General features: G+C 41.0%; 1 protein-coding gene and 1 pseudogene across 3 annotated transcripts in view; one reads left to right on the top strand and one right to left on the bottom strand.

The window, feature by feature from the left end:
* Positions 1-4962, bottom strand: part of CALD1 (caldesmon 1) — a 183524-nt gene extending 178562 nt beyond the window's left edge. For 2 of the 3 annotated variants that reach the window (XM_039243872.1, XM_039243888.1), the window contains exon 1: positions 4859-4962. The gene's annotated coding sequence lies outside the window, so the exon portion shown is untranslated. Of the gene's footprint in view, positions 1-3486; positions 3582-4858 lie in introns of all 3 variants that reach the window. The other variant, XM_039243881.1, reaches the window with a different exon arrangement.
* A 40866-nt stretch (positions 4963-45828) lies between these two features.
* On the top strand, positions 45829-47498 carry LOC120239525 (annotated as a pseudogene).
* Positions 47499-72089: the final 24591 nt, after the last annotated feature.

The following is a 72089-nucleotide window of genomic DNA, read 5'->3' as shown; positions in this document are numbered from 1 at the left end:
TGTGGGTGTGAAAGGAACTAATTATAAATTCCTACTTAATATGTCCCTCTCCAAGTAAGATGTTTTCCTTACAGCCAATGTTTTCATCTGTATATTCACAAAACAATGCCAGAAGCCTCAGGGAATGATTAAAAAGGAATTTATCTTCTAGTTATCCACCACTGAAATATATATATATATGTAAATATGTAAATATATATATATTTCAGTGAGAGAGAGAGATTCATACACACATACTATATTTGTATTTAAAGAAAACCCATGTACTAAATGAGTGCTTACTAAGAATAGTCAGTTCATTTAAAATACCCCTCCCCCCTAATATTTATTTTCCTCCAACTACTCCTTGACCTCTGCTTAGCACTCCTTTTATTAAGCTCTTAGTGTTCTCTCAGCATCTCCGGAGCCGTCCCCAGCCTCTCCAGTCCCCACAAGCTCCCCACCGAAAACTGCTTCTCTAGAGATGATCTCCCTTTCTTTGAAATGGAGGCCATATGACGTCATCTCCTTCCATGTATCTGTGTATTTACACCATCCTTTCTTCCTTCAGAAAGTCTCGCAAACAGGAAGGGACACCTCCACCCATGCTCTGTTCCCATCCACCTTTATCTCCAATGGAAATCAAGACCTTACCTCACTCCCCAGCCCATCCTCCCCAGGCTCAGGGCTTCTCACCTGCCAATCACAAAAGGTGGGTTCACAAAGGACCTTGAGGGCTTAGAGTTTTTATCAAGTTTCAAAGGTATCCATGGCAGTAACGCAGGGAAGAACTGCCAGGGCTGCCCCCTCACCTCCCTACATGCCCACATCCATCCTTTCCTTCCTGCCCTCCTCCCACACCACTCACTGCCAGCCAAAGGTGAGTTTGGGGGTGAAAAGCAGAGTGACTCGTCTCCAGAGAGGCTGCTCCAACATCTACTCTGGCTGCTGTAACTTTTCCCCGCTCTGCCTCAAAAAATTGAAGAGGTCTTCCCCTATCTTGACCCTTCTGCTGTTCTCTGGGCTTCATCCTAAAGCTGGGGCATTGCAAATTGTCAGTGTTGGATCAGGAAAGCCCTTGTGTGGATTGGAGGGAGGGGCTAGGGAAGCTGGGAGAGATAGAGGACCGGAGGTAGGGAAGTTAGAGAGGCCACCAGGGGTCAGTCACAAGAGAGCCAGCTGGGGATGCTAAAGACTGAGGGAAACAGAGGAGAAGAGGCTAGATCCATGGAGCAGTCTGCTCTCAATACCAACAGGAACCACAGCCAGGTGCTCCTGATTACCTCACCCTCTCTGCGAGGCCCGGGCTTGACATGCTGGGATTAGTTCCATGCTTTTGGCTAGAGGCAAAGAAGCTGCCTCATTTACTAAGGCCTTTCTGTTGTCAGCACCTTGTCATTGGTCTTCTACTCAACTAGATCTTCAGACTTCTTGGTTCCTGGATAGGGCCTTGCACCACTGACGACCCACCTTATTCTGCCTCCTGATACTTGTGTTCTCTTGGTCACTGATCACCAAGGCCAAAATTTAGACAATACTGGGGTGGACCAGTATTCCCTGGACTCTGAGCTCAGGGTTCTAGAAAGATTTAGGATTCAGGAGGGACCACTCAAGGGTCCTCAATTATGAGGAAGGAACAGATAATCAGGGATACTAGGTAAGAAGTGGAGGGTACCAGTCAAGATGAACATAATGTCCAGAGGCCTCAGACTGCACACATGTTGAAGCATATAGCCTACAGCAAAGAGGGGCAAACAGCCTCATCTCATTTGGACATCTTAACTACTATGCGAGGTAGGAGAAGCAGCAGAATGCCCATTCCACCCATGAGGTCGAAGAGTTGATGGCTTCCTCAAAGGTCTGGGCTATCTGAGAAGGGAACTAGTGCTGGGACTGAGCTCTCATGGTGGGGCTCCTAAGTTAAGCCCGAACTACAAGTATCTCCTTCAATTACCCAAGGACTCAGAACCTATGGGCATCTCTCTAAAGGCAAACTTGGATTAGCTTCATAGATGAAGGACTTTCAGGAAGTATCTAATAGTTCTATTTTTAGGCTCTAAGAGAATTTACCCAGATAACTCTTTTAAACTCTGAAAATTCTTTGGCAACATCTAACCTCCTCCTTAGGCCTACCATGCTATTTGCATACCATTTGGTCAGCATTTTCCCCTGTCCCCCCACCATGGCCTCACCCCAGCACATTTCCAAGACACGTGATAGACTGCAGGCAGATGGGGATCTAGCTAATGCCTTAACATGCCCGCCTCTGTGTCACTTTTCTGCCTTTCTAAAGAATCACTGATGAACAGCCATGCAACCATGAGGTTGTCTCCATGACAATTATGTGTGTTTTTTAAAAAAGACCTACCGAAGGGCACCTGGGTGGCTCAGTCAGTTAAGTGTGTCTGACTCTTGGTTTCAGCTCAGGTCATGATTTCATAGTTCCTGGGATTGTGCCCCACGTCAGCCTCTGTGCTGACAGCATGAAGCCAGCTTGGGATTCTCTCTCTCTGCCCCTCCCCTGCTTGTCGTCTCTCTCTCTCTCTCTCCTCAAATAAATAAACTTAAAAAGGAAAAGTCCTACTGAGGTGCATTTTAGGCTTCTCAAACTAGAGACCACCCAGGTTGGACCCAGGACTAACCTATATTATCTGTCACAGAGCAGGAAATCCTCAGGCCAGTCACAGAAGCCAATCAGAATTGTTAATAGCCTCACCATCAGGACAAGCTTTATGTATCTCATTTAAATCCTTTATGCTGCAATTTGAACCTGTTCTCTTTAATGCAAGAATTGTGTATTTATTTAAAGAAATTTTTCAATCTGAATTATTCAATTTATTCTATTTATTCCATTGGCTTTGAACAATGGAAACAACCCAGAATATTACCTATGGATCAATTCATTGTACATTCCTTGTGTGTACTGAGATCCATTTTTTATTAGTGACTTTTTGTTCTAGACCCTCGCCACTGTGTTTCTCTTTATTAAAAAGTTTTCTTAAAATGATTTTTTTTTGCACTGCAGTCTCATTGTGCTCCACTTACCTCCCCATTTGAGGAGATATGTTCTAGCAAATATTCAACTGGAGGAAAGTAGCACAAAGAGCCGCCTAAAGTTCAGTACAAAGTAAAATATCAAATCCCCTTGCTCTATCACATCACTATAGGAAGTAGAACACTTATTTCAAAAAAATGCCTTCTTGTGGTTGTTGGGGGATGGGGAGCACACAAGGAAAAGAGGAGAGAGTGGTGGCAGCAAAGTCTGAACTTTCAGGGATTTGGAAATCTTGGTTTCAAACTGGAATTTATACTCAAATCCCAAGATTATAGATTTCCTTCCAAACTGCATTCCCTACATGGTTTAGAGAACAGTTGAAAAAGAAATTGCTCTCCATATTTTGATTGACATTAAAAACACTGTGAAAATAGTTTGGAACTTGATCTCTTTGAGGGAAGGACAATAATCAAACTATAGCCTTCGCTTGCAGCCCTTTCTCCCACACTTACTCAGAACTGTTCCAGGAAAATTCACAGGGAACTCTGTTCTCATATATCACTTCTAGGAGGAGAGAGGCATTCTCAAGAAAATTATCCCCAAACTTCTAAATACAAAGAGAAAAGATCATTTAATGAATCTCAACACAAAGCCACCTCACTTGACAGAATAAAGTCAAACGGAGTCAGTTGGTTGGAGCTGGAAACCTTTAATATCCAGCTTTATTTAAAAATTATCAGGCTTGCCCTTCTTGCCACATACCAACCACCTAGTCCTCCCTCAAGCTCTAACCATACACGTCTGGTTTTGCCAAACACATTAGAAAGATTATACTATTCCAGTTTACAAGTCCATCTGCATAGCCCTATTAACAGAAGGGATCTATGAATACCAAGTACTTTATTCTCATCCACTTTTTTTGACCATGTATTACCATAGCACAAAAATGCCCCCACCCTTTACAATCAGCTCTTTCTAAAAGGAATTCTAGGCTACTACCAACTGGCTGCCTTGTACTACTGTTTAAGATGCCCAAATATGTCTGACTATCTTGAAATGAAAGCCTGCTTCTCCCTTTCTGGAACACACTTGCAAACTACATCTTTTCAAATTCTCTAGTCAGGGGCACATTTCAAACAGAAAAATAAGATTTGTGAAGAAAAAGTTTGGTAGGATGTTAAATGCGATTTCTAAAAACACACCCACTAGCACATGCATTCTCTCTTTATTAGGTTTTATAGGAAACAGACCTTGGTAGGCATCTTCCTGTCTTGGCAAATATCAGATCAGTTACATTAACCCAACTGGTGCTAAATGCTCTTTCCACAAACTCTGACCTTATTTCCTTGCAGGTCGAGAAGTCCAGTCTTAAATACTGGTAGCAGAATAATATGCAAATTCCTTTGGTTAAGAACCATTACGTTTTGGCTTCTCATTAACCTAAAGAGTTGTTGTTTCTAAAGCAAAACCTCTTTAAATCTCTGGTTAAAAAAAAAAAAAAAAAGATGCAGGCGAGACCACTGGTGTGGGTAGACTGGCACGGGACGCCTGCTGACCCTGGCCTGTGGCTATCAGGTAGAATCCACATCGCACTCCCAAACAAAAGGCTTTCCTTATCAAGGTTGTTGGGGTCCCAGAGTATAAGTCTCTATGTGATCCCTCCTCCCGTCCCAGCTCCAAGAACAGGACTTGAAATCTCATCCTGTTTTCTTCCGGGAACATCTGCAGGGCAGCAAAGCCCAGTCTGGCTCTGAGAATTTGCATGGTTTATTGGCTTTTCCAATCTTGCATCTCCAGCTACCTTAAGCAGGAATGCTGACTGAAACCCGGAGAAAGCCCCCAGACTCTCCGGAAGAGATTAAAAGAAAGCCCTCGGTGGCTTACCTCTCAGGCTGCAACTTCTTCCTGGGGACTAAGTCGGAAAGGAAGGACTGATTTCTCCAGCAGGAGCACAGCAAGAGGGCAGGCAGGCAGGCAGCCTAATACACACTGCTCTATTCAATAAAACTCCAGACCGCCCTTCCTTAGCCCCTCCCAGAAGTCCATGCTAAGTGAACACATATCCCCTATGTTTACAGTCGGCAGTCGGTGGTATGCATTGTCCTGTAGTTTTTCTAATAGGCAGCCAATGACGACACCCCGGCCGAGGTGGATGCAGCCTGCCTGTGGAGATGCCTGTCATTCCCTAGGCATGCTCAGGAAATCACTCATCAGAAAAACCAAGACCTAAAAAGCTCTGAAACTGCGTGCAGGCTGCCAAAACCAGCCAGCTACATGCCCTTTTTTGGTTATCCTTAGCAGGCCTCTGGAAGTGAATCCATTGTCAGGAACAATCATAAGAAATGTTAATCTTGGAGAAAGAGGCTGTCTTGTAGAACACAAGCGCAACTTTAAAAAAGAAAGCACGGTCTATGAAACGAGAAGTTAATAGTCCATATGTTTAGTGGGGTGGGGGTGGGGAAGGCTTTTTGATCGAGGGAGCCTTAATAGCATATTTCTTTGAAAAGTAGCTGTGTATACAAAATGAAATTAAGTTGTTCTACAATTTTAAAGCTTGCAATGGCCAGGACCCAGGTCTGGTGTACAGACTAAATTCTAACCTGAAAGAGGCACAGCCCCCTATTTATGTCTACATGTGTTATAAAAACAACTGACAAAAAAAGCTTAGGTCTTTTTTAGTAGGTAATGTTTTCCAGAATAAGTGTAGTGCCAGAAACTCAGCTAGGCAGGGTCCTACAGGCTTGGCGAGCCTCCTGGTTTTCCACATCACCTCTCTCTCCACCTCCCCTTTGTCTCCTCGGATTTGGCAACAAGGAGACATTGCTAGCAACTGCACAACAGAGAGGGCGTGAAGAGACCAGCACCTCCTCTGGGACTGGTAGAGGTGATGCGTATGCCCACAGAGATGGCACTGCTGTTCTAGCGACTTCTTGAAAGTACACCGACCAAGTCTTCCTTGGTAGGATGTGTGCTATGAGAGGGTCAGAACTAGGCAATGCTGAATCAGAATGAAGTTAACTGGCCCATATGTGCATACAACCTGTGGTCTTGTACTTTTTGGTAAAGAAATCACCACTTCGTCCATCAGTACTTAATTCAACAGTCACAACAACATAAAATTAGGAGCACTTACTATTTGTCAGGCCAGGAGCTAGGTGCTAGGTTTCAAACCGTCTCCTTATCACCATGTGTTTGGAAACTGTCTCATCACTGACCAAGAAGACTTAAAATATTTTCCCTGGCTAACTACAGGTCCACAGCTTGGTCTCCAAAAGCCTTAGATTTTACCGTATAAGCCTATTTATGAAGATCTGACTTGAAAATAATCTCTACCTAAGAACAAGTGCCTGCCCTTTGTTCTTTAGGTTGAAGACTTGGGAAGTAATTGATCCACCTGGGTGGTTTCCTTCTTCAGGCCTCCAGCATTAGCCAGTTACCCAGAGGCATCTATAGCAAGGCATCTATGCTCATCTCATTCTTGGGAAGGCTGCCCATCCCCTCTTCCCAACTGCTACTGCAGCATAGCCTAAAAAAGCTACAGAGCAGGCTGCCAGGCAGAGGGAGAGGTGAGCTGCAAGCATCCCAAGTTAGAACTCAGAATGCACTTTCCCAGGGAAACAGAATAAATAATGACTGGTGGGAACAGTACAGTCAATGCAGCATTTCAAGGACACTGTGGCTCAACCAGACATTTGTGGAGCACCACCGTTTATAAACTTGTTCCTATGGTAAAATGTTTTCTGATCCCAAGTGAATGATTTGGAAATAAACTTTGGGAACACAACCAATTTTGCTACTGGGGATGTCCCATATCTGCACAGGTTGTAACGACAGAATAATAGTTCATAGTCTGGTAAGCCGCTGAGCTTGGACATGTTACAGCGCAGGTATCAATGACCTCTGAAAGTAACTCAGCTGGTGATGTCTGTGTGAAGATATGACCTGTGTCCAGAGATGTTTGGGACCCATGCTCTCTAGGCCATATGGTCCGTGACTCAGTGAGGCCTGTTTTAATGTACTGTTTTCCATGGCCAATGCTGATTCAATCCTAAGCCACATTCTTCCCGCTTGTGTGAGTAATGCCTTTTGGTTAAACAGATCAGGGCATAATTTGCAATCTATGAATAAAATAAGTACCAGCTTTCCAGAGGAAAGAAAAGTTGCACTACAAATGGGGAAAATATTATCAGCAGGAAACATGGAGAGGACATGCATTTTGCATGGTTTTTAGAAGATAAATGGCTAAATATTTTTGGGTTCTGTCTTTAGAAAAGAGAAGTATGTTTCCCTAGATAAATTCTGAATACTTCATTTTCAGGGTATAGTGGGTGAGCAATCGTTCAGCCTTCTTTGTGTATTTGAAAATTGACACTGTGCAAGAACCATATGGTTGGAAGGATAATTTAACAAATTTCATTAGAAAGAAGAAAGAAGAAGATAGATGTTGCCAATCTCTACTATGGGAAACTTCACTTTCATAGTATTTACTTTTTCCAGAAGTCATTTGTAAACAACACTAAAAATACACAAGATTTATACAGGAAATTTTTGTGGAATATGTTTCCCACTTAGACCATCCCAGATAAAGAACAGCTTGTCTAGCATAGGATACATCTACCTAATCAAACCATAACAAATCTAAAGAGACATTTGGAAACATCTGGATGATTCACTACTTTTTTTCAGTTCCAACTTAGTATTTGCAATCATGTAGATAAGTAGTGAGCAATTACATTTTGTTTGCAAGTCAGTTGGGGAAAAGTAAAAGCAGGCCACACCTTTTTCATTCAAAAAAAGAATTGCTTCATTTACTTCCATGAAAAAATACATTTTCCAGCTTAAAATATTTACGTTATTGAATGAAACAGATCTTTTGAACATTTTAAAAGGCAGCAAACTACCTCCACCTCCTCCCGCCCTCACCACCCCACACACATCTTCTTTTACTCTAATGAAGTATTTCCAGAAACTCAAGTTTAGAAAACAATAAAATCAGACTGGTAGAATGTTGATGCCAAAACTGGACAACAAAGATAGCACAAAAAGAGGAAAACTATACTAAATATACTTCTGAGCCTAGATGAAAACAATTAACATCCTGAATCCAACAGTGTAAAAAACAAGGTAAGGCCAATGCAGAGATGGTCCAAATCTGAAAATCTAGTGATGTATTATACAATGTAAGTGGTTAAAAAGTTTTTTTAAAAAAGTAGACAAAAGAGAAAGATCATCTCAAGAGATAAAAAAAATAATACTTGGTAAAATTAGCAATCTTATATAGAAAAAACAAAAGCTCTTGAAAAACCAGCAACAAAATCTTTCTAAACATGTAATAAGAGACCTTTACCAGAAAGGTATAGCAAACATTATGCTTAATGATGAAATGGTACAAGTATTCTCATTATAATCAATGAAAAGGCAAGGATGACTATCATCTCTCTACAATTAAAAAATGGGGTGGAGGTCCTAACCAAGACAAAGAAAAAAGAAAAGAACTATTGGAATTAGGAAGAAAACAAATGTCTTTATTTGCTATGATAGGATCATGTGGGTAAAAAGTTCAAGTGAATCAACAAATATATTAGAATTAATAAAAGAGTGTAGAAGATTATTAGAAGCAAGTACAGTATGCAAAACTCCAGCTTTCCTGTAAGCAGCTGTCTCTAATTTTAAAATATAATGGAAAATAGATGATTCATATTAATAACAAAATTGTGCATTACTTGGGAATAAATGTAACAAAATGGTGCAAGAAAACTGAAGAGCTGGATTTAAGGAAATAAAAGGCCTACATAAATGGTGAAATGTATCACTTTTACAAATGACAAACATCAAAATTGTAAAGATGTAAATTCACCTTGAATTCACTTATGCAGCATTTATTATTCTAACTAAACCCCTTAAATGATATATTTTGTAGAACTTAACAAAACAATCCTAAAATTCAGATGGAAAAGTAAAGATCTAAAAATAAGTACTGAGATTTTTATAGAGCAATTCTGAGTATTATTGCCCTGGGAATAGATAAATAGATCAGTAGAATAAAGTGGAAAACCCAGAAACAGCCCCAAGCATATATGGAAATTTCTAAAGTAATAGTAGAGACACTACCAATCAGGAAAAGAAGGGCAGGCTATTCTAGTAATGTAAGGACACCGTAGATCATGTAGAACCAATAAAGTTAGATTCAAAATTCCCACCCCATCTTAAAAGAAACTAGATTACATGGAAAAACCCTTTTAAAATAATTAGGAAAAACTGTAGGTGAATAGTTTTATGATGGAGTATGGAAGGATTCTTCAACATAAAAAAACAGAACTTCAGATGGAAACAGTGAAAACTTTGAGGAGATGGTTAGATTTGACAGAGTAAATGCACAACTTCTGCTCCTCCCAAACCTCACCAAAATGATAGCAGAGAAATAAAAAATCATCTGTAAATCCTACAAGGCAAAGATACTGGAAGAGAGTCAACACAGAGTCTAGATGTCAGCCAAATTTTGGAATATGGAAAATGGACGGATGGCTGGTAATTGACTTAACAGAACTAAGAAACTGAACTCTGGCCCTGTGGAGTAGAAGGGCCGGTGGATGAGAAAGAAGCCAATTCAAGTCTCAAAACCAGGAAAAACAGGATTTGGAAGCGCCAGAAATCTCTGAGGGTGAGGGATGGAGCAGAAAACAGGTTTGGTTGGAAATCTGAGTAAGGGGGTGCCTGGGTGGCTCAGCTGGTTAAGTGTCTGACTTCAGTTGAGGTCATGATTTCACAGTTCTGGGTTCGGTTCATGGGTTGGAGCCACGGATCAGGCTCTGTGCTGACAGCTCAGAGCCTGGAGCCTGCTTCAGATACTGCGTCTCCTTCTCTCTCGGCCCCTCCCCCACTCACACTGTGTCTGTCTCTCAAAAATAAACAAAAAAAAAATTTCTTAGCAAATCTAATCAACAGTTAAAAGCCCAGATCTAGAACCCCCAACTCCAACACAACTAGGTGTACACCCCTCTTTCAATCAGACAGAAGCTCCAAGTTTATCCTCTGAAGGAAGTGCTGCCCTCAGAATGTCAGGCAAAACAGTGAACAGGGAAGAGGCTTCGTACTGAAAACAAAACTGAAATGTAAACTCAGTGAACACTGGAATGCCCCTGGTCTCCTCACTCTGCAGGCTCCCAGAACACAGACAGTCAGGCTTGTACTCTGTAGAAAGGAAATTGGAGGATTCCACTCCAGGGAAAGACGCATGCCCATGGAAAAAGGACGAAAGGCACAGACACAGAGGGACCGCTGAAATTTCTGGCTCACTGCCCAAGGCCCGTTAATGAACTTGTGCACAGGAACTCCCAATCGGCTGTTTAGCACCTCACACTTAGATATGAACATCAAGTTAAGGAGAGGGTCTGAAAGAGAGACTCGAAAAACAAAAAAGAAATTCAGAGGAAAGAGAGGCAAGGTGAGAAACAGAAGAATAGCTCCAAAAAATTCTAATTACTATTTGCAGAGAGATAAGAGATGATACTGTTGCTGCCAAACAAGAGAAAGGTGCTTCAAAAAGGCAATTTCAGGGAAAAGGAAAAAAACTCTTATAAATGAAAAATACTGTGGCAGGAAGTTATAAAAATTCAATTTAAGAAATGTTAAGATAAAAGTTTTTTTTAAAAAACCTGCCAGAAAATTTGAAGAAAAAGGACAGAAAAAGAAAGTAACATTATCAGAATCAGTCAAAAATCTAACATCTGAGTGTTCCAGAAAGGAGGAAAGAGAAAATTGTGAGAAAGAAATGATCAAAGAAATAAAACATTAAAGTTTCCCAAATCTAAAGGATACAAATTTCCAGATTCAAAGGGCCCACTGGGCATCCAGTACAATGAATGAAAACACAATATAATTCTGAAGTTATCAAGTTCTTGGGTTTTATGTTCCATCCAAAGGTGGGAGAGGAGCTGGGGTTGAAAACAGAAGCCAAGACAGAAGATAAGGATCAGGAAACAGAGAGTACAAAACCTATGACAAAAGTGAAGGGTAGTCCCGTGATGATAGTGAAAGAAAATTCCAGGATAACAGCTGGTCAAGAAAGCAACCAGTAGAGACTAAAGCAGAGGGATCCAGAGAGGATGTTTTCAGGAAAATCAGGTAGACAGATTACCTGATACTTTCTTGGGGAAAGCATCTGTGATAGGTATATGGAAATAAGTAAAATGTAAGATTGAGGTCATCATAATTTCAGGAAAAACAAAAATATTTGTATGAGAAGGGAAAAGGGATCATTGTATACTATATAGTTCAACTGTGAGAAAAATTTACACAGTCATAATAATGTAAATACTACATTTTGATTTCATCAAAACAATGATGTAATTAGATTCAAAGGATAACAAGCAAGAACATGTTAGTAGGATGATGGTGGATAAGAGAGCTAAGCCCTCATGTTGTTTAGCAGAAAATCAATAGTTAATATCTAGTATTGAATTTTTAATCAATAGTAGAATTAGCATTTTATTTATGGATATGAAAACAAATACCACCCTCCTCCCATCACCCACCAAAAATAATTCATTTATTCACTGAAAAAATATTTACTGAATGTCTACCACAGGCCAGGGCCTGTTCTACACGTTGTTAGCAAAATATATTTTGATGGAGGGAGGCAGATAAATACACTAATAAATATATTAATGTCATGCAGAGGGAAGTGCTATAAAGAAATTGTAAAGGAATAGAGAAAATCAGGGAAATCCTCTATGAAGAAGTTTTCATTGGAGAGATGAGTTAAATGAAGGGGCAAGCAGTGAGACTATACGAAGGAACGACATTTCCGACAGCAAGAAAATAGCAGGTGCTTATTAAAGAATAAGAAAGATTGCAGAGTAATTGGGGAGTAGTGATCACCAAGGCCAGGTAGGATCATCTAGAGCCTTACGCCATGGTAAGGACTCTGAGTTTTGTACTAAATAAGACAGAAAGTCACTGGGAGGTGTTAAGCAGAGAGAAAAAAAAATCACTCTGGTCATCCTGTGTAGAATGAGCTGGGAGATTACCAGCGTAGAAGCAGGGGGAAACTATTGCCTCCTTACAGGCAGGAGGTGCTGGCTTGGACTAGGGCAGCTGTGGTCAGGGGACTGAGAAAGTATTGAATTTTGGACACAGCAGGACGCATTGCTGGTTTGGATGAAGTATATGAGAAAAAGAGAGGAATCAAGGATATTTCCTTTTATGGGCTGAAGAGCTGAGTTGGTGTTATTTAATAAACGGGGACCACTGAGGGGAATGTCGATTGCAAGGAGGAGTGGGAATCACATTAGATATAATTTAGGCATATTAAGATGACCAAAGGCATCCAAGTGCAAGAGCAGATAGGTAGTGTGATATACAAATCTGATGTTTCGGGGAGAGGATGAGGCTTGAGAGTCATCCATTTATAGACAGTGTTTTAAACTAGGACTAAGTTACCTGGAAGAAAGCAAACCGTAAAAAGAAGACTCTATCAAATGACACCACAACGTTTAAAGCCCAGAAAAGGAAACTGAGGAAAAGTTGATAGCTACTGCAGGTGGGTGGTCAGGTATGAGAATGCATAGGGAAGATGGTTACTGCTTTTTGTTAAAAGTCACAGAGCATTATTTGACTTTAAAAGAAGGGTAATTTGTGAGATTGGATTATTGTAGCCAACTAATCACTTCCTCTTTTAATGGGATTAAACACTCACAGTCTTTGCCATGTGTCTCTGCAGGGCTCTCAGTTAGGACCTGGCCTGTGCGATGTGCCAGATATGACGGTGTGCCTGTTCAGAGTGGAAGCTTTAGGAGGCACCATATTTTGTTCTTACCCCTGCATGTCTGCCTTTTGCCATGACAACAAGTACCACAGAGTGGGTTGAACGGTGCACCCCGCTACCAGCACATATACATTCATCCAGAACCTATATATGTGACCTTATTTGGGAAAGGGGGTATCTGAAGGTATAATTCAGTTGAGAATCTCTAGATGACCTCATACTGGCTTATCCAGCTGGGACCGAAATCCAGTGGCAAAGGTGGAGAGAGATTAGAGACACACAGGATATGGAGGAGACGGGATGTGAAGGCAGAGGCAGAGACATCCTTCAAACCAAGGAATGCTAAGGTTTGCCAGTGACCAACAGAAGGCTAGGAGAGAGGCATAGAACAGATTCTCCCTCGGAGCCTCCAGAAAAAGCCAACAACCCTGTCAACACATTGATTTTTGGACTCCTGGCCTCCAGAACTATGGGAGAATACATTTCTGTTGTTTTAAGCCACCCAGTTTGTGGTAATTTGTTACAGCAGCACAGGAAAACAATACACCCCAGATCGTGTCCGCTTTTCAGCTCGAGTTCACAGTGAGCCCAGCTGGGACCGCAGAGATGCTACTGTCCCAGGCCTTATGCAAACGGCATAAGAAATAATGTTTGCTGTTGTAAGCCACTGAGATTTTGTAGCATTTTTTTACCAAGAAAAAGCTAATATTTGTACATAAGAAGTTAAGTAAACTTAAAAAATTTTTTTAATGTTTTTATTTATTTCTTTTTTTTAATGTTTTATTTATTTCTAGGAGAGAGAGAGAGACAGCGTGAGCAGGTGAGGGTCAGAGAGAGAGGGAGTCAGACTCTGAAACAGCCTCCAGGCTCTGAGCTGGCAGTCAGCACAGAGCTCGACGCAGGGCTCGAACCCACGAACCGCGAGATCATGACCTAAGCGAAAGTCGGACGCTTAACCGACTAAGCCACCCAGGCGCCCCTGTTTTTATTTATTTCTGAGAGAGAGAGAGACAGCGTGAGCAGGGGAGGGTCAGAGATAGAGAGGGGAACACAGAATCTGAAACAGGCTCCAGACTCTGAGCTAGCTGTCAGCACAGAGCCCGACACAGGGCTTGAACCCACAGTGAGATCATGACCTGAGCCGAAGTTGGACGCTTAACCGACTGAGCCACCCAGGCACCCCAAGAAGTAAACTTAAAGAAATTTAGTTAAACTAAAGAAAGTTTGGTTAAGAAGTAAAAACTTCAATTAAACAAAAGTCACCATATACTAAGTGAAAAGAAGAGTAAGAGAAAATGTGCAATGTATAAAGTTTTAGAATCTAGAATATCAAAGAATGCCCCAAAATCAAATGAGGTAGAGAGTGAGACAGGAAATACAATTTAAAAATGGAAATAGGATATAACATCCACAGAAGAGAAAACGCAAAGGCCAAAGTCCTTGAAATGATGCTGAACCTTATGAGGAATCAGGAAAATGAAGGTTAAAACGCTGACACCAGCTCACAGCCAACAAATTGGTAAAGAAAAAAACCATTTAATCTTATAAAACTAAATGATGTTAGTAATATGCAGAAAGAAATTCCTATGCATTTTCGGTAAGAAAGTTAATTGGGCCAGACACTTTGTAGAGTGATTTGAAAGTGATATTTAGTAGATGCCTTCTTTGTCCAGCAATCCCACTTTTAGGTATATCCTCAGGAAACTCACGTTCTTTAGCAAGGAGGCATGTAAAAGGCAGCTCATCAGAGATAGCAATACCACAAAATTCCCACAGCAATCAGCAGGGGAAAGGCTACATAAACTATGGTATGGATGGAAGACTATATAGTAGCTAAAATGAATGACTTAGATGCACTTGGGTCTCAAAAACATATTTTGTGAAAAAAAAGCAAGTTGCAGCTGGGATGATTCCATTCATATGGATTATTTATGGCTCCAGGCAACAGTAGCCTAGAACCATTCCAAATTCAACATAGTGGTTACCCGTAAGAAGAGAGAAAGAATGATACTAGTTACAAAATCAAGAAACTTGACATTTATCTGCAATGTATAAAAGGAGACCTCAAGTAATTATGACAAAACTATTACATTTAATTCTGCAGAGTAGGTACACAGGTTTTATATTATCTTTAGACTTTTTTTTTTTTAAGAACCTGCTATACAAATAGATTTCTCTCCCCATGCCACTAGTATCTGGTCACCCATGTGACACTGGGAAAGGTCACTGTCCTTTGTTCTCAGAGCAGCAGTACAGCTCACTCAGGACCAACCTAACTAGCAGTGAGAGAAGACATGCCCTGAATGTGAAGTCCTCTACCTAATCACACCTTTGTATTAAGGCTCTGACATGACAGAATCAACAGTTACTCTTTAAGGGCTAATACCTTAAGCCATAGCCTAACTGAGTGCCTTAATGCCAACTGTTTTATGAGTAGGGTACAGACAAAGTGAGGGCCAGCTCTGTTCCACTTTGATGGGCACAGAAGGATGAAAGATGGTGGGTTGGTCTCTCAGAGTGCCACATGAAAAAAGAAGGGCATTGGCTGTCTGGGATAAGGGTGAGGACCTGAAATGGAAAGAGGGTGTAATCCAAGAAGCCCCAGTATGGATGAAGGGGCATATGAGACAAATGTTACCTTTTCCCACTCCCACTGAGTGGCCAATTCCTTCAGTCTCCCTATCAGAAATCTCTGTCTCTCTATTTCTTGAGTTAGGGAGGATGATTGGATGTCTCCATGATTTCCACTCTTTCCACATTCATTTTTACTGGATTTGCTCTACTCTCAAACAAAGTAAAATGGTTCCATGCATGAAAACTCTCTCTTGGTCTCTAATGGGTATCTGAGTCCTTCAGAGCCACATCCGATTTCTCTCAGACAGCTGCATTCATTCAATCATTTATTCATTCATTCATGCAACCAACCTCCTAACATGTATTACCTACAAGGCTTAGCATTAGGCTCTATGCCTTTTATAATCTTGTAAAAACACCACACCTACCTTTGAGAAAAATTTTTTAATGTTTATTCATTTTTGAGAGAGAGAGAGAGAGCATGAGTGGGGAGGGGCAGAGAGAGAGGGACACAGAATCTAAAGCAGGCTCCAGGCTCCGAGCTGTCAGCACAGAGCCCAATGTGGGGCTCAAACCCAAGGACTGGACCATGAGATCAAGACCTGAGCTGAAGTAGGACATTTAACCGACTGAGCCACCTAGGCACCCCACACCACACCTACCTTTAAAGAACTGCTGGTCTAAAGGGGAAGCTCAGATATGTGCCCAAGATGGGACTCCCAAATGGGAGCACTAAGAGATACCTCCTTGCGCCACATGTGTTTACCCAGCTGTGTGTGTTTCCTTTTCCTGTCTCATGCTTAACGAAGGCTGTGTAATCCAACCAAGACCGTGTGGTGAGACCTGGTGTCCCCTCCCAACCAGAAAGCATATCCTTCTCTCATTTCAGGGGGGAAAAAAAGCCAATCTCATAATTGGCTTTGCATTGCAGACATACTTGTGAGGGGTGCAAATAAGAAAACATTTAAAATATTTGATCTATTTTGGGTGAGGTTTTGTAGCTTTGGCCTAGCAGAATGTCATCTGAGAGGCAGTGATTTCTCTTGGGGGGCAGATATTTTTAAGATCAAAAAAAGAAAAGAAAACATTTTCAAAGCGATAGCAGAGTCTGGTACTACATAGGGAAAGATGGCCGTTTGGACCAAGCAAACTAACTAGGCAGCACTGAGGCATCTGAACTCTCATCAAGCTATGCCGGAGGTTTGCTCCCTTACGTCATAGACAGTGTGCCTGAGACACTGCTGTGGCTGCACCATGTCCCCTGCTCCTGAGCCTTCACCTGTGCCACTGCATGCCCCCTTGTACCGTCTTCACATTGCTCCCTGCCCGCTGTCTAGAAACACGTCCAGGGCTTTACCTCTGACTGACTCTAGTTTCCTTCTAGCTTCACGCCTGTCTTTTCTTTTACTGTCAAATTTCTCCAATTAGTTTATGATGCGGCCCCACCACCCCCACTTCTTCCATGACCTCGTTCTTGGTCCCTGAACATTTTGACTTCAGCGCTTCCCTCTTCTGAGAGGTTCAGCCTGTGACCCCTGAGCAGCTGGGCCCTTTTGCAGTCCTCTCCGGCATCCCCTGGCTCCCCGCACCCACCCTGGGTCCTGTCTTTACCTCTGGTAGTTCCTGTCACTGATAGCTGGCCTCCTGGATTTTTCCTCTGGTTCTCCCTCAGTGAGGACACCCCCCCGCGCCCAAGCCTGGTCTCTCTCTCAGAGAAAGCAGCACCCACTTCACAGGGCAGACATAAGAATTAAAGGAGATAAAGTGTTGGTAGAGTTGCTTTGTGACCTCAATGCTTGTTTAGTGATGGGACAAGCTTTTATGAGGTGTCTTTCCCATACTGAAGCCTTTCTCAGCCTTGGAATACAGGGATACTGTATAAGACATGGTTAGCTCTTCCTCCCTTAAAAGGGCCTTGCCTTTTGCTGGCAGACACATGTACTCACATAAGTGCAGTGAAGTGGGCCAGGTGCTGTCATAAAAATCCTGTCCAGCGAAGGTCACCAAGGAGGGAGGGGTCATTTTTTCTTAGTGGGTTTCTTTTTTTAAAAAAATCTCATTTTTTCCCATGTCTATAACAATTACCTCTTCTGATATGAGAAATTAAAAATATATATATTTAGCCCTGACCTCCTGCTTTCATCGTGAATTCCCTTGCTTGGAAATCTTCGTATCATCTTACTACCAAAAGGATGAAGTCAAAACTTGGCTAGCATCTTAACCAAGATCTACAATCACCCCTCTTTTTGCCTTTCTTAGATTCTCAATGCTAACTCCCTCCCCTCCCACTCTTGTCAAGGGGCATAGCTTCTGCCTGTGACCTCAGTCATGGGCCTCTCCCCTTCACATTTAGTGGTCATTTGGCACCAGCTCTGGACGCACCTCAAAGCTATCCGTAAAATCTCAGCCTTCTGTCAATAACCGTTCCTGTACCAGGAATTGCTGTCAGACCTGTGCATTTTTTATTTATCAATTACAGACTTGCATTACTTGATTTGATTTATATATGTGTGTGTGTGTGTGTGTGTGTGTGTGTGTGTGTGTATACATCCTAGATTGATTAATGGCTGATCAATTAGCTAATAATTAATAATTAACAGATAGTTCTGGAGTGTCTGCTATGTGTGGTAAATAAGACATACAGAACTTTTAGAAATAGAGAGACCATATCTTAAAATTGTGGGCTATATATTACACTCATTTATCTCTTTCTCTCAACACTGCGTTTTTGGGCCAGAATTTTAAAATACAAACAAACAATTAAGATGCCTTGACAAAACTATTTATGTTCAACTGTATACAAACCCAGTACTGAAACTAAGAATTCAAGTCAGTGCTCAGGGAACAGTGACTGCAGGTTTGGGTCTAGGCCAGGAACCCTGGAATCTTGTTGCTGCTACCCTAATTAAGAGGTGCAGGTGGCTGGGGGAGGGGAAGCAAGGACCACAGCCCTCCCACGTGCTCATGAATACCAGGCATACCTCGAAAAGAACTACCCATGTATGGACTTTTGGGGACACTTAGTTCATACGATTGTTCTGGAAGGTGGGGAAGGAATAATCATAATAAAAATAACAAACAAATGAGTATGGCCAGAGTTGATTTAGAAACTAGAGTGCCAACTTATTAACTTCAAGTGGGATATATATTCTGAAGCAATTAACTGAAGTGGCCATTCGAGCCCAGGCTCCTAACCAATAGGCAGCTCCCCTCAGGACACAGAAAGGAGGTATTAGGGGAAAGTTCTGACCTAAAGTCCAAGAACCTAAAGTCCAAGCCAATTTGGAGGGATGATTCCACTGAGAGCTGATAAACTGCCTTTCTTTAGGAATATTTCTGTCTGAAGAATTAGACACTATTGCTGGGAGAAGAGCTCCTAAAACAGTACTGGGGGAATTCTGGCATAATCTTCTTTTTTAAGCTCTAAGACATCAGGCTTCTCTTTGCCTGTCGGGACATCTATATTGTCTTCTTTCATGTTATAGATCTTGTTATGCGATATTTTTAATTTAATATCTCCTGGTGTTCTGCATGCATCCATGGCCTTAGAAAGACCACTTCTGTATCTCTTAATCACTCTGTTGAATGGATAATTTCTGGCAAGTTTTCATTTAAATTGACTAGTCACAGTATGTCTATCTGTCTCTGTATATTAAGCAAATACTCAACTCTATATCCCAGCACCTGGTATAACACCTAACATAGAACGTTATGGAAAGAATGAATGAGTTTTAGAGAATTTTCACTTCCTGAGCATTCCCAAATTTTGGGATTCTTCTTACTTTGGAAACTATCTGCCAGGAGAGAAGAAAACTGATGCTAGGGATTAGTCAAGTTAAAGGAAACTGATTAGGCTACACCTTCCAGATGCTAGGGGCTAAAGTCTTAGGGCCTATGTATTTGGGGTCAGATGCTCTATCTTAACCAGGCTGGAGTATTAAGGAGACCCAGGGCTAGGCTCAGGAGAGCACCTGACCATGGCTTTCTTCTAGTTCCTTTTCATTTTCCTGGCTGGTGGGCTTTGGAGTAGCCTTTCTTCCTCAATGGAATGATAAGATTCAAGATTCAATTGTAGATTTAATTACAGTGCAGTCAAGCTTACTTGACACATGCCCGGGATTTGGGGTCAGGCCATAGCTAATAAATGAAATGATCCTTTGCCTGACCCTGAATTCTGTACATATTGTTTTCCTTGGGAAACTCACAGAGGAGGGTGTCTGATGGTCAGGATCCAGTTTGGGTGTTCCCAGGCCCTGCTAACTACTATCCATCTAAGACAGTTTATAAACTGCAAAGGTCTGGTTGCAAATATTTCAGAAGTAATAATAAATAATAAATTAAGCATAAAAATAATGGTATCTATCTATATGTATAATTATTGTATTATTTCATAGTCACATATTAATATTAATACACCTATTTATGCTAACATATTAAATGCTTTAATAATGATAATTTAAGGCATTACTTAATGTATTAATTAATAAAATAAATCACTTTACTGTTATGTATTTATGTATTTATTTATTTAGTACTTTTACTCCAAATAACCATGCCACCCATATTATCATTACTTTTCTTACACACCCCCATATAGTTAGCAAATGTTACAATACTCACTTATGGGGAGCAAGATAGGTTAAACATCTGCCTTCAGAACACAGAAAAAGTACAGATTATAGGTAAAATAACTTTAATAAGTTATTCAAGTTCTCTGAGTTTTAGTTTTCTCATTTGCGAAACAGCTGCTTTGAAGAGTTGATGTGAAGCTCACAGATTATTAGATGTGGGCATACTTTATCAACTGTTTCAAGGTGCTTAGCTGTAAGTGATTATCATTATCAGCACAGAACTAAGATTAAAACCTAAGCGGCCTCCTGACTACCAGTTTCCTTTTTTTAACTTTAAGTTAATCTACTGCAAATTCTCTTTCTATGAGAACTTGACTCTTGATAGATTATGGAACAGTGATTTCAGCAACCACAAAACTTTTTCTGATACTTGTCATTCCAAAGAAATTGGTGAAATTCCACTGTGTGCAGAGAGGAAAACACTACAGTTTTTCTTAAATGTTGGAATAAGATATCTTTTGGAAAACGGTTGGGGCAAGGGCTGTGGGTAGGGAGAAGCAAGAATAGAATTTCTTGTTATTTACAGAACATCCTCTTTTTCACTTCTCCCCATTGTAGGCAACCAATTCATTTCTGTTAATCATACACTTTTTTGTATTGTAGGTATTCTTCCCAAGCTTAGAGGTGACATTCTATGTACATGTACCTCCAGGCACACAGGGAAATGCTTAATCCGGTGTCCCATAGGGATTTCTACACAACCTTTGATTTGCGAGATTTCCATGTGACATCAGTTTCATATGTATGAAAGGTCCTAGGACTGTAAGAGAAGGAAAGAAAAGAGGGTGCTGAGCTGAGTGACAGAGAGTGGCTGGATCTTGTGGGTGATTTTAAGTATATATTTCCAGGAAGAGAATGTCAAGCTCCGTGTGAACTTGGGTTTTCTCACATGTCAACATGAGAATAGCAATAAAGGCAGTCTCCTTCCCAGCATCCCTTTGAGGAATAATAAATAAACATGATAAGAAAGTGTTTCACAAAATAAAACAGACTTTGAAGTAAAAAAGCAGCCAGCCAGAATTCCACGTGTGGCTGGAAACTGTTGCACGTTTTAACCATTCCTGTATCGGTTGAACGGGTGGCAATCAGTAACCTCTCCACTTCACATTTTTCTAAGTGCACAAATGCAAACATACACTCTCACACACACATTGGTGCTATGGATTTTTTCTAAGAGAGCAAACTTCATGTGTTTATAGATATATCTGGACTCATCTCAAATGATCATTCCACTTAAAGTTCACATGTACATTAATTTTCATTTACTCACTATCATTAATATGATTAATATAATTATGCATATGTAATCAAGTCAGCAATGAAGTCATTCCAATTCTAAATTCAGATGGTTAGACCAGAAGATCTCTAAGGCATTTTTATTTCTAAGAATCTATGAGTCTAGTAGGAGTTTTGACTTTGACTTTGCATTATCTCACACATGGTTTAAGAAAGAACAGAGTTATACACAACAGTCTGATTACGTCAGTATCACTTAAAAACACCAGCATGCAGAATATACTCATGGGAAGTTTCTTGGTGGGTAAATGTAGACTATGCTTGCTACACTGAACAGAATCTCTGTGCCTTAAGTTTGGCTCCAGCTGCAAACCTTCTGTTGCCATCAAAACGTTCATGCATAGTCAGTAGTACTAAGCCTTGGGTGAGTAGGCAAGCTATCATCCTATACAACCATTTTAAAAGTTTTATTATACTCCATATTTTTAAAATAGTCACAAAGGAGACAGTTTGAACTCTTAAGAAAAGCTCTGGTAAGAACTCAGAGCTGGAAATTGCTGAAAGTCTCTGGGCTATTTTCATGAATATTCTTTTAGTATGTGGAATGACGTCTTCAAGGGATATGGAACTACAGAGTCTAGGTGTCTACAAGCCAGCAGACAGCAGGGTAGTCAGGGCCAAGCGGCTCTTTTGGATCAAAAAAATATAGACAGAGCACGCAGGTTGGGATGGAAAGAGGACAATCCTGTGCACTGAACAACTCCAGAGAGAGTCATTCACATTCTATTCTATGTAGACAGTGCTACCTGGAGAGAAGGGAGAGTAAATAAAGTGTAGTTTTCATTCTTTGGTCCATATGGAAAGTTAATATGGATAATAAGATCTATACTTCAGGTTGTTTTTTCTTTAACCAATAACCAAATAATTACGTTTTTGGTTTAAATAAATCCCAAAGAAAAGAATAAAAAATTGACTCCGAGTTTTCTGGCTAAGAAAGCCAGATTCATGCCAAGTTCTACTATCATATGTCAAAAAGCAGTGAGAACAAAAGAGCTATTCTGAATGAAGCAAATCAGTAAAGTGCCTAGAAAAAAGAAAGCATAAATGTTGCTTTCAAGTTAAGCTGGGTGTTAGCTTCATTCATGCTCCATATATTTATTCAGTGCCTCCTACTCGTCACACTACTATGAGATGTAGCCCATGGTTAAGGTTTTCATGGCCCCATGTAAAAGCTCAGGTATTTACAGTATCTTTGCACTTTTGTTGCAGTGCCCAATTCATTTAAAATCAAAAGGTATATTAATTAATTTGTACTAGTTTACCATGTATGTGGTTATATCCAGATAAAAGTTTTCAAGTCAAGCACAATATTCAGGAATAAACAAAACAAGCTAGCTGCTTAACTGGGCACCTGTGTGTTGTGTCTAAGAATCACGTAAGATCTACCAGTTCTAACTATATAAGACTTTCTAGATGGTGTTCTTCAATATGGGACTTGATAAAGATGGCAAACAAGTTACTGAGATAGACGGAGTCTCCTTTCCAAACGGAGAACTCCATATAATTTATACATAGTTTACTATAACATCATGTTCTACTCTATGGATTAAAATCAATATAGAGTGGATTTTTTTTATTTCAATATCAATCTCTCACTTATTAACAGTGATTACACTTGACCAGCTAAATACTTCCTTCAAATATTATTTTAATCATAAGAACAGAATTTTTAAAAACCCCACCAGAATTCAGAGCCCTAAAATGGACTCATGAATGTAGGGGGAAATCGTATATAATAATGGTAGTAATTTTAGACAGGGGATAAGGATAGCAATCCAATAATTTGTTGGGGCTATTGGTTATCCATTAGAAAAAGAAAAACTCCTATAATTTTCAGATATATTAAAGATATAGCACACCAAAACTATGAAAGCAATCGGAGGAAATACAGGAAAATTTTGTAGGAAAGACACAGCTGCATAGGCTGTGTACTGCACACCACCAGGGGGAGCTATTCAAGTAGGCTACAACATGGAATGTCCCTAAAGTTGCCTTAAAATCCGTTCATATATAAAGCACTCCTACATCAATAAAAAGATCAATAAGCCACCCAATGGTCAAATGGGCAAAGGATATGAAAAGTGGATTCACAGAGGAGGAAATCCAAGGAACAGCATATACAAAGATGTTCAACATCCCCTGTAATCAAAGAAAATGCATATTGGAACAATAATAAACCATATTGGTGTGATATGAGTATTGGTTAGGGTATGGTAAAATGGTATTCTCTTGCATTCCCAGGTGAACTGTGAATATAACAACTATGTAAATTAAAAATGTATATTTTATTTTTATATAAAAATGTATAATATAAAATATAAATAAATATATATACATGTATGGTATATAAAAGCCCTAGAAGGACTACATCTCTGTTAACAGAGATACCTCTAGGAGTCAACTGGGATTGGGCATGGAAGTCAATAATGGGTTTTAGTTTACTTTTATAACTTTTTTTTTAATTTTAGAGAGAGAGAGCATGAGCAGGGAAGAGGGGCAGAGGGAGAGAGAGAAAGAGAGAATCTTAAGCAAGATCCATGCTTAGTGCAGAGCCCAATGCGAGGCTCAATCCCATGACCCTGAAATCATGACCTGAGCTGAAATCAAGAGTCAGATACTCAACCAACTGACTCATCCAGGCACCCCATTTAATATTTTTTTTTTATTTTAGAGAGAGAAAGAGAGATAGTTTACTTTCAATGTTTGAATTGTTGAAAATAAATACATATGCATTAGTTTCTTGACATTTAAAAAAATTTACACTCCCATTCTGCTTGTGGCTTGAGACAAGGATATTATTAAAAAGCCACAAAGAAGACATACTACAGAATTTTGTAAATGACAATGGCAGTTGTACGAGCTACAGTAACCAACACGAACACTTATACATACTTATGTTTACTAAAGATTGTGTTACTTGTCATTCATTTCTTTCCCTGCTTCCCTTTATAATGTTCCTCCTTTCCACACCTCAGGCCCCAGGCTTGGGAACTTGGCTCCTGGCCATCTGGGCTTTTTTTCTCTTCCTGTTGTGATATCCCTGCCCGGGATTCAAACCCAGGCTGTTCTGATCCCGAATCACACTATTGTCATCTCCTAAAACAAGAAGACTACTATCTGGATGGACAGGCCTGGACCTTATTCCATCCCAAAGAAGTCACAAGCTGAACAAATATATTCAGGGGCTACCTATGGAGAGGTGCCAGGCTCCTGCACCAACTGAAGAGAGCTGAGTCAGACACCTGCCTCAAGTCAGTGTAGCCGGAGGGGCTTGCAAAGGCAGCTAGGAAATCAGGAGGCCAGAGTTTGCAACAGAGTGGACAAACACTCGGAAGGAAAATACAAATTTCTGGAGTCAAAGCAGGCAGGGGAGGGACTAGCAGGCACCTAGGAATCAGAAGCCTTCAATTATAAACAACAGATATGAGATAATCTAAAGTCAAGGGCCAATGCTACAAGGCAAGAGAATGAGGAGTATGGAGAAGACAGGACAACAATGGGGAAGAGCCCCCACTATAGCCCTGTTTCACATTCCTGCAAATGGACTCTGCCATAGTTAACATGAGGCAGATGCCACTCCCAGGCAGTCAACTTTGGCCAATGCTTCTCTTTCAGTATGCTTTAAAAAAAAAACAAGCAGGGGCGCCTGGGTGGCTTAGTTGGTTAAGCGAACAACTTTCGCTTAGGTCATGATCACGCGGTTCGTGGGTTCGAGCCCCGCGTCGGGCTCTGTGCTGACTGCCAGCTCAGAGCCTGGAGCCTGTTTCAGTCTGTGACTCCCTCTCTCTCTGACCCTCCCCTGCTCACACTGTCTCTCTCTCTCTCTCTCTCTCTCTCCTATAAATAAAAAAACATTAAAAATAAATAAATAAAATTTTAAAAAATTTAAAAAATTAAAAAAAACAAGCAAATATCATCTCTCATTCCAGAGGCTGTCTTTTAGTTTTGTTAATTGTTTCCTTTGCTGTGCAGAAGCTTTTTATCTTGATGAAGTACCAATAGTTCACATTTGCTTTTGTTTCCCTTGCCTTCTACGGAATGCAAAAAGACATTTGCAAATGACATATCTGATATAGGATTAGTATCCAAAATTTATAAAGAACTTATCAAACTCAGCAACCAAAAACCAAACAATCCAGTTAAGAAATGGGCAGAAGCATGAATAGGCACTTTTCCATCCTCCAAGAGTACATCCAGACAGCTAACAGACACATGAAAAGATGCTCAACATCACTCATCATCAGAGAAATACAAATCAAAGCCATGATGAGATACCACCTCACATCTGTCAGAATGGCTAAAATTAACAACTGAGGAAACAACAGGTGTTGCTCTTGCAGAGAAAAGGGAACTTTCTTGCACAATTGGACAGAATGAAAAATGGTGCAGTCACTCTGGAAAATAGTATGGAGGTTCCTCAAGAAACTAAAAGTAGAACTACCCTATGATCCAGCAATTGCACTATTATGTCTTTACCCAAAGGATACAAAAATACAGATTCAAAGGGATACATGCACCTCAACATTTACAGCAGTATTATCAACAATAGCCAAATTATGGAGAGAGCCCAAATGTCCATCAACCAATGAAAGAGAAAGAAGACATGGTATATATATATATATATATATATATACACACATATATATATGTACACACACACACACACACACAATAGAATATTACTCAGCCATCTAAAAGAATGAAATTTTGCCATTTGCCATGATATGGATACTGCAGTGTATTATGCTAAGCAAAATCAGAGAAAAGTCAATCAGAGAAAGACAAACACCATATGATTTCACTCAGATGTGGAATTTAAGAAAGAAAACAGATGAACATATAGAAGGGGGGGAGAGAAGAGAGGGACAAAAATACAAGAGACTCTTAACAATAGAGATCAAATCAAGGGCTGATGGGGGCGGGATGGGCTAGATGGGTGATGAGTATTAGGAGGGTGCTTGTTGTGATGAGCACTGGGTGTTGTATATACGTGATGAATCACTGAATTCTACTGCAAAAAATAATATTGCACTGTATGTTAACTAAAATAAAAAACAACAACAACAAAAAACTAGCAATGCCCAGGCTGCACCCCATTCAACTAAATTTAAGATTTCTTGGGTAGAGAGTAGTTTTCAAAGCTCCCCAGGCGATTTCCCAGCACTGAGACGCACTGTCCAGTTCCTGCAAATTTAGCCTGGGTAACTGGCACCTGGCACAGTTGAGAGGTAGAGAGGGTGGAGGTTCCTGAGAATTCACTGCCTACAGAACAGTTTTATCTCATTACTTTAGCAAATGAGAGGATATACTCATTTTTTTCTAGAAGAATTAAGATGGCTCCTCTCATTTTTTCACATGAGAGCTCAGGAGCAAGATTCATAAAGACATCATATTTTCTGGACCCTTAGATTAAAAATTCTCTTTCCAGAGCTGAGTTTTCTCTAGACAGACTCCCCACCCCAGTCCATCCCAAATTCCAACAGAGTTTGCAGCATAGATCCAAATAATATACTGTTTATTTTCTCTTTGAAAATAATACATTCAAGATTGTAAAATGCCTTTTTGATAATTGGTGCATCATTGGATTTACAGTCTGATCTGACATAAATCAGGCCCAAAATTTATTGGCAGAAATATAAGTTGCATAATTACTCAGCAGCAGTTATGCATTCTTGACACATTTATCTTCTAGAGCCTGAACCCTACATGCATGGACACATATGAAATTCCCCACTCCTGATGCCTCTTCTCCAGCTCATGGAAGCAGATTTATGAAGGTCTCACTGTAAAATATATACTTTTACTTTTATAATTTGGATGGTTTTCTTCTCCCAAGAGAAGAAACTAAACCTTTACATGCTGAAACAATAATTTATGCCTTTGAGAGTCCTGGGCTGGATGTGCAAATGCAAACACCAAATGAAAAATAAATTAACTTGGAAATTCTTGTAGTGGTTATTTTGACTAAATAGCATATTTCTTTGGCATTCTGCAGATAGCTTCATTTTCTGACAGGCTCAAGATGCCCTACTTAACCTGTATGAAAAAAGCATTCTGTCCCAGTCACATACCCAAGATGAATCACCAAGCTCTTGAAGGCTATTCCCTTAAGCTCTCAGGTCTGCTTCTCTGATTCCTCTGCCACCTGATGATCCCTATTAACTTGCTCCTGGAAATCTCCTCCCAGCATGGACTAAGTTTAAAATGCTTCATGAATGACATTATCTGAATAGAAACTATGAGGCCTTGGACCAGGAATCAAAGGACTCAATAGCACAGCTGATGAACTTAAGCTTTTCTCTACCAACAGTCAGGGCTTTGGCCTAGACAGGAAGCTCTAAGAGTTGAATATCCCAATAAAGAGATATAATGAGAAATGAGATTATAAAAACAAAACCATGGTGTTTGGTACTGGGATGAATGATGGATTCTTGGCCAGGAAGGATATTTACTCAGAGTCTAAATGACCTCATTGAAAGACTTTAAATAAAAAAGGAAAAGGAGACAATTGCCTTGATAAACCTATGAAAAAATGGTACCTTTAGAGAACAACAAGATGAGAAAATGAATAAAAGTATGTGAAGTGCCTAGTGTTTTACACTGCAAAAATATTGGGAGATGAGAGATGGAAATAATACTTAGAGCCTCAGGATCTTTATACGAATAATAGCTGTCATTGACTGAGAACTGACTATCTGTGTATTGTTTTTAGACTAAAGAAAAATCCTATAAAATAGGTATTATTATTCCTTCCACTTTACAGATGGAGAAAATGAGGCTCAGAGAAGCTAAGAAACTTATACAAAGACACAAATAGCTGCTAAGCAGGAAAACAAAGTTTTGGGGTTTTTTTTTTTAATATTTTTATTTATTTCTAGGAGAGAGAGAGAGAGAGAGCGTGAGCAGGGGAGGGTCAGAGAGAGAGGGAGACACAGACTCTGAAATAGGCTCCAGGCTCTGAGCTGGCAGTCAGCACAGAGCCCGACGCGGGGCTCGAACCCACGAACCGCGAGATCATGACCTAAGTGAAAGTCGGACACTTAACCGACTAAGCCACCCAGGCGTCCCAGGAAAACAAAGTTTTAGACAAAAGCAATCTGGTCCAGAGCCCACACTACACCATACTGTCTCCCCAACCTGCCAAGTTATGTGTTATAAACAAAGTCAGCTCAAGATTACACCCTAATGTGATCTTTGAGACATGATGGGGGGGAAACCCAGGCTGAATACAACAATGAAAGAGTATGTCCTATTCTTAAACGGCAGTCTTGAAACAGGGGGAGACTGAGTGGTACTGTATGTCAAGATGCCACTCACGTGAGGAACCTGTGAAGAGCAACACTGGAAAGAATGGGTGAGTTAGAGAAGACAAATGACTTGTTTTGGAATTTTGCTACAAGCCACCTGGTCAGAAAGAGATAATGACACATTTCTGAGAGATAAAACTAACACAGGAGTAAGATCTAGAATTGATAATTGGATATATATACATATTATACAGGGGGTAGACATGTTCTTGACTTGTCTTCACCTTTCAAAAGAAAGTGGAATTCAAGGGGTGCCTGGGTGGCTCAGGTGGTTAAGCATCTGACTTTGGCTCAGGTCATGATCTCACGGTTCATCAGTTTGAGCCCTGTGTCAGGCTCAAAGCCTGGAGACTGCTTCAGATTCTATCACTGCCCCTCCCCTGCTCACACCCTGTCTCTCTCTCTCTCTCTCAAAAATAAATAAACAATCAAAAATTTAAAGAAAGAAAGTGGAAGTCGATATTTTTTTCTTTTAATAGCTAGAAATGAAAGGGACAAACATAATCAAGCATACGCCTTAGACTTCAGGAAGGTAGAAGTTTTTAAAGCCCAAGAAGGAAAGGCATGGTTCTCCTTCTCCCAAGAAAAGGTGCCTGGAAAGGCCTCGAACACAATTCCAGCTGTAATCAATAATACATGGTTCTAACAGGAAAGAACTAGGTGTTCTCCCAACAAGCTAGATGGACAGTGTGCAGGTGAAGATTTTACCTCTCAACTCCAGATCCACCCTTCCCTATTTGGCTTTGTGATGCTGCGGCTGTGACTCTGCTTGGACCATGGGTTCCTTGTTCGACTTAAGAGTCGTTGCTAGAGGGTGACCACGGAGCTGAGGCTTGCTTGTTCCTGTCCACCAGCAGGTCTTGAGGTCACTTCAGCAACAGCAGCTCCTTCCTGAAGCGGCAGCTGAATATGGTTTGCGGTTTTTCCAATAGATGCCATATCAAGCCTCTCCCCAGGGCCACCAAACCCCTCTCTGAGCTCCTTCTTCAAAACCCCAGGTCTTCTGAGGCCATTCCTCCAAGCTCAGACACTCCAACAGCAGCCAAGCAGCCCCTTCTCCTTAGAAATGTGAATTTCAGCTCTGTGGGAGACCTGCCTTAAGCTCTAAATGTTACCACTCCCAGCCTCTCCCTTTTGTTCTTTCAGTCCTCTGCATGGTGGCTGCTTCATGTTGTTGTTCCCTCCATATCACAGCCGGCTCCTTCTGCCCTTTCATTTACCTTGTTGACAGCTCTGTATCTCATTAACAGTTATTTTTTAATCTATTAAATTCTCTCTGTTCAAACAACCCTAGTAGGCTTTTTTTTTTAATCTCCTAAATGGACACTAACTGATAGAGAAAACATTGAGAAGACTAAGGCCTTCTTTCACAACTGAGCAGAAAATAGAAAAAGCATCCAGGGAAACCAGTGGGGTTTTTAGAAGTAATTTTCTGATCAAGAAGAAGATCAAGGATCAAGTGTCACTTCACTGGAGGATTTAGAGCTAAGGCTGGATCATCAATGGGTAGAAACGTGGCACAGGAAGTCATAGACGGGAGAGGTGTCCACGCAGGTGACTGTTAGGTCTCAGGACTCTGAAAGACAGAACCCGCCATGACCCGAGGGTTCCCAGCACTCACATTATCAGAACGCTTGCTTCTGGGTTTCTGAAGGGGCCATGCTCTATTGCTTCCTCAGACTCCTATGGTTCCAGAGACCTGGGCCGACTGGTCCCCTTATGGAACTGCATCACGTTACTGTGAACTGCATTCCCTAAGAAGGTCTGAGAATGTGCTTTCTGTGAGATCAGTAACATTTTTTGTCTAACCGTAAGCTCTAGAAACCTGGGTCTGTTCTCTGAGTTAAATTATAGAAATGCCGCCCTCCCTTATACCTCCAGCACCTCAGAAATCTGTGCATTACCTTAGTACCACTGAACCTTCCTGCTGGCTTCTCGAACTCTGAAAAGCATCCCCTTCTAGGGCTGGCTAAACAAAATTCCTTCACAGTGTTATAGTGGCCACCTGAGTTGCTGGCTGCAGGTGTGTCTTGACCCTCTGCTTTCAGAAATCCTCTGAGGCTAGATCCCTTCCACAACTGCGCAGGAAGATTTGTCCCTCGAAAGTCCCATTCCTTGCTCTGCACCTTTGTGTCATTTCTATTGTTGGTTCCAGGCTGACAGGAATTTCTTTGTATTTGTGAAGACAAAGAAGTCTCTTTTCTTTTTACATTTCTCTAGTCTCATTAGACTGATCTCCAGTTATTCACATATTATTTCTCACCAGCTACCTCCTTCCCAAAAAGTCCAAACTCGCAGTAATATTCAAATGACAGAATCCAAGCTCTGAGCCCTGAAGGTATCATTGCTGGAGATTTTGGCCCAGTTAGGCTCTTTCCACTGACTGCCGAACCAGCAGCATCAAACCCACACAACCATGACAGATAACACAATATATTACAAACAAAAATATATTCCACCATCACAACAAAAAGCTGCCAAAGTCTTGCACAACTCTTGGACACAGAGCAAAAAAAAAAAAAAAAAAGAACAGAAATTGTCTTTCCTATTTTTTCTTCTTCTAATTCTTCTACAACTAGTTCTCCTTATTACTCACATACTAAGACCACCTCACACCAGGTATTATTTAGAACAATCTTAATGAAAGCCATAATAACTTCTAGAATACTAAAAGGAGACAAATATATATATACATACACACACAGCTTGCTGTATGTGTGTGTGTATGTATATATATATGGTTTTAATGTTTATTTATTTATTTTGAGACAGTGGGGGTAGGGGGAGAGGCTGAGAGAGAGGGAGAGAGAGAATCCCAGGCTGACGGTGCAGGGCCTGATGAAGGGCTTGATCACAGAAACTGTGAGATCATGAATTAAGGTGAAACCAAGAACAAAATGTTTAACCAACTGAGCCACCCAGGCACTGTGAGACAAAGTATATTTAAAAAAAAAATTTTAATGTTTAGTTATTTTTTGACACACACACACACACACACACACACACACACACACACACATACACACACACATACAGAGTGTAAGTGAAGGAGGGGCAGAGAGGGAGACACAGAACCTGAAGCAGGCTCCAAACTCTGAGCTGTCAGCACAAAGCCTGACATGGGCCCGAATTCACAAACTACAACATTATGACCTGAGCCAAAGCTGAATGCTTAACAGACCGAGCCACCCAGGCGGCCCAGAGACAAAGTATATTTTAAATAGCCATTTCTGGGATGGCAAAACAACAGCAACAAATGTCCCCCTCCCCCCATTTTTAATGTAACCAGGGACAATTTATCAGAGAAGACAGGTCTTAGGGGTGAGAGCTGAACAGCAATTGCCCTTAAGAATTTAGGTTAAGCCTACCCTCTTGCATACGTTTTGATTTAAAATAGGTGCCTTTAGTTCAGCTTAACTCTCTGCTCCCAAATCTTTCTAATTTTGGTCTTCCAGGAAGTCACCCCCAAGCACTGACTTTGTGAGACAGTCAGTTTAATCCAGAGTTTTTGAGCACAGTTTGGTATTTTCAACTAAATCTAGTAACAGAATTCAGGCTTAACTGGCCCCACCCTATATCTCCCACCCGGATATTTTTCCTTTTTGTCCAGTAAAGTGTCATCTGTTCCTACGAAAGACAAAAAGAAAAAGAAAAATGTTTACTTAAACTATTACACTCTAAACTGCTCAGTCAATTCTGACCAAATTTAAGATGCCTGATACTGAGCTTTGATAAGAGACTATAAAGGAATATTTCTTTAACTGACTTAAAAAGTGAAGTTTTAACTTTCTGTTCCCTGCACTTGTAAGAACATTAGGTTGCAGGTTTCTGCTATGTAGTAGACCTGGCTTTGGATGCATTTATTTTATTAATAAACATAAATATACTGTGTGCCCTTTAAGGTGCAATGTACTGTGCTAAATAATGTGGAGGTACAAAAGTAAAATACATCCTAGATCTCTTCTAGAAGCTTACAGATTAGATGAGACAGGTAGAGGGATGAGATGAGAACATGAATTGCTATGATATGTGGTACAACTAAATAAGTGCCATAAAAAGTTACAAGTAAGGATCTGTGAGAGTCCAGAGAAGGGAATGAGGGTCACTTCCTTTCTCCAAAAGAGGCTTCCTGGAAGAGGCATTTCAACCACCCTTTCAAGAACAAAGAGAGAAGGGCCTTCATAGGCTTAGGAAGGGAAGCCTTCCACAGGAAGCTCCTTTGGGGAAAAGATGTTATAGTGACCCGGAAGACTAACAGATAGTATTTCCTGAAGAATCTTGTTCCTGTGAGCTTACTTGGGTTGGCGTACTTTGATTTTGGCTAGTTTCAGAATAATTCAGGTAATGTCTCCATACATAGGTGAACCTCCTATACTTTCAATGTGTCCAATGTTTCTTATATAAAATTATGCAATCAATCTTTCTCTCTTTCTCATTTTTTCTCCCCTCACTCCCACAAATAGTTCCTCAGAGAAGAGAATTGATAATTAAAGCCAACTCTAAAACAGGCAGGGCCTCTGATTTTCTCCATTAAATAACTAACCTGAACCATAAGCTACACACTGACTCCTATCAGAAACATCTGGAAGCAGTCTCTCATCTTGTTTCCAAGAAATGATGTAAAAAGATTTCAGGTTTAAGAGCGAGCTTGAATATCTCCTCAGCCACTTTGCCTAGAAAGTTAACAGTTTTAACACCACCCATTGTCTGCTTCAATGAAAACAGTTCTCTTTACTTTGAAGTACAATGAACTGCTACTAGAAGAAAAGTTCCCTATTGGCCAAGGTCCTGGAACCTCTCCTTATTAAAAGATAAACTGAGGTATAATAAGTTTCTAAGAGTTTATTTGAGCAAAAATTGATTCACATTAGGCTGTGTCAAAGGAGAAGTAGTTAGGAGCACTCTACCACCTACAAGAGCACTGGCAGAGACTTTACAGAGGCAGGAGCAGAGCATGGAAATTACTAGGTTGTCTATAGCTTACACAGTTGCTTTACCTGGGAAAGCCTCATTTCTGATGGACTGTCCTTAGGTTGTGATTGCCTAACCTTAAAGCACTGCAAGCTTAGGTTTGGACTTGCTTAGATTGGCTACTAAGGCATCAAAGTCACTTCAGTCTAATGGCCTCCTTGTTTAATTAATTTAGCACCCTCAAACATGGATGCTAAAGGAAAAGAGAGTCCACTGTTTTCTAGACATCAACGTGTTCTGCTTATTTTATAAGTGATAGCAAACAACTGATCTACTTGGTTGGTTTTCATTGAACTTACTAGGGAAATGCGCTGAGGAAATTAACCAACTCAACTGAGTATAAAATACTCAGTTTTATAGACACTAATTCTTTTGCCCAAGGGAACAAATGATTTCTGCGATCCATAAATAAATTAGATTTGAGTCCTGTATTTATGAGAAGCTCTATGACTAACATCATGCAAATCTCCAAAGGTGAATTCAACAAAAGGCGAACAGAAATTAGACAGCAGTACTACTGCGGATATAAGGATGCAGACATTTTAATAACCATTAGAGAGCCTCTCTAACCCATTCCAGTCTAATATTTTCCAGCACATGCTGCTTGTTGCTTGTTCATTGATAAAATGCTGACTTGAGTGACCACACAGAGAACATCTCCATTTGGAAGGAGAGGACCAAGAAAACAGCAAAATTATTTTACCAGGCATCAAAAAAGAAGCTACGTATTTGATGGGATCTCAAGGAAGGAAATGAACTTCAATCCCCAGGCCCTTAGATTTGCACAGGATTGTCAAGAGCTGAAAAACTTCAAAGTATCACAGAACTGTGGTTCAATTTTAGAAATATGAAGCATTTGGAGTAACTAATTTGGCCAAATATTTATGTTTTGGTGCATAGCTGAACTGCTTATCGGACCTTCAGGAATTCTGTTTTTCATTTTTGTGCTTTTATTTCCTCTATCTTCTCCTCCCCCTCATTAGAAGCAAAACACCCTCTGGCAATGAAAGTTAAAGATGCTTCTCCTTAGAGGCACCAAGCCAGGCCCAAGGGGGCTGATCCCAAGCCACTGCCAACTGCACTCCAAGCAGTAATTTTCCTTCCCCCATGCTTGCTTCGGGAAGTGCTGGGAAATGCAGAAGTCTCAAAGGCCTTTCAGAGAGAGAAGGAGAAATCTTTCCCCTGATAAGTATACCAACCCTCCTCTCTTATTGACTCACTTTAAAACGCTGCTGCAGAGAGGTTGGCCTTTGTGTCTGCACAAACTGGGGCAGAAAAGTAGGTAAGAGATTCCCAAAAAACGTCAGAAACAGAGAACCAAATACTTTGCCTCTCTTTCCACTACCAGCACCCCTTACCTTTCACCCCTTACCAAGGTCCCACAATCTCTCTTCATTCTTAATCTTACAGAAATGGAAGACTGCTTAGAGAGAAGGTGCCTACTGACAAGAAAGAAGGGTAGATAAGACATTGTTTTGAGCTCTCAGTAAGCACAGGGCTGAGGGAAGCATTTAGATAGCTTCTGTTGGACATGATGCTGACATTATGGATATTTCTAAGGTGGGACAGAGCAACCACTATCTTCTTTCAGCTCCAGGCTGACCTCTGCTCTCAAGGAGCATGCAATGACAAGATCTGCATTTCCTAGTAGCTTCTTCCCCTCCCCGGCCCTGGGGGCTGCTGAACCACACCAGAGATCCCAGGTGGGCCAGACCAGCCCCTGCTAGCAGAGCCCTACAGCTCCCAGGCTCTACAGCTCACACTGATTCGAGCACATTCCAGGACATTCCATAGCTGTGAGGCTGGGAGCCTGGAATGTCTGGAACCCACAGAGGGAAGGTGCCCCAGCATGCTCCCCCACCCCAACCACATTTCCCCAAAGATCTCAAAGCACTCTCCAAGGATGATTTCATTTTCTAATAGGTGTTTATTTCTATTTTCTTCCTACTGTTAGTAATGACTCCTTTTTGCATGAATGGGAGTCATTACTAACGTAACCTATATCTTGGTAAGGATATCATAATGGGAACCAAGAGCTCAATTACTCGTTGCTCAATTACTAACTGGATCTCATGGAAACTCCTTTCTAGCACACAGGACTATGAGATTTAACCATGAGGAAGCAAGGAAATGAGTGTTCCAATTCCACCCTTTGAAAGAAAAATATGTAATGTGGGGCCCAGACATATATCATGCATGTATAGTATGCATGCGTGCACGTGCGTGTGTGTGTGAGATTATGTATATGTGTGCGTGTGTCATAGTGCTAATGCTAATGTAGTCTTCAGGACTACATTTCCTTATTTATAAAATAAAGATAACACCTGCTTTACAAAGTTCTTGTGATCTTGCTATGGTGCTTAGAACATAATGGGTACTTGATAAAGGTCTGTGGAATAAATATGTGGATGGATGGACAAATGTAACCTTTCTGAGTTTGTTTCCTCATTCTAAACTTGCCGTGCTTGCTTCACTGGGCATTCGGAAGATCAAAGAACATCAAGGGTTTTTTTTGTTGGTTGGTTTTGTTTTGTTTTTACTTTTAGAAAGAGAGACTGTGGGGGGGAGGGGGAGGGCAGAGGGAGAGAGAAAGAATCTTAAGCAGCCTCCACACTCAGCATGGAGCCCAACGTGGGGCTCAATCCCATGACCTTGGGATCATGACTTAAGCTGAAATAAAGAGTCAGACATTCAACTGACTGAGCCACACATGCATCCCTAACATCAAGGTTTTTAAAAATGCTGCTTCAATAAAACAAAATAAATAAAATGCTTTTGGAAACTAAAAACTGACCATAAAAATGTATGCCTATTAATTGTGTGAGTACTAGTATGGGTACCCAGGTATATCAAAGCCTCATGAGCATATTTCTCTTCTCGTATGAAATGGGCATTAGACAAATTCCCAGTACTAAGCAAGGAGGAGTTCTGCCCCTCTTTGTTTTTTTCTATAACTTGATTTCTAGGTGCCACTCGTGTCTCTTCCTTTAAGATGACTGAAGGTGAATTGAATACTTGAGACTGGGTAGTTTCAGATCGGTATCAGACAGATAGCATATAGCTAAGAGCACCAGTCCTGGAGCCAAAGTGCCTGAGTTTGTGCCCTGACCGACTCCACCATTTACTAAGGAACTTAACCCCACTATATCTAGTTTATCTATAAAATGCAGATACTAGTAGAATCCATGTCATAGGGCCGCCGTGAAGGTTGAATAAGATAATACATGTAGAGCATCTTAGAGATGTGCCTTGCACATGGGAAGAACTAAGTCAGTATTACCTGTTCCATCATTGGTATTATTATTAGTATCATCATCATCCCTTTTTTAATGGAGCTTACATTCTAGTAGATGAGACAGACTGGAGTACAAAGCTGGAGAAGCAACACAGGCACTAAGAAGGTCACTGGCAGCATGCAATAGATGCAGACGCAGGAGACATCTTTATCCACCATCCTCATCACCTCCTCTGTGTAGTCTCTAGTTTGTCACTCTGCCAACATACACAGATTTTAGAAATAATACCCCAGATTTCATGTGAGGAGTACAGAGCCTAATGCGTCTCATGATGATCACACAACGCTTCCATTAGCGCAGCTTAGTTTGTAGAGCTATATCGCACTGTTGGCTCAAACCAAACTTTTGGTCCAATAAGACCCCCAGGGCCTTTTTACATCAACTGCTGCCAAGTTACATGTTCTCCATCATGTATTCCTATAATTCATTCTTGGACCTAAAATCAAGACTTTGCATTTATCCTTATTACATTTCATGTTGTTAGTTTTGGCCAAGCATTGCAGCATGTCAAGATAATTCTGAATCTTGATTCTGTCACCTATCTTATATCTTATTTCTACTCCCTCCAGACCTGTGTCACTAGCACACTTGATCATCATACCTACTACATCCTCACACAAGACATTGACGAAAATGTTGACCAAAACAAGTGTAAGAGAATAGCCCGATATTTCACTTGAAGAACTTAAGTGCATCCACTAACCATTTGCGGTCTGTTTAAACAGCTTTGAATTCATTGAGGAGTACCCCTATTTCATTATTTTCTCCAAAATGCCTTGTGAAATGCCTCGTTGATACCAAGATACACTGGGTCTATGACATTCTTGATTATCACTTAAAATGTTTAAATGTCCTGCCATCCTCCTTTAAATTTGATGAGAATATAGATATCCACAATCATCAATAAAGAATGTAGGGGGTATAGCTTAATAGCTCACTTAGAAGTTATGCCATTTGATTACCACTTTTATAGTCCCATTTTAGGCTTTAGTTTGAAGGGTGTTTTTGTTAGGGTATGCTATCTTCTGCTTCAATTAAAAAAAAGCCCCCCAAATCCCAGTGGCTTGGGGAAATAGAAGTTTGTTTCTCACTCATGGGAAGTCACATGAAGTGCTCCTGATGTACAGGCTGCCTACCTTGTGTCATTCCAGAAATATAGTTTCTTCTGTCTGTAGCTTCACCCTTTTCTTGGTCCTTGGAATTCTCTACATTCAGCAGCTGAAGGAAAAAAAGGAGAGACTATTACATGTGGAGTGTTTCCATGGTCCAGGCCTGAAAGTACTTACTACATCACCTCTCATATTTTGCTGGTTAGAATTCAGTCACATGACCACCTCCACCTCCATGGGAGGCTAGGAAATGCAGTCTAATTATGTGCCAGCAAAACGAGAAATGAGTGTGATGAACAGTAAACCTAGGTCTAAAACAGATAGCAAATATAATTATATGGGATATATACTCTATTCCAGGTCAAGTATGGGGCTAAACCTGCTGGAAGGGGTGTTTGATGGATCAGGACATATAAGACTTGGGTTCTAATTCCATGTCAATCATTTAATGGGTAAACACAGCCTTGGGTAAGTCCTTAGATAAGAAAATTGTAAGATTTCTAGGTCCATAAAACACTGTCTTAGCACATTTCATCCACAGCTGAATCTCCAGCCCTAGCCCAGTGCCTGGCACATCATTGGTACAATAAATATTTTGTTCAATTATTGAGTGAATATATGAATAACCTCTCCAGACTTGTTTACTTATTTCTAAATTCTCTCTACCTACCATACAAGTTGTTGTAAAGATCAAATGGACCTGGTTTGAAAACTAAAAGTCAATGTAAAAAGCAGAGAGTATAAATATTACTCATACTGACTGCCATTTGTGTCACGTTCTATAGTTTGACCTCTTCTGCACAGTTTTCTCTTATTTCACACAGTAGAAAATAGATGATCTCCAAAACCACTCAAGGTAAAGCTCTGTCCCACTTGCGTTTCTTCTATGGCCTGAAGTCCAATCACCAATGTCTCCTCTCTAGTTAAATTTAAGAAACGAGCACACATAACTCAGTTGATTAAGCATCCGACTTCGGCTCAGGTCATGATCTCACAGTTCATGAGTTCAGGCCCCATGTCGGGTTCTGTGCTGACAGCTTAGAACCTGAAGACTGCTTCGGATTCTGTGTCTCCTTCTCTCTCTGCTCCTCCTCCACTCATGCTCTGTCTCTCTCTGTCAAAAATAAATAAACATTAAAAAAAATTTTAAGATGCAGATGTGAGTTCCTGATGAGGTCAGGACACGTGCTAAGATTCAGGATGATATTAGGACAAATTCAACCTATACCAAAATAGATTAAAAATACTTGTCCTATAGTTGAGGATTCATCTGACAATTTTATATACCAGATAATACTTACCTAATTTTTTAATAAGAATGTTCAATAGCAAAAAATAAAAAATGTCACTAAAACCAAAAGAAAATATATTTAATTGGAGACTGGATCATAGATGACCTAAATTCAAGGATAGGGAATTTAGACTTTATTCTATAGGCAATTTGGGGTCATGAACAGTTGTTAAACCAGAAAATCACACAGCCAAAGTGGTATTTTAGAAAGATGTGCCTCAGAGATGGTATCTTAGACATCTTAGAGGAAAATTCATTAGGGGACTATTGCAGAAGTCTCAGCATAGGTCCTACGGGTCTTGATCTAACAGCAGGGGAAAACATAAAACATAGATGAAAGGACTTCTAATTTTTTTTAATGTTTATTTATTTTTGAGAGAGAGAGAGAGAAACAGAGCACGAGTGGGGCAGGGGCACAGAATCTGAAGCAGGCTCCAGGCTCCAGCTGTCAGCACAAGAGCCTGACACAGGGCTCAAACCCACTATCTGCAAGATCACGACCTGAGCCAAAGGTGAACACTTAACCAGCTGAGCCACTCAGGCGCTCCAAAAGGACTCCTAATTCTGACAATGTGGCAGGCTAACATAACTTGAAAACTCTCTCTTCAAGTATGCCTACAATTTCAGGATAAAATACAACAAAAAAAATTTTTTTAAAGCAAAATTAAGATCATAGGAAAGCAAGGGAAATCACAGAAGGAGAAAGAATGAAACAAACAAAAAAAAAAAGTCAGCATGTAAACTGATGCTCCATTTGCCCTCAGAATTGGAGTGAGTCATAGAGCTTTATATCCCTTAGAACTTCAGTTCTAAGGACCATAGGAGAAAAGGCCTTGAGCCTACACAAAACACAGGTGGAAATGAGACTACTACATGAAGCTAAGACCCTTGCAAGCCTGAACCCATCAAGGAAAATACTGACCCCTTTCCCCACCCCTAAAAAAATCCCTAACCAGGACAGTAAGATGACACAGAAACTCATTTGTCTCTCTTTATGGAAAAAAGTCTTTCCTGAGATTATGAAACCCTGGAACTGGTCTAACCCTGAATTTGGTTTAAAAATTTCCCTATTGGAATGGCCCAGAAACTTCTAAGCCAAGAAATTAATGTAAAAACTGGTCCCTGGCTAGTAATATTTTGGGAATGCCTGGCAGAAGAAGTTACAAAAACACTCTAGAGAAACATTCCACAATCCAGAATACAGTTAGTTTCACAAAATAAGCAAGCCCCACACGAGATGAGCTCACAATAAAAGAAATGGCAAAACACTGAAGGGACAAATCCATCACAGGCAAGATTCAATAGGAATTCACCACCACCACCTCCCACCTCTCAAAGAATGGAGCTACTACAATAATAATCTGAAACAGAATATAAAATATCCATGTTGAGAATAAAAATATTACAAAAAGAAAGAAATCCACAAGAAAAATAGGGTGTCATGATAAAAAAAAAGAGAGATTTTTTTTTAAAAGAACCAAATAGGAATTCTAGAAATAAAATACATAGTTATTGAAATAAAAAATTCAATGGTTAAACTCAATAGTAAGTTAGACATGTCTGAAGAAAATTCATGAACAAGGAACCCAAGCTAAAGCAACCTACCAGAATGGATCCCAGAGAAATAACAAAATGAAAAATTGAATGGGAAGTTAAGATAGAAAAGGTAGCATGAATAGGTTCAATTAAGGCTAAAAGACTTTCTAGAAATGAAGGCAAGAGTATGGAGCTGAGGCAATATTAGAAAAGATAATCATGAGAATTTTCCAATTTGATGAAAAACATAAATCCTCACAGTGAAGTGGTACCTATATAAACACACATATATAGATTTACATAAATGTTATTGATAATGTAGTATATAATTATTATAATTTGATGAAAGCATAAATCCTCACAAAGCAGTGTACACATATACATAAGTATAAATATATAAAATATATTTATAAATACATAAGTAGATATACGTATACATATAAGTATACATATGTAAATACACACACACACACACACATATATGAAAACTGAGCAACATCTATAAAACTTTGTCAAGTACCTTCAATGTTAGTTCTCCAAGGATTTAAGGCCATCTTGACATAGTTGCCATTAGCCAAATCGGTTGCCATAGGCCAGACAATGTGTTGTTTACCTTTGTTCTTAAAGGGATGGTAAGTGGCACCCATTTTGTCTACCTAAAAGAAATTTCTCTTTGAAGCGTCTGATGAATGAAAGGCAAGGGAGGGATCCAGCTTCTTGGAAGCTCCACTCTGCAAGGATCAGTCTGGGAGAGGGTAGAACGTGGAGTAGCACCAGGGCACTGGAGGGACCTGGGGTGTACGGCTCTGCATGTGCCTTTTTCTATAGCGCTACACACCCTCATGTGCATATATATATATGCACAAAGAGTTTTAAATACGTAAATACACTGTCTTCTTTGGCAGGGTCACATTCTAACCTGGAATTCAAGACTCTCTTCATAGGTTTTCACTGATCTTATACCTCCATTATGAGATTTTTGGACTTCATCTATCTGCTCAGATATAATTCAATTATTCCAGGGAGGTGTTTGCTTTGGGTTTTTGATGTTGGTGGAGATGGTTCTTAAAGCAGAAAGTGATCTCTGCCTTCATCCTTTTACAAGAGCACATAAAGGAGAAGGACTTACATTACATTTCCCATGGAAGACACTGTAGGCAGGAAGCCAAAAGCCCACACAAAGAACACCGTATCTGATCATTCCTCTCCTTTCTGGGATTTGGGATACGAGTAGCTTTTCTAGATTTCTAGTCAGCATCTTTGTGGATTTTTTCTTTTTAGGAATAATATCATCAGTTTCCCAGAGGGCACTCATCGGTATCCTCAAGATATTTCTCCATAGGTTTCTGCTCCAGGACTCTGTCAAGCCCCTCATAACACGGACCCCAGCTGTGACCCCGGGAGCCACCAGTGCTTAGAGCTCTTGCAGAAGACTGCAGAGCTTCCAGGTTTGGACACAGCACTCCCTCAGCAAAAAGCTCATCCTCCCCTGGGCACCACACTGCCACACAGGGGAAGCAGCACAATGCCCACAAGCACTGCCTTGTCTCAGCTGACATTCCCTTACTATTGTGGTTTCCTCTCAAGGGCTTGTTCTGTATCTCTACCTCCCAGAACTGGCTCAGGCAGCCATAACATTTTACAGAAAGTTACAAATTCAACTTTCAAGTACCTTATGATGATAGGACAATGTGTTAATTAAGTCCCATGAGCAATCCCAGGGACCTCACAATACTCAGATTAAGAGTACACATGTATTTCCCCCAGAAGCACAGGTTCCACCTACAGCTACACACACACACACACACACGTCATTCCTTTAGGAGTGTTTGACTATTATCCAAATAAGTGTCCTGCATGATACACACACACTCACCAGATTATATGCATATATGGTATTACTGCCCAAGTTTATGTTCTAAGGTTTGTGTCAATATTTCACCCACCCAAACTGTTATTCAAATACCCAGAATGGTATTTGTTAGTGTATTTTTCCATCAAGACCCTGCCAAACAAATGTGTATAAAATTTGGAATTACGTGCTAGGAGAAGGTGATGCATCAGTACTAAGGCACTTCAAAGAGAAACACTTCTGCTGCATCCGCTTGACACTAAATATCTTAATGAAAATTGAAAACAGTGAATCTCTAACACTAATTTCCTACATATCCAGATAGTTGGATTATATAAATTGTCTGGGTGGTACAAAACGATTCACTCTTGAAAAATAAAATGAGTAAGTGTTCTCACGAATTTTGAAAAGAAATAAAAATCTAGCAACTTTGATAGGATTTCAAGAGATAATTCTTTATAGGAAACAGTTTTGAGATTCCCTTAGGTATGCAAAGAAACTAAAGACATGTTCATTTTCTCTGTGAGTCTCTCCTCATGCTCTCCAGGCTCAAAAATAATTTGTTTTCCTGTATAACAACCAGCTTCTCCTCTGTAACTCTCTGGTAATGTCACTGTTGCATGTTAGCAGTCTTTTAAATGTAATAATTTGTTAATATAAATGAGTATGTTCTATATGTGGTAGAACATATCAAATTTATCATAATGTATGGATTAAATGGCATATAAGAATTATATAACTAATATGTAATAATTATGGTATGTATATAATTTAATAATCAGACATTAAGCAATTGATGTGTCATCTAAAAGATGTACACAAGATATAGTTCTTGACTTCAAGAAGTCCACAATTTTATCAGAGAGGATTTTGACACCTTCTATAGTATCTAGGTGAGATGCCTTTTCCTAAATGCCTTCGTGCTTTTATCCCATCCCTAATCCCTGCTTATGGAGGAGTGAGTTCCCTGGATGAATTCACATAGAACTGGTTTGGTGGGGGAGGGTGCCTGGGTGATTCAGTCAGTAGAGGCTAACTTTTGGTTTCATCTAAGGTCATGATCTCACGGTTCATGACTTCCAGCCCTTTGTTGGGTTCCGTGCTGCTGGTGCTCACCCTCTCTCTCTGCGCCTCCCCTGCTCTCTCGCAAAATAAATAGATAAACTTAAAAATTAAAAAAAAAAGACTGGGATGTTCACACTTCTGTCCCACCCACTCTAGGAGTCCTATACATCTTACCCTACCCTGTGACTGCAGAGGAGTGTCAAATTCTGGTGTTTCATGTGTTAGGAAGCCTATTGTTACAGTCCAACAAGGCACCTTTCTTCAGAACCAGTTTTATCAATAATAAAGTATTGTTTTGATCTTATCTGTCACTTCTCCCTCTCAGGTAGGGAGAAGGGTGTAATTTATTGGGGCCCCACCAATCCTAGCAGGGATAATACAGGTAACAGGTAATTATAATACAAAGCACACTGTGATCAGTGTAGTGTGAGTTCTAAATTAGAGGAGATCATTAGCCAAGGAGAACTCCTTTCAGTCAAGACAATTACAAAGTAGCAGAATCACACTGTAGACCTTTATGCCCAGGGCCCATTCTACATCAGAACTTGTTTTAATTTTTTATATACAGTATATAACTTAATAAATTATCAACCTAATCATAAATATAGTTAGTAAGTGATTTTTGAGTTAGAGTGTTTGCTTCTTGCTGTTGGATATAAAACTATAGCATGTGGTTGTTTGTTGGTGGTCAAAGTAAAGAGCTGATGGGAAAAAACACCTTATGGGAAATAAAACTGGAGAGGTGGTTTGGAGCTAGAGGTAGAGGGTCCTAAATGTATTATGTGCATTTAGGTCTTTATGCTTTAGGTACTGGACAGCCACTGAAAGTGTTTGAGCAGGAAAATAACCAGCTTAGATGTGTGGTTTAGGAATTAATATGGTAGTGGTGTGTCAGAGTATAAGGGTAAGACTGAAAGCAGAGAGACCTACTAGGAGATTATAGCATTAAACAAGGTAGGAGGAAGCCAGATATTTATTGTACTCGAAGGTATTCGCAGGAATAAAAAAAGAACAAACACAAAAAACATATGTTTCAAAACAAAATTACTAGAACTTGACTATATAATAGATGTGGGTAGCTCAGTCAGTTAAGCATCTGACTTAGGCTCAAGTCATGATCTCACAGTTCATGGGCTCAAGCCCCACATCGGGATCTGTGTTGGCAGCTCAGAGCCTGGAGCCTGCTTTGGATTCTATGTCTCCCTCTCTCTCTGCCCTTCTCCCACTTGTGATCTCTCTCTCTCTCTCTCTCTCTCTCTCTCAAAAATAAACAAACATTATAAAAATTAAAGTTTTAAGCTGGTGCCATTAGAAAGATCTTAATTAACAGAAACAAGAATAAATAAATGTTCAGGAAAGAAAATAATGGTTTAGATTTGAATCTGTTAAGATCAACACACTGGTAAAATGGATGGGTGGAAACTTCCAATGAGGAGCTGTCGGAGCTAGAGATGGGGTTTCAGAAATGAGTCACAAACAAGGAAGAATTAAAGCCATAAGACTGAATGAGTTCACCAAGAGACCATTAAGAAGTGAGGATGTAGGAGAGGGCCAAGGGCAAATTCTTAGAAACCTGTATTTCAAGCTGGAAAATAAGACGAGGAGACATAGGGATAAAAGGAGATATATGAAAACATTATTGGGGGAGCCCAAGGAGGGGAGAATTTTACAGGCGTGAGAAGCGATAAGGCATGAGGAAACCGGGAAAATCAGATAAAGTGGGGAAAATAGGAATAAAACAAAACGCTGCATTTGGTAAGCAGCTGACTACTGACCTTTAAAAAATTATTATGGAGGGAGAGAAGCTGAAGACAGATGACAAAGATTAAGGGAGTGGGTGATATCCGCATGGAAGCAGTTGACAAAGATGACATTTTAAAGAAGTTTTGTGATGAAGAGAATGAAGGCAAGCACTTAGCGGGGTAGCAGTGTGCAGTGAAAGTGGTTTTGCTGATGTGCATGTTCGTGGGCTTGGTTTTCTTGTTTGGCTGGCTAGCTTGGGCTAGTATCAACCTGAATATGATTACACTCGGGGAGCAAGAGCCAGGGGTGAAGCCAGAGAGAGAAAGCGAGGGAGATGACGTGAAATGGACAGAGCGAAGATTCAGGGCAAGACGGAGGAGCTGCAATCGAGACCCTAGAACGGCAGGTTACCGGTGGAGGAGGCTGTAAAGGGGGCCAGCAGAAGCTGCAGAGGTCGTACCGCAGGCACACACGTGCAGGGTGGACAGACGGCATGCGGGGGAGACAAGGGAGGCAGGCCAGACGCTAGCGGTGACGGTGGTGGAGCGGCGTGGTCCGATGGGTGACGCAGGCGTGCGGGCGGGACTGGTAAGAGCGGCCTCCCGGGGCCTGTCCCACGCGCCTCCGGGAAGGAGACTCCTCCGCAGCTTCCGCCGCTGGGGCTCTCCCGGCCCTGAAGCTTCGTTCAACTCGGAGCACTACCTGTGCGCCTCCTGCTACCACAGGTGTTCGGAGATGGCCCTTGGCTGCGCTCGTGACTTCCATGCCGACGGCACGCGTACCTCGCAGTCGCTGTCCCGCTGCAACGCGGCCTGCTGGGCCTCCTCTTCCTCGGCCTCGCTGCTCGACCCGCGCCTGGCCTACCGCCCGCGGCCCTGCGGCATCCAACCGGATGGACCGGAGTCCGGCAGCTGCTCGCACCAACGAGGAGGAGAAGCTGCAAGGCCTCGACGACCGCTTCGCCGTGCTCACGAAGAGGCACGCGAGCACGAGAAGCGGAGGAGCGCGCGCCAAGCCCAGGTGACAGCACTGGGACCGCGCCACGCCCGCTCGTCGCGCCTCGCTAGGGCTTACTGAGCGAGCTGCGCGCGCAGCTGGAGGAGGCGCGCTCGGCGCAGGCGCGGGCTCGAGCACTTCCGCCTGGCGGAGGCGGTGCGGATGCTGTGGGCGGGCTGCGAGGAGGGGAGCCCAGGATACCCCGGAGGCGCAGCAGCGCGACATGCATGGCGCCTCGCTGGCCCGCCTGGACCTGGAGAAAAGCCTGGAGTCGCTGCTAGACTAGGTGGCCTTCGTGCGACAAGTGCCTGACGAGGAGGTGGCTGAGCTGCCGGCCGCACTGTAGGTGTGTCCTCGGCCGCGGCCGAGGTCAACGTGGCTACGGCCACACCAGGCATCAGTTCGGCCCTGAGGGAGATCTGCGCCCAGCATGAGTCCCCGGCTGCTAGGGACTCCAGTTTCGCCAACCTGAACTAGCGGGCGGCGCGAAGCACGGAGGCCAGCAGGGCCAGCTGTGGGGACATTCATAAGTAGTGGTGTTAACTACAGGCAGGTACCGTCGAGACGGAGGGGCTGCGTGGGGCCAAAGAGTGTCGGAGAGGCTGGAGAGCAGCACAGTGCAGACACGGCGAGCTGCCAGGATAGTGTTGGGCCGCTGGAGAGTGAGCTCACCGAGAGTGTGACATGGCCTGTCACCTTCAGGAATACCAGGACTTGCACTGTGTCAAAATGGCTCTTGGCATTGAGATAGCAGCTTTACGGGGAACTGCTGGAAGGCGAAGACAACACGTTTTAGCACCAGTGGATTAAGCATTTTAGGACTGAATCCACTTTCCGATCCAAGTTATCTGTTCCCACCTAGAATCCTCAGTTTTACAACCTCCAAAGTCTCGTCCTCTGGGCTGTCTCTTAGGAGAAGGAGGTTTTTAAGATAGCCTGTAAGCAAAACCTCCCACATAGGCAGAAATGTTGAAGAAATATTGGAAGAGACCATAGTGTCTACCAAGGAAATCAAGAAATCAAATATAGAAGAAAGCACCACCTCAAGCCAAAAAATAGAATTCTGGTGCTTAGAAAAACTTAATGTTTAAAAGGAGATAATATGTAGGGGCGCCTGGCTGGCTCAGTCGGTAGAGAATGGGACTCTTGATCTCAGGGTTGTGGGTTCAAGCCCAGGTTGGGTGTAGAGATTACTTAAAATATCAAATCTTTAAGAAGGGAGGACAATATGCATTTGACTTGTTAAAGATCCTATTCCTGAATCAAAACACCTGTCACCACTATAAAATATCTTCAAGACTTCATTCTCATATTTAGCATCGAATACTTCCTCTAATGAGAAAACCACCTCTTTAGTTGGAACAAACTACAGTCCTTGAGTAATCACAGAGGAGCTTATCGAAGAAGCCAGCCTTCTCACCTAAAGCTCAAGCTTCACAGCCATAGGTGATTCAGGTACAGAGGAAGTACAAAGTAAGATGCTAAATCTGTGATCATCATTTGCTATGAGTTGAAATTAAAACCTATATCCACTCACTATGCCAGCCATTGCCCAGCTATATAATCTCATTCTAGTTACCTAAAACATGAGATCACTGCCAAAGGTTAACCAATGATCCTTGCCCGACACCACTCTGACAGAACTGTTTCACAAATAATAGGTGTTTGTTTAGTGGATACTTTGCTTCCCATCATGTTCAGTGTAAAAAAGCTAGTGTAGTATTCTTCACTTTAAATGCATTGGTATTCTTCTTAAAAGAACTTACCCCCTTTTGTTTCTTTGCTCAATGGATAAAACTAGATTCATGTTGACCATTTCTATTATTTGTGTAATAAATTCTCACTGTGAATTTCATATCCTTCCAATTTTGTGAGTAAAAAAAAAAATGGCAGTACAAGTTTTAAGGATTGCCCCCAATAAATAAAATAATGAAGAGTCCCTAGATATTAGATTTTCAGCTTATTCAAATACCACTAATTAGGGGGGAAAAAACTGTTAAGAATGTAGTTTTTCATCGTAACTGTGGAAACACAGGAATAGTACCCCAAGCTGTGATTAAGCTGAACTTAGATTTAGTAGTATAAGCTAGAAAAGGTGAGTTTTGTGTGAATGGAAAAAGCGAAGGTCTCGTTTATATGTGGCAGTTCTTTTGTGGTGGTATAGAATTCACTGTTTGGTGCCTTTATCCTTTGATGGAATCCTTCCTACCTTTCCTAGTAGTCTGGGTCCTCAAGAGGCTTTGTTTTCACTCTCCTATGCTTCTTAAGAGTGCTGAGTGTATATTATGTTATCACCAGGACACAATGCTACTGCCCTAAAGTCAAAGAAGTCACTTCTGGTCAGTGAACACCGCCAGCAAAAACAAAAAACAAGAAACTTTCTTTTTTTCTAAAAGAGTCTTGCCCAACAATTTTAGCATTACTTCATGGTTCTTAGGATGTCCCCTCCCCACTGAAGAGGAAGAGACACTGAGAGCAGAGAAGGAGCATATCGGCTCCTACTCCCGTGCTAGGAAGTGCATTCTGGAGAATGCCCAACTGTGTAGCAGCTACGCTGCACAGTCTTCCACATGTGCCACATCTGATGTAGGATGAATTCTCTGTCCGCAGTCACTTCTACCAGACCTAAAGAGCTGCCCTGTGTCTGTCACACATCTCCACTAAGAGCTCTGTGGTAACAGGGACATGTTACTTTTACTCAGCTTTCTTATTCTAGTACATACTTCAGTAATTCAAGGAACTTGAGAGATACTTTTCTTCTTTCCCTTACTCTGTCCTTATCTTTACTCCCCACACTTACTGTAAAACATTAGTAAAATAAGAATTAAAAGTCACGCAAATTCCACCAACAGGAAAAAAAAAACAGCTTTCCTTTGGGTCTACACACTCTAAATTTGGGAGTCTCCCCATCCCCCACACACACCCACACACAAATGCCAGCCTGTCTGACAAATAAAATCTTATGAATTATGAGAGCCAAAAATCTATTTTAATCCTAAAATTACCTTCTACATTGCTATTTTGTAACTTGTGTTATTCCTAATTATGGTATTAACCAGTCAATGTTTTAATTTTTTTTCTAAATCTAGAAGATGAATAAGGCCAAAAATGTATAAATAAACTAATCCGTATTACTAGTTTCTGTGTTTCTTCAAGAGACAGGATTCCAGATAGAAGACATTTTTGAGATATAATCTGTTATCAGTCTAAGTGCTAAGTCTGGGTTTTTTAAGAGGCTTAAATCACAGTGCTTGCATTACTACTTGTAAAGCCTATTTCTGCTGATAGTACCTGACTGCCTTTCTTTTGATGATGAAAGAAATGGGAAGTTGGAGTCAGAGCACTACGGATTTGGCAGAAGCTTTTCTGTATTTCTGCATTGTCTGGTCTGGTTGGGAAAATGAAAGAATTGCTCGATGCTCTTTTTATTTTAGTTCTCTTTATTTATCTACTAATGTTTCTGGTCATTTGAGCTATATTTAGAATCAGACACTGTGGATGTTGTGAGAAAGAGGGAGGGACAGACGGAGGGAGGAAGGGACAGAGACGAAGACAGAATCAGGATGAGATTTGAATCCTGGCTTGGATTCCGCCCTTTTCTGTGAAAGGACAGTTCCCCAGAACTAAAACTCATTATTTACTTTAGGGCTAGTGAATTCCCCCAGCAGAAGCAGCAGTGTTTAATGTCGTGGCTTTGCATCTGTGAATATTTGGGCTGATGTGGTGCTTTGTGAGTGCCTCTCTCCAGTGAAAGGGCTCTGGGACTTACAGTCCACGGAGCCTGCCATCCAGAGGCATAAAACCCCCTGCTAGATTCTCCATCCAGACATCTAGATTTAGCAATGGCACCGCCAGCTATTCTCTCTCTTCAGGAGCTTGCCTCACTGTTATGCATGTTGCTCACCTTGCTTCCAATAGGTAGGTAATACTTTTCCATGTCTCCTTAAGGATCCCTCATATCTCCCCTTAATATTGCCCTCCCCTCTTTGTCCTTGGACAAGGTGGTTTATTAAGTATAAAAGTAATTGATAAGTCCTTCAGAAGGCAGAGCCCTGAAGTCAGAGCAGCCTGCATAAAAGGGCTGAGGTCTACCAGCCAGGAAGAAGGGAGGGCCCCTTGGCCATAGGTGATTTATGCTGCGCCAGCCCTCCAAGTCTTTCCTGTGTGTCCTCTCGGGAGAGTTCCTCCTCAGGCCTGCCCTCCATGAGCACTGGACCTGGGCTCTCTCCTCCCTTGTATCAGCATTTACCTGCCCTGTGTCCTCTTCCTGTTACCTCTCTCCTAGGTGATAGGCAGCAAAGGACACAGGCGAAACAGGTGGGCGTGGACACCGACTCTAGGGGTTCGAACCCCAGCCACTTAGTAGCTGTGCAACCTTGGGCAAGTGATTTGATGCTCTATCCCTCACTTTGCTCATCTGTAGAAAAGGAATAATAATAATAATACCCTATGACAGGGCTTTTGTGAAGGTTGATGAGTTAAACTGTGGATGAAGTACTCTGTAGTGCCAAATAAGTGTTAGTTACTACTTGAAAAACTCATTCCTCAAAGGTGTTAAAAGTGAAAACTGTTTTATGTGTTGTCACTTATGTGATTTTTGTATTTTAATGAGAGCCTTATGGAAAGGGTCCAAGGAATTAACTTCAAAGGACAGAACTATCAAGAAAACGTAGAGATCTTCTATTAGCCTTAAATCATACTATTGTAGCTGTCCAAAACACTGGCCTTTCCAGCCAAATATTTTTTAATCTAATACTTCCTTTCAATCAAGGAGAATGAGGGTGGCTGCTTAAGAATTATCACAGATCAAAGACTTAATTAATCCAGGAAGCAAGTTGGTCAGGGCTAAAACAGGGTCAAAGTTATTCCTTACACTAAATACCACAGTGCAAAGGAAAGAGTCGTACATTTAACTACCTGCCATTCTCCTTTTAGATTTTATTTTTCCTCATCCTGGATACAAAAATTTGTAGCCAATAGGATGTCCATTAAAGAACAAAGGTTAGTAAAGAAAATCCCCCAAAACAGGAAGTTGATAGCACAGATGTAGACAATTTACTTCCTAATGATCTCATAATTCTCTAATATGTCTGACTACAATGTATTCCTTAGGAATAAAAAGCAAAGAAGAGCTTAGATGAGTGACAAAACTAGGTCCTGAAGAGCAAAAGATGGGTCACTAATGCTAACATTTCCCCTTCACCCTGCCCTCATGGCTCACTAATGTTGGTATATCTGAAGTCATGGAATTGACCCTTGCCAATTATTATTATTATTATTATTAATTAGACTGTTCACATTCTTCACCCTCCCAGTTTTGAGAAGACTTCTTTTCCTATACATCTTGATGCAAGGCAAAACTTGCTTCCCGCTGCAGGAGCTGAAGACATTCTCCCAGCATCCCTTGCACTTGGGGCTCAAACTATGACTGAGACTCTGTCAATCAGATGCATGCGTTGTAGCCTTTACCTAATGGTACAAAGAAGAGATGAGGAGTCTCCTGGATGGTGGTTGTAGGCGGCAGTGTCAACAATGCTGACTGTTTAGGAGCAGCAGTGGCACATGTGACCGGTGACTTCAGAGGGCAGGCGGTGGCATCCAGCGGTATCCTCAGTTAGATGGGCTCTGGCGCAAGATTTTGGCCACAGTCCGGGCTGCTGCCAACCCACCATTTGTTCCTGCTCAATGTCTAAGACTGGTTCTGTAGTCTGTGAAATACACAATATCCTTTTATTAAATGCTTTTTTTTTCTGCTTAAGTCAACCACATCTGTTTCAGTTGTTTGCAACTATAAAACCCTGACGAATACAACTGGTAAGACAAGTTTTTCACTTTGATGGCTGGGACTGCCATTTCAGCTTTTGGTAATAGAACTTGGATTTTAGCTATAGCCTCAGCAGCAGCAAGTCCTGATCTTAAAAAGAAAAGGTGGATGTTAATTCTTTTATTTGTAGCTTTTCTGGGTCACTTGATTAATTTTTCTTTCCTGTGTGTGTGTGTGTGTGTGTGTGTGTGTTTGTTCAGCTTTTTTTCATGCCTGGTAGTTTTTGATTAGATGTTAAACACCCTGAATTTTATTTTGTCAGGTGCTGAATAACTTTGTATTCCTATAAATAGTCTTGAGTTTTGTTATGGGGTATCACTAAGCTATTTGGTATATTAGTCTCTTGATGTAGGCATATAGGGGCATCTGGGTGGCTCACTCAGTTGAGCGACTGACTTTGGCTCAGGTTGTGATCTCACAGTCTGTGGTTTTGAGCCCTGCATCAGGCTCTGTGCTGACAGCTCGGTGCCTGGAGCCTGCTTTGGGTCCTGTGTCTCCCTCTCTCTCTGCCCCTCCCCTGCTCAGGCTCTGTCTCTCTCTCTCAAAATTAAGTACACATTTAAAAAAATACATGTAGGCATATATTCTTTCACAGTTGTGGGGGCCCAAAGTCTGAATACTAAGTGTCAGGAGAGTATCTCTAAAGGATGTAGGAGAGGATCCTTTTCATGCCTTCCCAGCTTCTGGTGGTGCCCGACATTCCTCCGCCGTTACCACTCCAATCTGACTCTCTCCTCCCATTGCTTTCTTCTCTGTGTGAATCTAGTCTCTCTTTGCCTCCTTCTTCTTTTTTTTAAACTTATTTATTTTTGAGAGAAAGAGGCAGCGTGAGAAGGGGAGGGAAGGTCAGAGAGAGAGGGAGACACAGAATATGAAGCAGGCTCCAGGCTCTGAGCTGTCAGCACAAAGCCCGACACGGGGCTCGAACCCACCAACAGTGAGATCATGACCTGAGCTGAAGTCGGACGCTTAACCGACTGAGCCACCCAGGCGCCCCTCTCTTTGCCTCCTTCTTATAAGGACACTTGAGATGGCCTTTAGAGCCCACCTGGAGAATCCAGGCTGATCTCTTCATCTGAAGATTCTTAATGTTATCACATCTGTAAAGATACTTTTTCCAAATAAGGTAACATTATTGATAGGTTCCAGGGACCAGGACTTGGTATCTTTGGGCTGCCATTCATCCCATTACATTTAGAAACAACCTGAGCCTTTTAGAGCTTGTTTTAAGCTTTGGCAGGACCAGAGCAGTGTTTAATCGAGGGTTCATTTTGCCTCAACACTGAGGCAAAAACCCATGAGAATTCCACTTGATGGACCACAAATTAAAAGGTTTTCTGCTCTGGCTAGTGGGAAGAGGAGCGATTCCTGACTCTGTGAGTTCTAAAGAGTTGTCCTTCTAATATGCTCAGGTGATTCTTTCCCAGGTGTTGGCTGTTTTGCCTACTCACGGGCAGTCATCTGTGCTCAGGTGAGACCCAGAGGGAGGAGAATCCTCCCCACATCTCTAAAGTGGCGGATCTGTGCACTTCCTCCTTTCCCATACTCTGCCTTGTGAACTCTAGCTGCTGGGATTCCCAGCCCAATCCTCAACTCTGGATATCCCCATCCGGCACCATGGCCTGGGGCAACTGTAGAGCTCACCTCATTTGTTTCCTGTCTCTCAGGAACCTCTATCCTTTGTCACCTGATGTCCAATGTCTTGAAAGCCATCGTTTCATGTGTTTTGTCTGTTTTTGTTGTTTTTCGGGTAGAGACTATAAATCTAGCCTTTTATTCCATCTTGGCTAGAAGTAGAAAGCCATGATTTTTAAAACTAAACATTACAACCAACTGTACCTTCCCTTTCTCTTTCTCTATTCTTGCTGACTAGAATGTGGATTATGGGAGGTGGTGCAGCCATCAGGAACTATGAGGTAAGAGCTGAGGTTGACAGAACATAAGATAGAAGGGACCTGCGTATCAGCCTCTGGCTGCCCACCCAGATGCTTGCATAGAGAAACATGCACTTCTATCTTGTTCAAGCCATCATAGTTTCAGATCTCTTTGGTTCTGTAGTTTGGTACCTATTTAATACAACTGTTACTTATGAAATATCATAATGTCATCTAGTTTTGCCCTTTCTGGCAGAGTGATTTGAAAATTGATACAGTTCTTCACTGAATGCTGCCAGTGGACCTCAACAGAAGTCTATAGTGACCTCCTCCTCAAGAACTCAAAACTAATTTCCCATGGGAATAAGTGCATATACATGTATATATTTAAATAATACACATATTTAATGATAGATATTATTTATTATATATATAAGCTCAATAAATAACTTACCTAGTAGCAGTTTATGACACCTAACTTGTAGTCAAGGGGCCATAAAACTATGACCTGTGGGCTAAATCTGGCCCATCACCTGGTTTTGTAGAGCCCACAGCTAAGAATGGTCTTTACACCTTTATACAGTAGAAGAAAAAAAGAATTTCTTTGACAAGTGAAAATCATACAGAGTTCATATTTTAGTGTCCATATGTAAAGTTTTATTAGAACATGGCCACACTTATTCATTTATGTATTGTCTATGGTTGCTTCCATGCATTAATGGCAGAGATGAATGGCTGTGACAGAAACCATATGACATGCAAAGTCCAACACATTTACTATCAGACCCTCACCGAAAAAGTATACCAACCCCTATTTTAGTCCAAAACTCTAGATCTACCACTAAGAGGCATTTGGATGGCACTGTTATGTGACATAAAAAGGATCTTCACTGTGGTTTATCTATACAATGGAATACTACATTGCAATGAGAAAAAATGAAATCTGGCCTTGGGTAGCAACATGGATGGACCTTGAGGGTGTTATGCTGAGTGAAATAAGTCAGGCAGAGAAAGACAAATATCATATGTTTGCACGTATAGGGGGATTAAGAGAAACTTAATGGAGGACCATGGGGGAGAAGAAGGGGGGAAATGGTGGGGGAAAGGGGGAGAGGCAAACCATGAGAGACTCTTGAATGCTGACAAAAACTGAGGACTGATGGATGTGGGGGGGTGAGGGGGGATGGGCACAGAGGAGGGCACTTGTAGGGATGAGTACTGGGTGTTATATGGAGACCAACTTGACAATAAGCTATTTGTAAAAAAATAAAATAAAAAAAATAAAAACTACAAAAAAAAAAAGGATCTTCAGTTACAGCACCAGCAAATGATTAAAACAAAACAAAAACAAAAAAACAGGGCTGTAGAACCCGTGCTCACTCACAGTTCTGGAGCATGGAAACAATAGAGCGTTCACACACTGCAGTCAACAGCTGGTGGGCATGGCTATTCCCATCGTGGGGAATTTCAAGCCACCATGGAGCACACAGCCTAACCAAGGTCTTGTATTCACTCAGCCCACCAGATTTGGAATTAGACTATTCTTGAGGTTTGCCCTCATCTCCACCTCCATAAAAAGGAACTTTATATTAAACATTTTTTTGTTTATAAATAATGCATTGGAATATTTCAAATCCTCAAAATTTAAATTGACCATGCAACCATACTGTAATGATAAATGTGTCCCTCTCTTTCACATAGAGAATTATCTTCCTTATGTCTCATGCTTTATTCCACTGGCCAAAACTTTTAGAAAGCTGTGAAATAATGAGGAACTGTTCACTGTAGATCCAATTCCAGTAGGACCCTAAGTTAAAAATCCCTAAACTGTATGATCTCTTAGGCTCTGTTCACATGTAAGGGAAGGGTAACATTTGTGCAAGCACCAACTTTTAGCAATAGGAGCACCACAGAATTAAGAGACAATATTAGTGGCATATGTGGTCTGGAAACTGAAAAATGGCTGAATCTTGCCCTAAATTACCCACTTTTGAAAGCCTCCCTGAGAGAGATAAATGTTTGGATTTGGGTCTCACATGCAATGTAGAATCCAGGGAAGTAGGGTGAACCCACGGAAGCCTCCTTCTATTCCATAGAAGAGAAGCCTGAGGAGTTCTGTCTCTGTCAGTTTCTTCATCAAAGTCTAAAAGTGTTGGATTAAGAAAAGGCTCCACCCAGGAGAAGAAAAGAGCCTTTGCTTTGAGGTCTACAAAATGAGACCTACAAAATGAGCTAGCCTGGGCTTTCTACACAGGCACCCAGGCTGGGCCGAAGAGTGAGAAAGAGGTGACAGGTCTTCCCAGTTTTGAGGAGCAAGCCCTATGCCACCTAACTCTGTCTTTCCCAGAAGTGGAAAGGAAAAAGGGAGAGGGAGTTGAGTGTACCCACCTTTGCCAAGGGAGTTGACTGTGGTTTTAACGAGAGAAAGAGGAAGAAGCAGAAGCCTGCCCCCTTAGTTGGGCACAGGGCCTTTATCTCAGCACACTGATGTCCTCAGTAGGTGTAATGGCCGATAAATGTCCTTAAAACACCAACCACTGCAGAGGAGTGGGAGGAGTGTTGAGCTCCCCCTACAGGCCAGGGCCAAATGCGTGCCAGAGACATCAAAGATTTTTCCATTGCTATGAGGTGGTCTGACAGCATCCATTTAACAAGCAAGGAAACAGAGGCTTCAGGAGGCTAAGGGTTTGAGGAAACAGTGTGATACAGTGGAAAAAACATGGACCTTGGAGTCAAACACATCCAGGGTGACTTAGCCAGCCACTGACAAAATGGTTTAGCTAAGCAACTCTAAAATGTTAAATGTAAAAATACGGTAAAATCAATGAAGACTAGCATTCAGTCTGGCATCTGGTAGGTGTGCGGCAACTTAAGTTATTTTCCTTTCTTTGTCCAAGATCACAGGGTCAGTAAACAGCAGGAGGAGGTGGAGTTCGAAGCCCAGTGCTCTCTACTCGGTGAAGGCTTCCTCTCAGCTTCCCCTGAGCATAAAGCCCAGTTTCCCATTTTGGAGGCTTTTCACAGTTAAGCCGGTTGATCTTCGTATCTTAGAAGCAGAAGATGGTTCCCACACAACCCCTTTTTAGGGCTAGAATCCCATCCCTTCCCCACAGCCTCTTCACTCTCACCTCCTGGAGAGTGTAAACACCCCTCAGGGAGGGCTGGACCCAGAAGGCTGGCCAGTCTTGCCCTTTCCCAGTGATTTTTCAGGCTCACAAGGGAAACCCTTGAAGGGAATCCCTCTGGGCAGCAAAGTCCATCCCTTTTATGGACAGATTCTCCTGCCGCTGCATAGCAAACCCTGAGCAAATTTTTTGGCATGCAAAAGGCTACAGATCTTTTTGTCCGAAAGGCAAACATGCCTCTCTGATTCATAACAGCAGCTCAGTTTAAAGGTTTTCAAATACCACTGAATGCCTCCTCTATCTGGATTTTTCTCGGACTTAATGAATAGTAAGATACTAAAGCCAAAAGGATCCCCTTATTTATAAAAACGATTTTGTGTAACTGGCTACCTCTAATCTAAGGTTTTTCAACCTAAGCACTGTTGAAATTTTGGATAGGGCAATCCTTTGCATTGTAGAATGCTCAGCAACCTCCCTGGTCTCCACCTATTACGTGCCAGTAGCAGTGCCCCACACCACTCCCCAACTTGTGACAATCCAAAATATCTCCAGACATTATGAAATGTCCCCTGGGAGGCAAAATCATTCCCCCTGGAGAGCTACTTCTCTAAATAAATTCAGTATGAGATTTCAAATGGATTTTGAATCTGCGATTTTTTAACCTCTTTTGCCATACTGGAGAACTCAAGTCATTAATGAATCTAATGGGAATTTGGGGGGTACCAAGTATGGGTAGATTTAAGGCCACCAAGAACAGTGAGTGGTGTACAGCCCAATACCGAGGGGCTCACCATCTTATTTCCTACTCAGTGTCAAGACAAGATGACGCGGGTAGGCTTCTGAGCTAAACTGACACGAAACAACCCATAAGATGAACAAGCCTTCTCTAAAATGTTAAAATTCCAGGCCAAAATGCAGAAACTGCATAGAAACTTCAAAGTACCCCAAATGCACTTCACATGTGATCTCATTTAATTAATCCCTGGCACAACTAGACATGGTATGGGTGTCATCCCTTTTTACAGGTGGAACCAAACCTTGAGCAGGTTAATTAATTATCTAAGATCAGTCAGCTGATAACTGGTAAAGATGAGGTTAATACTGAGATTTTTCGGGGGTGGGGTGGGGTGGTGATAATATTAGAGATCAACCAGTGCTCATGTTTGGCCAAGGATTTGAATACAACAATTACCTTAACATATTGTTTGAGTTATAGATGGTAAAATTGGGACAGAAGTCAATATAGCCTTATTTTGTATGGCCATTTTCCCAATGGTCAGACAGCTCAAATACAGGATTAGTCTTTTGGATACAATACAACATCTTCCTCTCTAATCATGGTCACTGATTCCCCCCTCCCTTGGTTAGACAGAATCCCAGTGCCCCTGAAGTCGCTATGACCCCAGGCAGTTGCTAGTTCTCAGCCTATTATCTCTAAATCCACAACAGCTGGATTCTCTGACATCAACAATTTTCTGGAAATTCAGCCCCAGCAGGTAACTGCAAGTCCCATTTCCTACATACAAGGAAAAGTCCACCTGTCCTTCCATTATTTGTCTTACAGAAAAAGCCACCCAACAGGCCCTGCGGATCCATGGAAACGAAAGTATAGAAAATAAAAAGGGAAAGAGGGCAGGGAGGGAATAAAGAGTGGGAAAAGAGTGGGAAAAGCAAAATACTGCAGCACACACAGTACAGGGTAGGAAAGAAGAGAACAGGAGAAGAAGACAAAGAGAAGGAGAAAGGTCAAAAGATGAGAAAGAAAAGAGATGAAAAGAAACCTACCTGGAAGAAAGAAACAATAAATAGAATCTGCGCCAAAGCCATCTTTGTGACTATTGACTTCTGGTTAGCTTTTAATTTGAACACCACCAGTGAATAAATGGCAAAATATCTGTGCACAACACATAGTAAAAACTTCTACCTATCAGAACCCAACCATTCTAGACTATTACATTAGCCAAAATGGCTTAGCTATACTCTACTTTGGGGAGAAAAATGGAAATAATTGGAGTAAAAAGCTACTGTTAAGGAGTCAAAAGAAAAATCCGCATGGTAGATCTTCAGTATAGATTCACATACTTGGTGCCAAATGGAGTCCCCATCACAAGGTCCTGAGGTTGCGTTTCCATAAATCACACTAGGCAAGTGGCCTCACAGTTATAAAATCTTACCTACAGGATCAAAAATATTCTTCAAACAATTGATCCAAAATCCATAAAAATGTAATAGTTAACATGTTTTGATCATTCATAATTTTTCCTACAGCAACACTGTAAGGTGAGAAGCATTAACGCCATTAGGGATAGAGACATTATGGCCAAGAAAGTTTGAGTAACTTGTCCAAGCTCACACAGCTAGTCAGTGGGATTGGCTGGAGACCTCTCAGTCATTCCCCCAAGCCACACCTACACTTCAACACACACACACACACACACACACACACACACACACACACACTGCCATTGGGTTGTATTCAATGCACAGTTTTTGCTACAGTAGACCATTAAGCCCAGAAATTTTAAGTTTTTTATCCACAAAAGCTGAAACAAAATTATGCTTTGTGCTCAATTCATAGAATTATAGAATTCCAAGCAGGGACACCAGGGTCATAAAGTCCCCCTCTTTTTTTTTTTTTTTTTTCAGATCAACTAAACCCGGCTTAGTGAATTGAAAGGTCCAAAGTCACAACATTAGTTGCCTACAGTTAACTAGAAAATTAAATCAACCTCAAATCTTCATCCTTGAAAATGCCCTTTTCCTGTGGGTTTTCTTGTGCCCCTGAGGGCACATTCTTCTCTCTTAGAGGGCTGCTTTGCTGCTCCCACCCCAACTGTGGGGCCTAAGAGCTTCCCCAGCCCGCCAATTTGCCTCCCTCCAGGGATGGAAGCACAGGAGGAACAGCCTCCTGTTGTTGAGGTGCAGGTAGGGAGGAGACCCCGGAGGCCTGTTTGGTAGACCACAGCCTTGCTAAGAAGCTATGTGGCAAAAACTAAATCAGCACTTCCCAACTCTTTGCTTGATACTATTACTTTTATAATCTATGACTCCCTTTAAATATAGTGTAACATAACAGGCTTATAATTCAAAACACATTTGTACAAAATGTAAAAGCCTTACTGTACAAGCCCATGAATGTAAGAAGCAATGTTCCCTTCAGGCATCCTACTGAAAGCAGACAACACTTCTTCAAACATCCTGACATTTTTTGTCTGCTTGCTTTCACGCTCTGCAATATCCACTCACTGTTGTTTTCCTATCGATCAACTGTTAGGTTTCACATGGGTCCTCTTGCTGGTATGTGAGTGCATGTTAAGCGCTTGTTTTCTTTCAGGACAGACATTCCCTGCTGTGCTTTTCCTGGATTTGGACTATTTTTATTATTTACTTTATGTTGCCATGGAGATGGGGAGATCACAGATGTTAAGAGTTGGAATCTAGGGCCACAGGAGACATTTATCATTGTACTTTGTATGAAGTGGGCTCTTGTTCCCTATTTCTGCAGAGCCTAGTGTTTATTTTATAAAAGGGTTACTAATGAGGACTCAAGCCTAATGAATAATATGAAACTCTGCTTCACCTTCATGGCATAACAGTAAGTGATCTACTAAGAGATCAAGGTGGGGCTCTTGAAAATACAGAGATTAGCAGCTGTCAGTTCTTCCCCTTGTAGGAAACAGAATGATGCATCAGAACAAGGGAGTCATTCATCATTCTTTTCCAGTCCCCTGAAGAAGAGAAACTTTCCCAAATTATTTCAACCACGCTCTGCAAGGAAACAAAGAACCAGGGGGCTCACCAGCATGTCGCCATCATCACTGACAAATGTTTGCAGAATATCAGTGAGCAAAGTGTGAGTCTGAACAAAACAAAATATGATGGGCAATGCTTATGAGGCTACATGCTAAAACCATATTGTTTAGTTACTACCCAAAGTGGGGATTAAAAGGAACAGCAGCCTTTATTATTTTCAAGGCTTTTTGTGGCTCAAAGCACAAATGAATTGAAAAAGAGATTTTAAAAAAAAAAACAAGAGCACAAAACCTCACTGCAGTTATCTTCAATGACTTTGGATTTTGAACAAGTACCTTACAGAGTTCACTCCCCCAAGGGCTGGCCAAGGTAACTGGTAGTTGCTGTTGCTTTGTCCAAACCAGATTGGGGCCCTTAACAGTTTCCTTCTGCACACAAGCAAGGCCATTCGCGTTCAAAACAAAACAAAGCAGACAAACACCCAACGGTAACAAAAGACTGCCCACAGCACAATAATCAGTGCTTCAAGAAATTTCCACTATCTGCTCTCTACAAGTATGAAAACCTTGATATCCTTCTTCATCTCACTTTTTTTAGGGGACTCTGATGAATGCCCCATTTGCTTGTTTACTTGGCTATAGGCTCCTTCCAGGCCTTAACCTGGGTACTATCTTTGAGATTCTCCGTGGATCTTCACAATTCCCCTTCGTCAAGCCCATAATCCCCTGCAAACCCCCAAACCCTAGTTTTAGGGACCTCATACCAACATTTGCACTAAAAGGTATTTGGACATTTTTTCATCCTTTCTGTCTCTCCTCTTTCTATTTTCTTTCATATTTGCTTTCTTCACCTCTCCCCTTCCTTCTAGTTTAAAGCTCACATTTTCTCTTTCAACAATCATTTTTCCTTTCCCGGGGCCTTTATGATTTAGTTTGAAAATTAACATTCCTATAACTAAAATGTTTCAAGAGGCAGTAGTGACAGAAAGAACATTGGACTAGTTTGAAGCTTCAGTTCTAAAATTTACGAGTTGTAAGATATTAGGGAAAATACTTAATGTCCCAAAACCTCAGTTTCCTCATTTGAAAAAATGAGAATAATATTCTGTACTGTACAGAACTGTTGTGAAAACCTCTGGTAGGTTCTCACTTAAAAGGTGATTCATGCTGACAAAAACTGAGAACTGATGGAAGCAGGGGGGAGGCGGGAGATGGGCATGGTGGAGGGCACTCGTGGGGATGAGCACTGGGTGTTATGAGGAAACTAATTTGACAATAAACTATTTGTAAAAAAAAATAAAAATAAAAAAATAAAATCTTTAAAGTGGCAAAAAACCCCACATCACTATGGATACAACACCACTGATTTTATCATGTGACTGTTGCATAACATGTAGTATGTATCCCTAACTCTCAGGAAAGTTGTATCCCTAACTGCCTCAGAAAAGAGGTAGCATACATTTAAATTTGCCTTTAAAGAATCTTAATTTTTTAAAAGCTTTTGATTATGGAAAATTTCAAAAAAATAAAAATAAAAGGTGATTCATTTGTTCAACGTAACTCAAAGATTCATTTGGTAAGTGTTATTGATCTATATAATGGTGATGATGTTTTCATAACATAATATATCTAGCTATAGGTGTCAAGATCTACAAAAGGTCTGAGGTTTTACCCTCCCTGCAAACTAGCAAGTTAACATGTTGCAGGTACAGGAATGCTGGCAGAAGACACAAGACTTCTGGGTCAGAGACAAAGGACTTCGTTATTCCTAGCAGTCACTAGTAGTCAAAATGTTTTGGCATCTTTCTTGTGCCAGTTTCCTGAACCACAGTCCCCACACAGCAACATGAAGAGGGCTCGGTAACACCTGCACACACGATTGGTTGTTAGAGGAGGGGTGCCCTGAGCTCCGGGAACCTGAACATTGTACGGTGGTAAGTAAAGCATGCCTGCTCTTTGCTCCAGGAGAAGACACAATCTCTATCTTCCTAGGCTATTTACCATATGAACATCCTTGAAAAAATAGTCTAGGAGAAAGCCAATGCCTCCTCTTACAGGACATCCAGAAATACCAGAGACCTGGAGAATTGTCTCCCAACAAGACCATATTATTTGTCAAGCATGAGCATAATCCTAGCAACAAATGGTCTTTATGCTTGAAATTTGAATGCAAGTGCAAGTCTGTTAGGTCCATCTGCATTGTAACAGAATCTATATTAAAGGATTGAAGATTAGTCTAATTGCAACATAAACTTGAATGGTAATTTACTGCAATTCAAGATTTATACACTCTTAAGTACAAGACAAGTGTTACAGACTATATTTGGCCGCTTAGCTCTTATTTTAAATATATTTTTGTATAAACTATCCTTCCTTTCTCATACTATATAAATACATAATTTATAGCAGTATAGTATAGAAGTTAGGAACTCAGGCTCAGGAGCGAGCCCACCTAGGTTCAAATCTCAACATAACAACCATAAAGTAACCTTGGGCAAATTATTTAACTTCTTTCTGCTTTATCTCCGCATCAGCAAAATGGAGATAGTAATAGTGTTTACTTCATAAGATTGATGAGTGGATAAAATGTTATAATCCATGTAAGGTGCTTAGAATAATGTCAGGTTTAAAATAAATGTTAACTATTTTTAATGGTGAATATTCACACTAATCCTTTGGATATAATGTTCTTCCCTAAGTGGAAGACTTTTAACAGTGTATTCAATCTTAAACCTAGGATTTCATAATAAAGTCACAGGCACTTATAAGCAAAACTACTCTCCCACTTTTCTGCTTCTTACCACTAACCAGCTTTAGTATGGTTCTGTGTAAATAAGAAGAAAGATAAATTGGCACCAAATAAAAGGTCCTCCTTTGTTGAGAAGTCATACAGTTAGTATCAAGTTTTTTTTTCTTATTCCAAGAAAAATGTTCCTGTATTTGTGCATGTACTAAAGAGTAGATGAAGAGAATTACACATATAGATTCTTATCTAGAAGTAATCTGAGTTCTTATTTTCTTTTTGTTTTAGCTGTAGCCCAAACAGGCCATTTAATGACTAAATTGGTAAAATCCCAAACAGAAATCTCTCTCTGTTTTTTCAGTCTTTTAAAAAATTCTCAAATTCTCCAAAGGCAATCAGCACAAGAAATCCCGAGGCTCAAAGAAAATGTTTTTCAATCCACTAAACACATACTATCCCTGGTTGTAATTATCTGTGCCCTCTTTCCCTTGGAGCTGGAAGGGCCTTTGCAATCAGGGCATCAAATCGCTTGCCTTGTGGACCAAGAAACCAAGCCAGCTGAGGCAGGAGAATCTCCCAGTCAGAGAGTGGCCACGTTAGAAGCTGAGCCCCAGGGCTGTCGGATGCTCCCTATCATACCTCTCCTTTTGCCTCACTACTCCCCATCCCCTTCCCCTTCCTTCATTCCTTGGCCAAAACAGGTACATTTAGTTGGTATTGCATGAAATGTGTTGAATGTGATGTGTTGAGTGGCATTGAAAAGAGTTTCATTTTAGTTGCTAGTAGCTTTATCTGCAGATTTGAGTAGGGTTAATGACATTACTCTGATTTCCCCATTGGGCTCTTTTTCAGCTTATTAAAACCACAGTGACTTTCAGCGATGGCACTATTCTGTTTGACACTGTAATGGAAGATACATGACATTATACATGTGTCAAAACCCACAGAATGTACAACACAAAGAGAGAACCCTGACATACACCATGGACATTACTTACTAGTAGTGTATCAATATCAGTTGATCAGTTCTAACACATGCATAGCATTATAATGCAGCATGTTAATACTAGGGGACATTGTCGAAGGGTGGAGGAAAGAGTATATAGGAACTCTGTCATCCTGCTTAGTTTTCCAGAAACCTAAAATTGCTTTTAAAAATAGAATTTATTGGGGCGCCTGGGTGGCTTAGTCGGTTAAGCATCCGACTTCAGGTCAGGTCATGATCTCGCAGTTTGTGAGTTTGAGCCCTGTGTCGGGCTCTGTGCTGACAGCTGAGAGCCTAGAGCCTGCTTCAGATTCTGTGTTTCCCTCTCTCTCTGCACCTCCCACCCCCAAAATTAAATAAACAGTCAAAAAATTTTTTTGAAAAAATATACAATTTATTATATGTATATACTTTTAAAAACTATAGTGGTCTAACCTTGTTATATTTAAGAGAGAGCATGGTAATGGAGTTCTTAGCCAACAACAATAGCCACAAATAAACACCAGTGATTTTTGACATTGGTCTTTGGTGTAAAAAAGTAAATTCTAGAACTTAATATTAATCTGGTTCATATAAAACATGAAAGGTAACAATGTAAATACTATTTATTAACCAAATTGACAACTTGCATGGCACTATTAGATAGTGCAATTATCAATAGCTAGTGCACATCCACTCAGTGTACAGTGAACATGTAAATTCGCTTTGGTCATGGTTTTGAAATGAACTATTCCTTCTGACTCCTTCTGCTGCCATTGTTTTCATACTGTTCATCCAACCAGCTTATATTTTTGCCAATTTATTTGATGGTGTGTTAAGAACTGATCTAAACACCTAAAAATTTCTTCTTCTGTTGTGCACATGTCAAAAGTTTTAGAAAGTAATAAATCTTTTTCATATTTGTCTGCATGAACTTCTAATACAAAAGCAAACAAGGAAGATTCTCATTCACTAGATCTTTAAGGATTTCATGAAAATCTCAGCCTCTGAATTACTTCGTCAAGCACATTGGGTAATAATTCTTGCATTCCACACTATATACACTTGTCAGACAATGGTAGTGGTTGAAATTTTGGAGTGTGTGTGGTTGAATTTTTATAGTAGCCAGTTGAATAGTTAGTAACAGAACATTTAACAATGTTTTCCCTGGTGGAACATTCCATTCTCTCTCATAGAGCACATCAGACTTTGAATGATGCTGCCTATGAATTTTCATTGTCAGATTTAATTTTAGTTCATATTCAGTTTTCTAGGAACAGTAATCTCAAGACTGTAAGAGGTAAGATGTCAATAGCCTTATTTTCATTCTCACTATATTCTGTTTCAAGATGCCATTGTAACTTGGCAGGAGTCATAGAACTATTTTGCAAATTTTTACCGCATGAAGTACATCCAGTAACTTTTAGCACCATAAAAGGTGAACCCCAGTGACAAATAATTATTACCATTCTTCTTGTCTCCAAGACTTTATGAGAGAGTTTTCCACACATGGCCTTCGTTTTCTGGACAGGTGGTTCATCTGGCCAGCCTTGTCTTTACCGTCTTGATTCTTTTCTTGTTATAAGCATGGTGCTTATATATTATTTCATCCCACAAAGGGAGGAGATAAATATAAATATCAACATAAATCATCTCTCACACACATATACATGTGTGTAACATGTATTAATGTGAAGGTCAGAAGCACAGAAAGCTTAATTCACTAAAACTCCCACAATATGATACCATCGTAATGCAATGCTTTACATGTCTACTTGTTATTGCACAATTGATTTCTCCCCCATGAGGAGAGCACATGTTGAACATATGCACCCACGCTGTGCCCAGCATTTAGTGGAGCATGATCCTCTCATGTAAATGGAGGGTACATAATTGCAATAATTTTCCCTAGGAGACATGCATAGCCCTGAATTCAGGAACAGATCAGGGCAGAGCTATAGGCTCTGTTCAAAGGCACATCTATAAGGCATTCATATACACACAGAGACATCAAGAGAAATGCTATTTCCAGTTCTAAACTAAACCAAGCTCACCCAGCAGTTCAAGTCACTGTAGAGGTGGTCTCCAATATGTTAAAATCTGGTGCGCGTCAAATTAGAGTATGTGTTTATTATCATAGTTTCTTTTTTAAATAGATGAAGTATATATATTTGAAAACAAAGCTAGAGCTCTATACTTATGGAATCTTTGCAGCAAGGCATTTAACATGTGACAATGCAGGGATGGAACCGAGCCAGACAATCAGAAAAATGAAGCCCCCTCCCCTCACTAGGCAAACATGGAACCACAGCTGGTACCAGCATGTGGAGACGCAGGAAGAAGAAACGGTCTGAGAAGAGGGGTAGCTAGGATGGAGTGAGATCTTTGTAGAATCTTCTCTGAATGAGAAGTGGACAGAGACTGGAAGAGGAGGAAACTGAAGGGCCTGGAGGGGCCCCACCAGAGGAGGGAAGGTCAACCGAGAGATGAAGGAAGATGTTGACTATCCATTCATCTCCACGGTTGTGTGTACCATGTACTTGGGCTGGAACGTCCTCCAAACCAGCCCTCTCCCGTTCAACACATTTTTCTCTCCACTCTTTGGAGTCATCTGAAATCTCTCCATTCTCACTCCCTTTCTTCACTTTATTAGCTTGGGTGTGTGTTTTCCAAACTAGTGTTCCATGGACCATCATTCCATAGGGGGGAAAAAGTCCACCTGGGATTATGATTAAGTTAAACTAAATTCAATGAGTTTCTTTCCTGCAGGATATCAAGCCTTTACAATGCTAATGTTTCTTGAGAATTTCCAAGGGAGGATAAAATATGTCATGTTCCACACCCTCAGTCTATTAAAAGAAAGAATTCTTCCTAGAGTCCCTGCAAATATCTCCCAAAATGCTTGTTCCACAAAATATGGTCAGAGAAATACCACATCCCCTGGAGGCCTCTGCTCTCAGGCACATGTACAGTGTATCATTCACAATTCTCTCCACAGTCCTGGGGGAACTGCGTGTTGGGAAGCCAATCACATTGTCAGCCAAAAGGAGGATGGTCTACGTTGTTGCTTTCCAGGTGAGATGAGTAAGGCCTAGGACAGGTAAGTCTGGATTGGAAATTGACAATTGGGTGTAGGTTCTGGGCAGGCACCAAGTACATTGACCAAAGAGCATTGTGGCTGTACTGAGACAGATCGCAGACTCAGTATTCTCAAAAGAAGGCATTGCAGGCTAGACCTCCAAGTGACAGAGGTGAAAGAGGGGTTTGATGTAGCAAAAGGTTTGGGGAGAAATGGTAAGAGATTTGTGCCTGTTGCTTGATTTTAAAGCCTCTGGGAAAGGAATGCTTTGGGCATTGGGTCAAGGATTAAAAAGAGAAAGGGAAATTAGAGCAGTCTTGCCTGGAGACTTCTTCGCGGCTGCGCCTTTTCCCTCTTTTTCTCGTGCCTCCTCTCCTTTCTCTCCTCCTTTCCTCTTTCTTGCCTTCTTCCTTCTCTCCCTCTTCCCTTCCCTTCCTTCTCCTTTTTAATCTGATGGCACATCCGGGGCTGTGTTAAGGATACAAAGATAACGAGCATGTGGTTTCTGCTCTGAATGTATCTGATAATCTTCTCTCTCTTCCTTCCTTCACTGGCCTTACCTGAACATCCACGTCCATTTTACCTTTCTCTATGTTTCGAATACTTTATATAATAGTTCATATTATTAAGGTTTCTCAGAGAACAAATAGGATACACACACACACACACTCACGCGCGCACACACACACACACATGCATACATATATGTGTGTATGTGCACATGTATATTATCAATAAACCAATAATATATATACACACACACAATATATATATACATATATAGACACACCCATAGAAATATATATGTACATATATGTACGTACATATATACATATATTTTTATATATGTGTATACGCACACACACACACATACAAATATATGTATATATATATTTCCTTTTGAGAAAGTGAGATTTTTAGGAACTGGGTATGTGATTAGGGGCTGGTAAGTCCAAAATCTGCAGGGCAAACTGCCTGGAGGCAGAATTCCCCCTTGCTCAAGGGAGGTTAGTCTTTTTTCTCTTAAGGCCTTCAACTGATTGGATAAGGCCCACCCACACCACTCAAAATCTATTGGTTTAAACGTTGATCACATCTGAAAACTACCTTCCCAGTGCCATCTAGGCTAGTGTCTGACCAAGTACCTGACTGCCATGGCCTAACCTTTTTGACACATAAAATCTACCATCAAATACCCCTTTCTACCACCATTGCCAGGATCCTCCCTAGATTCTCTCTTCTTGTGATTCTTGTCTGTATCTTATCCCACCTTGTTCTCCCATCAAATGTTCCCACCTTCATGGAACACTGAGGCAATAATGATAATGGCTAACATCTACTGAGCTCTTACTATTTGACGCACGCCGTGCCAAGTTTGCATAATTCTTACTTAGTCCTCGCAACAATCCTCTTATCCACAGAGGCTAGATACCCTGCCCCATGTCCTACAGCTGGTACATTGTGAAGCAGGGATTCAAGTCCAGTCGGCCTGACACCAGAGCACATGGCATTAACTCCTGGCTAGGCTTCCTCCCTTAGTAAACAAGATGACCACAACCAAAGACATCCTTCCCTCCTCTGACCCTCCAGGGAGCATTTCCAGATTGTAAGGTCCTCAGGAATCAGAGGCTGGTACAGCCTGTTCTGCTGACCCCCACAGGAAAGCACAGGGAGCATGACTGTGGGCCGAACAGAGGATGCCAACTAGCACCTCCATGGGATGTCCTCACCAGACCCCTGAAGGGCTCCCTGAACCCTGTGGCCAGACCGTACCCAGCCCCACTGCAATGGGCTATTCTCCAACGATTTACAATCGTTCGGTAGGAGAATGTTAAATGACATGGGCAAATGTTCATGATAAACTAAATCGAAAAGTCAGTTCCTAGCAGTTTGTAAATATGAGCTCAATCAGAGTGCGTATCACACATATTATACTTACATAACATATAAATGTAGGTGAATATACACATGTAGATATGCAGAAGAAAGACTAAAATGATAAGTTTACAATGAAGGATGACTCTTGGTGATTTTTTATTTTATCCTTTATGCTCTCTTAGATTTTCTAAATTTCCTACAAATATATCTACTTTATAGAGATGTACAAAATCTTGTACTTCTGTGATTAAAAAACAGAGCAACTACGAAGAAATTTAGATATTTAACTCTTTCTGGGCAATTTAATCCTTTGAGAATCTATTTTTAAAAAACTAAATCCTACAAATATTGGGCTCAGAGAGACCCATATTGCAATTATTGGTTTCAGATAAGATGTCAGTCCCTAAAGAGATAAGGTGCTTTGCGCAGGAGGGAGCTTCAGCTCTCCCAAGAGGAATGGAATCCAACAAAGGTGTTTGGCCTAATGACAAGAATTTTCATTGCAAAGATATTTTCCATTCTTTAATCAGAGCCTAATCCAAAAGGAACTTCAGATGCCCGCCGTGGTACTTTCCATTTAATTCTCTACCTCCCTCTCATTTTAGGGTCAATAACATTCCTGTGCTTTACAAATGGCAAAGAAAAAGCCAGGAGTTATGAACGTCTTTGTCAGATTGTCACCATCTTATTAATCCCTCCAATTATAATAGTGTGACTAAGTTTTTAACTAACAGTCCAGGACTCATGTGGTAAATGAGAACTGTCTACTTTGGGAAGACAAAAACTTATTCCAACTGATTTCCGTGAATCCAAACATTTTTGGAAATCTTTGGAAGTCTTTACTCTCATAGACTATACGTGACAATACTAAATAATTATACGATGTATCATGCTATTTATACATTATCCCATTCATCCTCAAACCATCCCCAGTACTTTATATTTCTTCCATGGCATGAAGAAACCAAGGCCCTGAACTGCAACTTACTTGCCAAGAACATACAGCTGGCCAATAAGAAAAGAGAACTTCTGGCTTCCACCTCACAGCATCTACTTCCTGAGCACATGCCCAACCAGCCTCTTGCTACCATCTCTATAAATCACTCTTTTTTGTTGATCAACTGGTTTAAAGACTTGTCAAGTCCATATTGGATAAAAGACAGTTTACAACACTTCGGTTCCCAAAGGTTCCTGATTGGTCTCTGTATTGGGGCATAGAAAGTGAAGAGCACGATTCCGCTAACTCATTTGTTTCTACCTCCCAGACACAATAAAAGCAATAGCTCTCCCATTTTATAAGGTTTCCATGTTCAAGGAAAACTGGGTGTGTGACACACACACGTTATCTCATTCAGTACTCAATACAACTCTCTGAGTGGGTGTTATCCGCCTGGATTCACAGAAAAGAAATCTGGTGCTCAGCAAAGCACTCCTCAACAAATAAAAGCATGATACTACTTTCACAATTACTTGAAAGTGTCCCTATGGCAGCGATCATATACTGCAGTGTAGTAAGACTCATTTCTGCAATGGGTCGCCAGGGTCCACCTCTATTGAAATGCATTCGGGAGGAGGTTCTATGGGTCCTCAGTGTTCAAGTGCAATAGGTTCAGCACCTCCACCTGCTTATTAGCAATGGGACCTCTTTTTTAAAAATGTTTTTAAATGTTTTTTTTGTTTTTTGAGAACGAGAGACAGAGACAAAGCATGAATGGGGAAAGGGCAGAGATAGAGGGAGAAACAGAATCAGAAACAGGCTGCAGGCTCTGAGCTGTCAGCTCTGTCAGTACAGAGCCTGACGTGGGGCTTGAAGCCACAAACTGTGAGATCAGGACCTGAGCCAAAGTCAGACGCTCAATCCACTGAGCCACCCAGGCGCCTCTTTGCTAGGTAGTTACCCCTGCAGTTTGGGTATATCCCAAGGCCCTTAGATCCCTGGCAGCATTCAAAGAATCACCAGACAGTATTTACTGAGGTGACCCAGGAAAATTTACCCATTATTTACAAAAATGCTGCTGAATGGGTTTGCAGAAAAAGTCAGCAAAGGGCTCCTTGAAGTCTGCAATACTCCATCAAAAAGGTCTCTGCAGAAACACTACTTAGGTAGGTTCTTGGTTGTAAATATTTAAAGTCCAAGCACACAGAATGCCAAATTTGTCTGTCAGCTCTGCAGATAAAACTGCCTATTATTTTTCCATTCAGTACTACACATTTCCTAATTTATACATGCCCCAAATCGAGCTGTTCCTGCCTTTTACAGTGGTTTGCCTGCTCGCTGGGGTAACCTTGAGTGAGTCAGCTGTAAAGAAGACTGATATTTTTATGGCCAGTTTGTTCTCAGTCTTTGACCTCAGGGAAACTGCTTTTGTGAGAGGTTAGGATTCTGCTGGGATCGCAGGGGAGGAGGTACAGTGAAGGGGGAGCCGCTTCTGGAACACACCCA

Source organism: Hyaena hyaena, unplaced genomic scaffold (genome assembly GCF_003009895.1).
Source record: "Hyaena hyaena isolate Hyena2069 unplaced genomic scaffold, ASM300989v1 scaffold_8, whole genome shotgun sequence".
Taxonomy (NCBI): Eukaryota; Metazoa; Chordata; class Mammalia; order Carnivora; family Hyaenidae; genus Hyaena; species Hyaena hyaena.
The sequence above is the reverse complement of the archived record's forward strand: the minus strand, read 5'-3'. Positions and strand labels throughout refer to the sequence as shown.